At 41.8% G+C, this 72089-nt stretch overlaps 2 protein-coding genes across 2 annotated transcripts in view; one reads left to right on the top strand and one right to left on the bottom strand.

The window, feature by feature from the left end:
• The window catches only part of mrps34 (mitochondrial ribosomal protein S34), a 5885-nt gene extending 1332 nt beyond the window's left edge, over positions 1–4553 (bottom strand). Inside the window, exon 1 of the mRNA XM_052021455.1 lies at positions 3844–4553. Coding sequence (XP_051877415.1) covers positions 3844–4161 — 318 coding nt within the window. The 5' untranslated portion in view covers positions 4162–4553. The remainder of the gene's footprint in view (positions 1–3843) is intronic.
• Positions 4554–33238: 28685 nt separating this feature from the next.
• Positions 33239–53326, top strand: pla2g10 (phospholipase A2 group X). The gene is made up of 4 exons (XM_052021861.1): positions 33239–33338; positions 35926–36088; positions 44693–44799; positions 50050–53326. Exons 1-4 carry the CDS (start codon positions 33299–33301, stop codon positions 50193–50195), a joined length of 456 nt encoding a protein of 151 aa, XP_051877821.1. The 5' UTR covers positions 33239–33298; the 3' UTR covers positions 50196–53326.
• The last annotated feature ends 18763 nt before the right edge of the window (positions 53327–72089 follow it).

Genomic DNA, 72089 nt, shown 5'->3' with positions numbered 1-72089 from the left:
ATCTAGGAGATCCAATAGATGTCCTTGTGAAACCTTACTGACCCAAGACATTAACTGTTCCCCACAGCTACTGCCTGACCTGCAAAATACATCCACAGTATTTTGTTTTTGTTTTAATACTTAATAGTATCCTTTCATAAATAAAAGCTGAAAATGCTGGAAATACTTGGCAAGTTAGGCAGCATGTGTGGAGAGAGATAAACAGAGTTAATGCTTCAGGTCAATGATCTTTCATCAGAACTTCCAGCATTTTTCCTGAATAGGGTGATTTTAAAAATAAAAATTGGTAGCAAAATACTCTGCTGGTACATCTTGACAAATTGTTTATTTTTGAAGGATGTACCTTCTTTTTCCCCACTTCAGTGTAGAAAATATTTCAGTGATATCTTCTCTGCTAAGGGTTCACTCCATTATCATTGCTATTCACAGAATTATTGTGCGTAGGTTTTCTCTATCTACTGAAACACTATTATCTTGTGAAGTTCAAACAGAACTATGAGGAAACCAGATTTCCAGTCAATGGAAGAGAGTATACAGGATGCTAGAGGAATGTCTTATCAATTCTGTCATCTATACTGTTGATGGATTTGTTAACTATTACATTATTGTAGACATTCTTTCAAGATGAGGGAGCACCATTGAAATGCCAAATTCATGAAAATATTGTGAAATAATCAATTTACATTAAAGGCTTTCTTTTTCAGTAACAATGATAGTCAATACTACAAGATCCTGGATAGGAAAGGTTTAGAGATATGGGCAAACACAGGCAAGGAACTAGCTCAGGTTGGAAACTTGGGCGGCATGGAAGAATTGGGCCAAAGGTCTGTTTACGTTCTGTACAACTCCATGACTCTATCACTACACAAAGGGGGAAAAATAAACTGCTGGAGGGGTTGGGGGGGCGCGGGGGAAGGATCGAGACCCAGTAGTAGGCAATGCTATTGTACTAATTCTCAGGGCTAACTATATCAAAAAGGCCCATTTCTGTGCAGTTTATTGTACATAATTCTATGTATTAAGAAAGTTTTACCTTGTTCCAAATCCAATAGTTATGGTTTAACTAATGAAAATATAAAAGACGTCTTTCTCCATGTTTGCACCCTTACAGGTGGACAGCATAAACAATTAGATCATTAAAAGGCACACTTCAAGTTGTCCAGGAGGGTATCCATGTCAAATTCTTGAGATAAATAATCTTTCAATTTGCAGCTACTGAGAAGATACTTCAGGTTCTAACAAATCTGGTGGTTGGCAATGCATCATCACGTTAGTAGCCATTACACAACATCCTGATGTAATGAGCCAAGACAAGTTGCTCTTTCAGGTACATAAATATATTACTTCCACAAGGTTAAGCAGTTAATAAATATACAGAGATGTGAATACTCTGTAAGCATTACAGCAAAGCATTTCCATAAGTCCTGCATGCACACCCATTTTTTGAAGTTTGATCATTTATCTGCTTAAATCAAATGACAATAAACTTAATTTCTGTCTCAAGATGACCATTCTATATTGCAACTGTAAGCTTTGTTGATTTTGGTTTAGTTCAGTCACAACTACCTTCGGGAATGGATAAGTGACAACGTCGTTACCCTACTACTTTGGCCAAGCTTTTGGTCACTCATCTCAATGCCTGTCGTTTGGTGTTGAATTTTGTTGGCTGCCTTGAAATGTCTTGGGATATTTTACTGCATTAAAGGAATACAGTAAAACTCCAATAATCCACTTTCCGACTATTCAAAAATCCCAATGGTTGGCATCTGGCTCACCAGGTGATGTTTCTCACACTCCCCTGAAACTCACCAGGGTCCGTGTTCCCATGCTCCCTTTAAACTTACTGGATTCACTCTATAATTTATTAAAATACCACAAAACATCTCAAAAAAGTGAATTAAAATGTGTTAGGGTATTAATAGGAATAATATCCAATACTCCAGAAAATCTGCTGGTCCCACACCAAAATGCTGAGCATGCCCGATTATCAGAGTGCTATTGCATATAAATGACTTCTGCATGCCTATATTTTTAATCCTCTCTTTGAGTCATTAGGTTGGTTCAACTGGATTTACAGGTGCTAAAATAAACTGTTATCATTGCTCCATGCAATGATTGGGACACCTCTAATTGAATATGAAAGCAAACATCCCAAAATAGAAACACCCAGATACATTCAAAGCACAAGTGGAAAGATTGAACAGGAAAGCCTAACAGAAGATAGATTTCCAGCTAATTGTGCTCAGTATAGTAACACTGCCTGTAAGAAAACATTCCAAGGTGCTTCACATAAGCATAATCACACAAAAACTGACATTGTGTCAAAGGAGGAAACTGCAGGACAACTGACCTACAGCTGCTCAAAGAGGTAAGTCTTTGGGAATACAGAGAGAATTAGAGTTCCAGAAGTCAATTCCTAAATGTTTGATAACACGAGTACAAATGTTGAGGTTAAAGCTGGGGGGGGGGGGGGGGGGTCAGTGTTATGGCGACGAAAGGAAATGGAGAAGGACAAGGCCAGACAGCAAAGGTTAAGAATTTAAAAATTAAATAATTTTTAGACTAAGAGGTCATTGCAATGTGAAGTACACAGGATTTGAAACTCAACTCAGGATCAAATAGTTCATCAAGGTTGTGAACAGTCTGGTTCTGGAAATCATTTTTCAAATGATATTGCCAAGCAAGAGCATGTAGAGGTGAGAGAGAAGGTCAGGTCCATTGGACGGTAAGAGGAACCATTATACAAGATTCCCTGATTAAAATTAGATAGACAAGAATGGAAACGGGTGAAGGATGTTGCACTCAGCTGAACAATGGGGGTTACCAAGACATTTTGGATGATGAGAGGGCATGGTGCCATTTAATCATCATAGATGAAGTCATCTGGACTTAGATTCAAGCTGTTTCTGCATTGTAGCGTGGGTAGAAAACTGGTTGAAGGTACTCAGATGGAGTTCTGGAAATGATAAGTGTAGATTTAAGGGATTATCAGGTTTATCGGGAAAAGGGATTGAGATAGAGGTGCCATGGTGGTTTTGTTGAGACGTTAGGTGTTGGTAACAAACTTGGAAAATTCAGCATCCAAGATAAGGGATGCCTGATAGTCAACAGTTCATTGAGAATATGGTCAGTCATGGTGGTTATGATGGAATGTACACATTTGAATACATCTTGAAGTAGAAAGGGGTTAAGCTTTAAATAACTGAATGATATCAATAATTAGTAATGATCTTGCATGTTGTTCTTCATGGTCAACAATAGTAACCGGAAGCAGACAAAAAGAACTGGATTATCATCTTTAATTTCCAAATTAACCCTTGGGACTAACAAACTGTTTTGATGGAGCAGAGCAAGGCTCAATAATGACAAAACCCAACTAGACATCAGCAATTCCAATCATTACCAACCCAAAAATTTGACTCTCGATTGAGCCCCACATCACTGGCTCTGGATTTAGACTAGGGCAAAGCTGGGCTGAGCTGATGGAGGATAGGACAGAGGAATAAATATAGGGTGAATGGAGAAGGGAGGTGGGTGAGCCAAAGTGAATGGAGGCATGGGATGAATGAAGAGGGAGAGTAGGAGTAAATAGGGAGGGATGGAGGGATAATGGAGGTAAATGGGGAGAGGCAGATTGCATAGGGAAGGGTAGGGGGTGACGGGGGTGGGAGGAAAAGGGAGGGATAGGCTTCCCTGGGCAGAGGAATCCACCTCGACCTTGTTGAAGACCCAGTAGCAGGGCTCATCATGAACTGAGAGAAGCAGGGGCGGAGGAACAGTGGAAATGAGAGGGGTGGGGAAGGATCAGTGGTGGGAGTGGTGGAAGGGGAGAGATAGGCTGACCTGGGCGGTGTAATCCACCTTGACCTTGTTGATAACCCAGTAGCAGGGCTCGTCGTAAGCCAGGAGCCAGGACTTCTTGGTGACGAGGCGGCCGATGCCGAAGAGGGGCAGGCGGTTGAGGAGCTGGAAGAGGCGGCTCTCGGTGCGGATGTCGCGGTGCGCCAGGACCGGCAGCTTCTTGCCGCTGTACGGCCGCTTCATGGTCTCGTAGTCCAGGGCGAAGCGCTCGCTGTCCCGCGGCCGCGACTTGAGCGCCCAGTACTCGCGCACCTTGCGGGCCATGGCGGCGATGGCGCGCACCTTCTTCTTGCGGGCCATGGCTCGGCGACGTGGCTGCCAGCGGCCGCCACCTTCTCCCACCACCCGGACGCCGAAGGAGGGACACCGGACGCACCCCGCTGCAACGCTCAAACCCGTCCCCCCGCTCCTTCCGCGCCGGGTGCTGTATCCTGGTCGGGATTTACCTGGGGCAGAAATAGCACCAGAAGGGCACAAGAAAATCGGAGGAGGAGGTAGCCGCAAGATCCCTGAAACCTGCCCTGCTAGTCAGTATGTTCATAGCTCATCAATACTCCCCTCAGTACCTTTTCTGTGCCAGTTCTCCATGGCCCTCAATCCCACAAATGTTATCCCTCACCTCCACCCTAAATACCTCGAATGATCTGCCTCCACCACCCGCTGGAGCCGAAATTCCCAGAGATTCACCACTCTCTACAAAAAGAAGTTTCAACACATCTGTTTTAAATGACCGGCCTCTTGTGATTACGTCCCCTCGTTCGTGACTGTCCCACGAGTGAGAACATCTGAACATCTACCCTGCCTTACATTACTCAATAAGGTCATCCCCTCATTCTTCTAAACTCCAAGGAATGCAGACCCAATTTTTTTGGTCGCTCTTATTCCAGGATTAGCTTGATGAATCTCTTTAAGGGGCCAAAACTCTGCAGTACTCCACGTGGGCTCACCAACACACTGCAATTGAAACAAAACTTCCCTATTTCTAAACTCCAACCCCTTTGCAATAAATACTAATATACCATTTGCCTTCTACTTGCTGCACCTGCCTGCTAATATTTTGTGATTTGTGTGCTTTAACACCTAGATCCCTCAGTACTTCACTTAGAAGTTGCAAACAATGTCAGTCTGCCCAATGAGTGCAAATAAAGGTATCTGCCAAACAAAAATTCTGAAGCACAAACTGACATTGCTTACCATCCTCAGTAGGGCAGGTCAGTCCAAAATGTGGAGAAATAGTCAGGAGTGAAAATGGGTTAGGCAGCATCTCTGGAGATAGAAGCAAAGTTAAAATGCCAGAACATAGAACATAAACCTAAAACAATACAGCACAGGAACAGGCTCTTCGTCCCACCATGTGTGAGCTGACGATGATGCCAATCTGAACTAATCCCATCTGCCTGCATATGGTCCGTTTCCCTCTATTACCTGCTTGTTCATATCATATCTGCTTCTTCCATATCCCCTGGCAGCGTGTTCCAGGCACCTAGCACCCTGTGTAAAAAAAACTTGCCTCACAAATCTCCTTTAAACTTTTCCCCTCTCACCTTAAACCTAGTATTTGACATTTCCATCCCGCGAAAAAAAACCCTGACTATCTAACCTATCTATGCCTCTCATAATTTTATATACTTCTATCTGGTCACCCCTCAAGCTTCACTGTTCCAGAGAAAACTAGTAGATAATATACTCCATTCCAGGCAACGTCCCAGTGAACCTCTTCTGCTCCCTCTCCACAGTATCCACACCCTTTAGTGTGGCAACCAGAACAGCACACAATTCTCCAAATGTGGCCTAACGAAAGTTTTTCTTTCTTTTTAAATCTATTTATTAGTTTTCAAATTAATACAGATTAATATATAACATCAATGTTTGTACATGTAATACAAAGAGATCAGGAGAACAATCATGGCCTGGATAAGCATAAAGAACAATAAAATATAAAAAATCTGTAGATCCAATGATCTCTTAGTAAATGAATATAATATAAAAGAAAGGAAAGAAAAAGATTTATTATATATGTAAAAGAAAGAAGGAGAAAAAAAATTCCCCAAATCAATAAGAAAAATTATAAACAATATATCAAACCAAACTAAGCTAAACAGAAAAATTTCAAAAAAAAAGACTGGACTAAAATTTCTCAGTGGAAACAGAGCAATATTATGTTGTCAACTCCGTTCCTCTAAGTTGTAAAGTTATTGAAAGGGGATCTATATCATGTGAAAATATTGAATAAATGGACTCCAGATGTCTTCAAATTTAAGCGAAGGATCAACAGTACCACTCCTAATTTTTTCCAAGTTTAAACATGATATAGTTTGAGAGAGCCATTGAAAAGTAGTCGGGGGTATTGGATCCTTCCATTTAAGCAAAATGGATCGTTTGACAATTAATGTATAAAAGGCAATCATACGGTTAGCGGAAGCAGATAAATGGCCAGACTCTATCCTTGGTAATCCAAAAATTGCAGTGATAGGGTGAGGTTGTAAATCAATCTTCAATACATTTGAAATAATGTTAAAAATGTCTTTCCAATATTTTTCCAAAAGAGGACAGGACCAAAACATATGTGTCAAAGAAGACACATTCAATTTACATCTGTCACATATAGGATTTATATGGTGATAAAAACGAGCTAGCTTATCCTGTGAACTAACGAAAGTTTTATATGGCTGCAACGTGACCTCCCAACTTTTATACATAATGCCCCGACTGATGAAGGCAAATATGCCATATGCCTTCTTTACCACTCTATCCACTTGTGTTCTCTCTTTCAGGGAGCTATGGACTTGCACCCCAAGATCTTTCTCTATATCCTGCTCCTAAGGATCATGTAATTTACTATATACTTTCCTCTTATTTTGTCCTCCCAAAATGCATCACCTCACACTTATCTGAATTAAACTGGAGCTGCCATTTCTTTGCCCAAATTTCCAACTTATCCAGAGGTTAATGAACTTCTGTCGGAACATTTTTCACAAAGAGACGGGCTCTGTTTGGACCCATCTGGGTTCCCATACCTACCACTTTGATTTCGTTTGGATTTGGAGGATTTTGTGTCAGCATTGATGGTACCTCTCCAGTGCTTTGAAGTGCCTACATAATCTCAGTCTCAGATTCAAAAGGGAGGACAGTAATCACAGTTGTCCAGTAGACCATGACCTTTCTGCCTGGTTTGAGGTCTTGATCTACAGACACACTTTTCCTCAGGTGGCCAAAGGCTGTGCTGGTGCACTGAAGGTGATGATCAATTATGTCTTCAATGTCTGCCCTTTCTGCTATGGGACTCCTGTAGGAACAGCTCCTCATTTTCCATGGTTTATTTATTGTCATGGTCTACTTATTGGTGGATCTTTATTGTCAGGGGTTGGTGTTGTAGAGCAGGGGTGGGCTGATAAAGGACCTTTGCTTTGTGGATGTTAAGTTTAAAGCCTGTCCTCTTGTATGCTTCAGTGAAGGAGTCAACAATGACTTGGATCTCATCCTTCCAATGTGTGCATTTGCAAGCTTCATCCATTGGACTGGCAGCACCTCCCAGGAACCTCTGATTGTTCCTGAATAAAATATATTTCAGTTTGAGAGAAGCTTGCGTTGGTCCTTGGGCAAGTAAGTGATTGGAAAGAGTGCAGGAGTAGTAATAGCAGACAAGATTGCTTATGTGTGGAAGGATGGCGAGGGATAGAATGATAAATGCGAGAGCAACAGTATTTGTGAAAGAGAAGAGGGAGGAAGGGGGTGATTGACATCCCATCAACTTTTCCAAAAATCCATTTTCTCCACCATTGGCACAGAGTGGCTGCAGAGTGCATCATCTGCAAAGTGCTCTCACTCAGAATATTCTGACAGCACATCTCCAACCTGTGAGCTCTACCACCAAGGACAAGGGCAGCAGGTGCATGAGACCACTACTGACTGCCATTTCCCAAACTCGCTTGGAAATGTATCACCAGTCCTTCAGTGTTGCTGGGTCTAAATCCTGGAACTCCTTCCCCAGCAACACCACGACAGTACCTTCACCAGAGGGATTGCAATGGTTAAAGAAGGAGGCTCACCACCACCTTGTCAAAGAGAATTAGAAGATGGCCATTAAATGCTGGCCATCCCAAAAATGAATAAAACACATCCATACTTAACAATAGGAGACTTCATCTATGCTCCTGTCAGCCTATATCAGGGGTGGGTCTAACCTGCAAAGGTGATATTACTTCGTTGTGTGAAGAGTTTGGTTCATACTCTCTGTGGCTACATAGGCCTTTCTTCAGAGAGCCTTTTGCTGCTGTGTCTTGTGGTAATGATAGCAGACAACTCAACAGCAGATGCTGCTATATTAAAGAAACCTTTCGCTTTCTCAGCACATCTCCCATTAATAGGAAACACATCCTAAATTACACTCTTCTACAACTTGCCTCCAGCCATGCAATTTTGCCATAAATAGTGGTTGCACTTTCAGTGCCCCTCTTCAGTACCACTTCCCAAGTGCTAGGGATTAAGCTCTGAGTCACAGTTATTGATTCAGAAGACAATTTAGGAAGCACTATTTTTAGCATGCCAAGTCTACCATCGATAATGGAGTCTCGATAGTTCGATTTCTTTCTTAGTAATCTCCTGTCTTGTCCCCATGACACCATCAAGTTTACAGCAAGATTCATAGAATCCATTTTACCATCTATTCTTACTTGTGAATATTTCTATTTGTATAACCAAACTGTTGCTGATTCAATAAAATTGATCCAGCTGTGTTTGAAAAACTTTTGACAACAAATGTTTCTGTTACTCTAATTAAAGTAAATCACTTTTTGAGAAAGAGTTTTATTTTAATCTCTGGATATTTAGCAACCCTTTGGCTGAAACACAGAAAGGAAAATGTAGCAGGAATAGAAACAAACCTGTCTGATTTTCCTTCCACTTAAACTAATCCAGTTTCAGTTTCCAGCTGATAGCATGATGCTGATGCTGGGTTAATAGTACAGTCATTGTGATACCTCTGTGAAGTGGCACAGAAGCTTCCTCACCTTTCCCTGGAATCATGAAAGGATATTCCTCACACATTCTTAGCTGCACATTTGTTTCCAGCACACCTGGCAATGATGAGGGAGAGGATGGGGTATGCAAATCTACATATTAATACCCAGATAAAACTTACTCCATATCAATTGCCACAAACCTCCCAGTTTCACTCTTAATGATTTTTTTCCCATGCTGAGGTAGATGGTTTGAGTATAGCTGCAACTTTGAACAACTCAATGAGCATCAGAGAGAACCAGAGTATCAGGGTTGGCATCCATAGACTGCACCATGTAGAATTATCCCTTATAGATACCTCCCTGGTAACCTCTTGGCAGAAGTACCCAGCTGTAGCCCTGGAGGATCTCAGTGCTACTCTTGCACAAGGAACTTGCCTTCTATCGGTTCAGTTTTATACCAGCCTATCCAGGTCCCTCTGAGCACTCCCTTCTCCTATCTGCCTTCTCCACCACAGCAGCATCCATTCTTCAAGCATCATCATTCTCCAATACTGGAAGAGAACTGCTTGTGTTGTGTGTATGTTCCTTAATCACCTGGCTCCTGAGGTCACAGCTGCATAGCTCAGTGCCAGCATATGAGATTAATAGAATAGCATATGCTGAAACTGGCACAGCACAAGGTTTTACAGGGATATTTCACTTTAGACAATTGTGACCTTTAAAAATGTGACTTTTAAAAACAGGCTGACACACATTGTTTTAATATAATTATAAATTCATAAATTAGCTTCTAGGCTGTCATGTTCCTTTTTCACGAAGGTGCTGTTAACTAGTGAAATACGCTCTCAATACATGCCATTTAACAAAGTTCTTAGGACCAATGTAATCTGTGTATTCATTGAGGGTGGAATGTAGGGGGAGTGATGTAATAACCTATTGGATTATTTGTCTTTAAAAACTCCCTCAATCTCCACCCTTCTAGCTATTCCTTTTCTTCTTCCATTGTAATAATTTACAGAGATAAACCTATAATTACCATTCTTGCTGCTCAAGTGCTTTCCCTTGGGTGAGAGTGGTGCTTGTGGAAGGATCATTTTTTTTCAGTGATCTCCCACAGATAATCAGAAACAAGACTAAGGACAAAAAGATTGGTGTGAAACACCCTTCCCAGTGGTAATGTTTAACAAATAAGTTCTCAGTTCATACATATCAGCAGCCTAGCCGATCCTAGCAACAGGTGTACTTTCTCCTAGGATACTCCTTGTTCATGAGTGCACTTACAGTATGTATACCTTAATGGGCAGCAGGTAGAGATCCTTTGGGGGAGTAAAGCATCCTAAGAAATTTGGGTGGATTGAATTTGGAGCAGAGAAACAGCAGAACTGGCTTCCACTGAAATTGTGGCCAGAAAGGCCTTGCCCTGATTTAATACAGCAGGTTCACTGAAAACCTCAGGGGATTTCATAACCAGTTCCTTCGTCCCGGCAGTATGTTTCATTCCTGTTATCAAGCTTTATAAGGTGCAGTCATTTTGGAGCTGAGGTTGACTGGTTTATTGTTATTATTGTCACATGTACCAAGGTACAGTGAAAACCTTGTCTTGCATATTGTTCATATAGATCAATTCTTTACACAGTGCATTGAGGTAGTACAAGGTAAAGCAATACAGAATGCAGAATAAAATGTCACAGCTGCAGAGAAAGTGCAGTGCAGGTAGACAGTAAGGTGCAAGGTCACAATGAGGTAAATTGTGAGGTCAAGAGTCCATCTTATCATACCAGGGAACCGTTCAATAGTCTTATAACAGTGGGATAGAAGTGGTCCTTGAGCCTGGTGGTATGTGCATTCAGGCTTTTGTATCTTCTGCCCGATGGGAGAGGGGAGAAGAGAGAATGTCAAGGGTGGGTGGGGTCTTTGATTATGCTGGCTGTTTTACCGAGGCAGCGAGAAGTATAGACAGAGTCCATGCAGGGGAGGCTGGTTTCCATGATGTGCTGAGCTGTGTCCACAACTCTCTGCAGTTTCTTCTGGTCACGAGCAAAGCAGTTGCCATACCAAGCTGTGATGCATCTAGATAGGATGCTTTCTATGGCGTATTGATAAAAATTGGTAAGTGTTGACAGGGACGTGCCAAAATTCTTTAGCCTCCTGAGGAAGTAGATGTGCTGGTGAGCTTTCTTGGCCGTGATGTCTACGTGTTTGGACGAGGACAGGTTATTGGTGATGTTCACTCCTAGGAACTTGAAACTCTCAACCCTCTTGACCTCACACAATGATCAATGAAGTCTTTCACACTAACTCAATGGTTCAGAGCTTTTCTCCAATACTTTGGTGCCTTTGTTCCACAACTTGTTTTATAACATAGACAATACAGCAGAGAAATAGGGCATTTGACCCAAGAAATCCACAGTGGCACTTATGGTCCACTTCAGTCTCATCCCCACTCATCTACATCAATCTGCATCAGTCACCAGTCCCTTTTTCCTCAAATGTTTATCTAATCTAAGCATCAATAGATCCCTATCAAATGTCTGATTAAAATGTTCCATATTCTCAGCACTCTCTGAATGAAGATCTTTTTCTCCCTCTCTCTTATTCAGCTGTGATGTTACACTTAGGGATAACTGTACAGTTAATTTTTTTTAAATTTGACTGCTGCATTTTCCTTTCCATATATTTTTCATATCGTTCCTTACAACATAAAAGGAGGCCATTCAGCCCATTGAGTCAATGTCAGCTCAAAGAGTAATCCCATTCACCCACTAATTTTCCCTTTAATTTATTCTTCAAGGCAGGCAATCAGATGTGAAGTGGTCTCCATGTTGCTGTATATGGTGGGGCTTGGTCCATGCCCCACTCCTGCACCGTGGCAGTCACCCGAGTCACATTCTGTTTCATCTGGAGATTCAGAATGTATCGCATCCATTGGGTCATGATGTACAAGTCTGCAGAGAAAGGGGAGAAAAGTGTCCCCAACATAACCCTCATCCCGATGTGTGTGGCTGCATCAAGTTGTGTGTGGGGCCAGAGTATGAAAACACCATTGTATTCTACCTGTCCCCAGTGTTGCAAAGGATGGAGGGGAAAGAGTCTGCAGGGGAGAAGGAGCAACCTCTGGATTTATCAGAAAAGGTGGATCATTCTTAGAAGTGAGATAAATGCCACGAGACAGGTCCTGCCTGGCTGTGCAAATCTAAATTTTGATTTTTTGAGAAGATGCTTCAGGGTGAGTTGCCCATCACTGGCTGTTGTGAGCCATTCCAGTCATTGATATGTTATGATTAGGGCAGGTGGTCCTACAAAATAGAATGTGAGGGTTTATTTTATGAAATCTAGGCTCTCTTAGCTGATTATTGGTGAACTATATTGAGTTAATGCTGTAAGTCTGGAGAGGGTTGCTGTATCTATGTATCTTGGAGACAATGATTTAGCAGGCTGCTTATTAAAACCTTCTGTCAGGGAGTGTATTATTGCCTGTGAAGTCAATGGCTCTCTCCTCCTGGAAGGTGAAGCTATGATGTTCTGCTAGAACATCTCCAGTATCATTCTCCCATCATTCATGTTCCTGTATTTCGTAAGATCCCTAAGATCTGTCACTGTAACTGTTGAGGGAGACAGCCTACCTGGGGGAAGCAACAATGGCAGTGTCTCTGGCACAGAATCCGGCCCTGTGGCTCAAAATGGTAGGGAAGGAGAGAGGAGGGCAGTAGTGATGGGGGACTCTATAGTTAGGTGGGCAGACGGGCGATTCTGTGGATGCAGGAAAGAAACTCAGAAGGTAGTTTGCCTCCCAGGTGCCAGGGTCCGGGATGTTTCAGATCGCGTCCAAGATATTCTGCAGAGGGAGGGAGAACAGCCAGAGGTCGTGGTACATATTGGTACCAACGACATAGGTAGGAAAAGGGATGAGGTCCCGAAAAAAGACTATAGGGAGTTAGGAAGGAAGTTGAGAAGCAGGACCACAAAGGTAGTAATTTCAGGATTACTGCCGGTGCCACATGACAGTGAGTATAGGAATACAATGAGGTGTAGGTTTAATGCGTGGCTGAGGGATTGGAGTAAGGGGCAGGGGTTCAGATTTCTGGATCATTGGGGCCTCTTTTGGGGCAGGTATGATCTGTACAAAGAGGACGGGTTGCACTTGAATCCCAGGGGGACTAATATCCTGGCGGGGAGGTTTGCTAAGGCTACTGGGGGGGGGGGGGGGGGGGGGTTTTAAACTAGAATTATTCGGGACTGGGATCCAAACTGGAGAGACTGGGGAAGAGGTGTCTGGCTCTCAAATAGGGAAAGCAAGTAGTAGGTACGAGAGGGAGGATAGGCAGGTGGTAGAGAAGGGACGTGCTCAGACCGGTTTGAGATGTGTCTATTTTAACGCAGTGAGTATTGTGAACAAGGCAGATGAGCTTAGAGCGTGGATAAATACTTGGAGATACGATGTGGTGGCCATTACAGAGACTTGGATGGCTCAGGGACTGGAATGGTTACTTCAAGTGCCGGGTCTTAGATGTTTCAGAAAGGACAGGGAGGGAGGCAAAAGAGGCGGGGGAGTGGCACTGTTGATCAGAGATAGTGTCACAGCTGCAGAAAAGGTGGACGTCATGGAGGGACTGTCTACAGAGTCTCTGTGGGTGGAGATTAGGAACAGGAAGGGGTCAATAACTTTACTGGGTGTTTATTATAGGCCGCCCAATAGTAACAGGAATATCGAGGAGCAGATAGGGAAGCAGATCCTAGAAAGGTGTGATAATAACAGAGTTGTTGTGATGGGAGATTTTAATTTCCCAAACATCGATTGGCATCTCCATACAGTGAGGGTTGTAGATGGGGAGGAGTTTGTTAAGTGTGTTCAGGAAGGATTCTTGACATAATACGTAGATAAGCCTACAAGAGGAGAGGCTGTGCTTGATTTGGTATTGGGAAATGAACCTGGTCAGGTGTCAGATCTCTCAGTGGGAGAGCATTTTGGAGATAGTGATCATAATTCTATCTCCTTTCCGATAGCATTGGAGAGAGATAAGAACAGACGGACTAGAAAGGTGTTTACTTGGAGTAAAGGGAATTATGAGACTCTCAGGCAGGAAATTGGAAGCTTAAATTGGGAACAGATGTTCTCAGGGAAAAGTATGGAAGAAATGTGGCAAATATTCAGGGGATATTTGGGTGGAGTTCTGCATAGGCATGTTCCAATGAGACAGGGGAGTCACGAGAGAATACAGGAACCGTGGTGTACGAAGGCTATAATAAATCTAGTCAAAAGGAAAAGAAAAGCTTACAAAAGGTACAGAGGGCTTGGTAATGTTAGGGATCTGGAAGAGTATAAGGATAACAGGAAGGAGCTTAAGAAGGAAATTAGGAGAGCCAGAAGGGGACATGAGAAGGCCTTGGTGGGCAGGATTAAGGAAAGCCCCAAGACATTCTACAAGTATGTGAATAGCAAGAGGATGAGATGCGAAAGAATAGGGCTTATCAAGTGCAGCAGTGGGAAAGTGTGTATGGATCCGGAAGAAATAGCGGAGGTACTTAACGAATACTTTACATCAGTATTCACTACGGAAAAAGATCTGGCTGATTGTAGTGAGGACTTGCAGCAGGCTGAAAAGTTTGAGCATGTAGATATCAGGAAAGAGGAGGTGCTAGAACTTTTGGAAAGCATCAAGTTGGATAAGTATCCAGGACCGGATGAGATGTACCCCAGGCTGTTGTGGGAGGCGAGGGAGGAGATTGCGGAGCCTCTGGTGATGATCTTTGCATCATCAATGGAGACAGGAGAGGTCCCAGAAGATTGGAGGTTTGCAGATGTTGTTCCCTTATTCAAGAAAGGGAGTAGAGATAGCCCAGGAAATTATAGACCAGTGAGTCTTACCTCAGTGGTTGGTAAACTGATAGAGAAGATCCTGAGAGGCAGGATTTATGAGCATTTAGAGAGGTATAATATGATTAGGAATAGTCAGCATGGCTTAGTCAAGGGCAGGTCCTGCCTTACGAGCCTGATTGAAATTTTTCAGGATGTGCTAAACACATCGATGAAGGGAGAGCAGTAGATGTAGTGTATATGGATTTCAGCAAGACGTTTGATAAGGTACCCCATGCAAGGCTTATTGAGAAAGTAAGGAGGCATGGGATCCAAGGGGACATTGCAATGTGGATGCAGAACTGGCTGGCCCACAGTAGGCAAAGAGTGGTTGTTGAAGGGTCGTATTCTGAGTGGAGGTCCGTGACCAGTGGTGTACCTCAGGGATCTGTCCTGGGACCCTTACTCTTTGTGATTTTTATAAATGACCTGGATGAGGAAGTGGAGGGATGGTTTAGTAAGTTTGCGGATGACACAAAGGTTGGATGTGTAGTGGATAGTATAGAGGGCTGTCAGAGGTTACAGCGGGACATAGATAGGATGCAAAGTTGGGCTGAGAAGTGCCAGATGCAGTTCAACCCAGATGTGTGAAGTGGTTCATTTTAGTAGGTCAAATATGATGGCAGAGTATAGTATTAATGGTAGGACTCTTGGCAGTGTGGAGGATCAGAGGGATCTTGGGGTCCGAGTCCATAGGACGCTCAAAGCAGCTGCACAGGTTGACTCTGTGGTTAAGAAGGCATATGAAGTATTGTCCTTCATTAATTGGGGAATTGAATTTAGGAGCCGAGAGGTATTGTTGCAGCTATATAGGACTCTGGTCAGACCCCAATTGGAGTACTGTGCTCAGTTCTGGTCACCTCACTACAGGAAGGATGTGGAAGCCATAGAAAGGGTGCAGAGGAGATTTACAAGGATGCTGCCTGGATTGCAGAGCATGCCTTATGAAAGCAGGTTGAGGGAACTCGGCCTTTTCTCCTTGGAGCGACGGAGGATGAGGGGGGACCTGATAGAGGTATATAAGATGACGAGAGGCATTGATCAGGTAGATAGTCAGAGGCTTTTCCCCAGGGCTGAAATGGTTACCACAAGAGGACACAGGTTTAAGGTGCTGGGGAGTAGGTATAGAGGAGATGTCAGGGGTAAGTTTTTTTACTCAGAGAGTGGTGAGTGCATGGAATGGGCTGCCGGCAACGATGGTGGAAGCGGAAACGATAGGGTCTTTTAAGAAACTTTTGGACAGGTACATGGAGCTGAGAAAAATAGAGGGCTATAGGTAGGCCTAGTAACTTCTAAGGTAGGGACATGTTCGGCACAGCTTTATGGGCTGAAGGACCTGAATTGTGCTGTAGGTTTTCTATGTTCTATGTTTCTATGTAACTCTCCAAAGTATCTGTGCTTCTCTAAATATCCCAAGTTAATTCACCGCACCATTGCCAACAGTGGTCAGCTAATATGTGAGTTGGTACCAAATTTTATGTGAAATTGTTCCTGTGAAGAATGTTGGGATGTTTCTACCTTTAATTATAGTATATAAATGCAATTTGTTGTTATTGAGTTGGTCAGTGCCTGGCACTTCGAAACCATGGATATTACTGACTGCCTGGATGTTATCCAGGTGTTGCTGCATGTGAGTGCAAACTACTTTATTATCTGAGGGGTTGTGAATGGAACTGAAGACTAAGTAAACATTATTGAGCATCCTTATTTCCTCTTGAAGATGAAATGAAGGCTATTGTTGAATCAGATTAGCCCCTGCCATCAGGAAATCCAGTGTTCTCAGTGTTCTTGCCTCCACCAGGCATCAGTTATAACAATAACATGGACAGGCAGAGAAGCTTTGTTCATTCAACCATTGAAAGATAAACAGTCTACCTGAGAAGATTAAGGAGTGTAACAAGTTAGGGAGTTGAGTATTGCAAAAGAAAAATAATATAATAAATCTTAAATTTTAACTCTGCATTAGGTAGTGCTGTAAAACATGTGAATTATCACGTACAACTGATAAAACTGAATATAAATTGTAGGTACTAGAACAGACACTTTGGCAAGTCAAGTACGTCAGGCTTGCAGCTTTTACCTGTTTTCAATTTCCTGGCTAGATTTCACAGGATTTTGTAAGTTCTGCTGTTAAATCTTTGTTTAATTATCATCAATAATAGTTACTATTGTGTACTTAATAAATCTATGAAAGCCTACAATCAGTGTTAATCATGTTGTTTTGAGGAGTAGTTAATGAATAAGAACACTTTCTCAAACAATTGGGACTCTAGAAAGGCAGTGTTTCTGCTCACCTCGTGGCCTTTAAAATTATTATGGGTTTCAATACAGTAGAGACAGAGAAGTCTAAAACTAGTCACTTTAAGTGTAAGATAGTCACTAATAAGTACAAAAAGGAATTCAGGAAAACTACCTTTACCGTGGATTGATTAGAATGTGGAAGTTGCTACCACATGGGGCCGTTGAGATAAATTTCTGTTCTATAATACATGGAATTAGCCCCTCAGGAACAAGAATGAATGGCCCATGATATGCTTCACATGGCCATCCTTCCATTCCACTTCATCTAACCCAGTAAGAATACCCTTTTATTCATTATTCATTTCTCCCATATTTACATATCTTTTCCCATAAATGATGAGAGGCCATCAACCTGAACCATTTCCCTCCCCACAGATGCTGCCTGACTTGCTGAATATTTCCAGCATTTTCTGTTTTTATTCAAGAATTTTATAATTTGGGTTGGAAGTAATCTATACAAAGATGTGTTTGAGTATCCTTTTTAATAAAAAAAAGTCTTGCAGTTAAAAGAGCTTGACGGTGCAAACATTATAGAGAGATACAATATGGAAACAAGCCCTTTGGCGCATCAAGTCCATGCCAACTATCAACCACCCATTTGCCCTGATCCTACACTAATCCCAGTATTTTTTTAGTTCTCTCCACTTTCTTATCAATTCTTCCCTGATTCTACTATTGTCCTGCACTCCAGGGGCAATTTGCAGTGGCCGATTAACCTACCAACTGGTATGTCTTTAGGATGTGGGAGGAAACTGGAGTACCAGGAGGAAACCCACGTAGTCACAGAGAGAACATGCAAACTCCACACAGAGAGCACCCAAGGTCAGGATTAAACCCAGGTCGCTGGTGCTGTGAGGCAGAGGCTCTGCTAGCTGTGCCACGGTGCCACATTATATTCAGATCTTGAATGAGCAACAGTTTTCCACACTGTAATTAATTCAGCGAGAAGGTATTTGAGGGAGTGTAGTTATAACTTGAAGGAATGTGGAGGAATGGTTGGTGAGGAATGTGGCCAGCAATGAGAAAGACAATGATAAATTGAATTTTCCACTGGGACCCCTGTGCCCCAAGCTCTGCTTTTCGCAATGCACTTTCTCTGTAACTGTAACACTATACTCTGCATTCTGTTATTGTTTTTCTTTTGTACTACCTCGAAGTATGTATGGAATGATCTGTCTAGATGGCATGCAAACAAAAGCTTTTCACTCTTATCTCGCTACATGCGACAATAATAAACTAATTAATAATTATTAGCATTCAGACACCTTTCCAAGTGACTGAATGTTAAATATAACTGAAAAAACATTAGCTTCTGCAGTTAAACAATGAATACAATCTTTGTGTAGTTCTTAATTTTGCCCAACAATAATTTTGAGGAAAAGATTGAATGCTGCTGCTGGATGGAGAACAGAGCTGCAGGTAGAATGGGCACAAACAAGTTGATACTTTACAGATGTTCTAAGTGCTGTGGTATATGGAAAACAAAATACTGCAGCCATTTCCATCAGTGTGACCTTTTCTTCTTCCAGCAGTTGAAAACTTTGATGTATTCAGTGAGCTTTGAATAGCTCTCTTTTTGTTCTAACTTTGGACAAAGGAGGAACAGTAATGATACAAAAAGGAGAGTTTGGGGCACAGGGGCCCCAGTGGAAAATTCAAATAAAGTGCAAGGGCCATAATGAGGTAGATTGAGAGATCAAGAGTTCATCTTTATCATTCAAGAGCGTTATAACAGTGAAGTAGAAGCTATCCTTGAGCCTGGTGGTACATGTTCTCAAGCTTTTGTATCTACTGCCTGATTGAATGGGGGAGAAGAGAGAATGACCGGGGTGGGAGAGGTCTTTGATTACGTTGGCTGCTTTCCTGAGGCAGCGGGAAGTGTAGACAGAGTCAATGGAGGGGAGGCTGGTTTTTGTCATAGACTGGGCTGTGTTCACAACACTCTGCAATTTCTTGGGGTCTTGGGCAGAGCAGTTGCCATACTAATCTGTGAGGCATCCAGATAGGATGCCTTCTATGGTACTTTTGTAAAATTTGATGAGGGTCATTGGGGACATGCTAAATTTTCTTAGTCTTCTGAGGAAGTAGATGTGCTGGTGTCCCTTCTTGGCTGTGGCATCTATGTGGCTGTAGGAGCAAACAGAACGACCATGCGGAGTTAGTGTTCGAAATAACGGATGATTTATTAAGAATTGGTGCGCCCCAGGAGACCAGTCAAAGCTGATCTACCTGACCGTGAATTTGGTACATCTTTTACATTCTCAGCTGACAAGATTACACAGAAACTTGATTAATATTAAAACTAGGTTTCGATAACAGAATGGTGACTACAGAAAGACTTAATTAAGTAACAAATGAAGCCTTGATTGCAGAATAAAATGATTATCCACAAGTCTGATGGTAAATCCAATTTTCTATTACAACAATGGGTGCATGCTCTAATATAATTAATGAAGCTCCTGCAACTTTGGTGTTGTTGCTGCTGTAGTCCATATCTCTCAGGCTTATCTGTGGTTCCCTGTTACCACATTAGCACAATCCACCTCCCTACTTACTAGTTATTAGCTCTCACTATTCTTTCCCCTACAACAGCACGGTAGCGAGGCGGTTAGCGCAACGCTATTACAGTGCCAGCGATCGGGGTTTGATTCCCGTCGCTGTCTGTAAGGAGTTTGTACGTTCTCCCGTGTCTGCGTGTGTTTCCTCTGGCTGCTCCGGTTTCCTCCCACATTCTAAAGACGTACGGGTAGGTTAATTTGGGGGTTTAAAATAGGCGGCGTGGACTCGTTGGGCTGGAATGGCCTGTTACCACGCTGTAAATAAAATTTTAAAAAATTTAATTTTAAAAAACAGTGTTCAAGTTTGTAAATTGTTGCATATTTCCAAGCCCAAGCTATTCTATAGCTTCTAAACTCTATTATTTTAGGATATTGGGAAATGTTTATCCCAAAAGATGTGTGGAATGCTTGCCCTTCTACAATGTTTTATTCTCCTCCAGAGTATACAAATGCCCTGTCTCCCCCATCCCACAGTGTCAGCCCCACACAATGTTCCCTGCTGCCTGTTAATCCAGCTTGTTGTCAGTATGAATATTTTAAAACATAAAGGATGACCTGCCACTAAATTTAGCAGGATATGGAAGGAACTGTAAGTTGTTTTTCTTCCACTGCACCCTTTCCTCAACCTCCCCATTCTCTTCCTGGATAGAACTAAGTATCATGGCCATTGAATCCTGCTTTTTGGTCTGAACAGAGCTGGGATAATTCAGGTCAACTAAATCTACACTGCAGACTAAAACCTAGAAACTGCTTTGATCAACTTTGGAAATAAAGGTACTGTACAGCTGAACCAGCTAAGCCCAGAATAGGACAATATTACCCCAGTTCTTGGCATCTTAGCATGTGTCAGGAAATCCAGCTGTAAATCTACAAGTGGATTTGTGTTTGTGCCAGCATGTCTTCCCTGGCATAAAGCTTTGTAAACTGATGTCATCAAGTGGCACAACACCCAAAATTCACTTCCACTTTGATTTTCAATGTCATTGTTCTGACAACCAGTTCACAGATCAACGAGCTTTTTACCAAATAAGAACAGAAAATGCTGAGGATACTCAGCAGGTCAGGCAGCATCTGTGGAGGGAGAAGCAGAGTTAGTGTTTCAATGAGTCATTGAATAGGAAAAGTGAGAAAACCCAACTTTTAATAACCATGCTTTCTAAAAAACCAACTTTTTAATCTAATTGGATGCAGCATCTAAAAAATATTAAGAAGTTTTTTGAGCCTTTGCCATCTCAAGTGACACTATCAGGCATGGAGCATCTGCACCCAGAGAAGCTGAGTGTCTGTGGACAGGAAAAGTTAGAAAGCAAGTCTGAGCATTGGGCTAGGTATAGGATAATTCAGTCTATAATCTTGAAAATTTCAGCCAAATGGCACCATCTGGGCCATGCCATCTTCTTGCAGCTACCATTGGGCAGGAGGAATAGAAGCCTGAGGTCCCAAACTACTAGGTTCAAGAACAGCTACTTCCCTTCAACCATTCACTTCTTGAACCAACCGGCAAAACCCTAATCATTACAGTTTAGCAACACCATGACCACTTTGATCACTTTGCACTAAAATGGACTTTGTTTTTTCTTTGTTCTAGTTGTGTTCTTTCTTGTAAAGATTGTGTATAATTTATGTTTAATTAATGTTTTGTGAATACTACTTATATGATGCTCTGTGCCTGTGATGCTGCTGCAAGTAAGTTTTTCATTGCACTTGTGCATAAATGTACTTGTGCATATGACAATAAACTCGACTTTGACTTTGACTTCAGCTTTCTAGTGAATGTTATCTCTTCCTGTGACCTAACCGGTGGAATCCACAACTAATTATACACTGCATTCTCTTCATGATACATATATCTTTCCTAAGGTGTTGTACTCAGAACTGCTGACCGTATTCCAGATGTGATCTACCCAGACTGAGTTTAGCTACCTTCTGCCTCCTTGTATTCCAGCCCTCTGGGTACAAAGCCTAGCATTACATTAGACATTTTGATCATTTTCTGCCAACTCTATATAGCATTCTAACAATCTTTGTGCACGGACTTCCAATTCTCTTTGGATCACCACCATTAGTTTTTGAGAAAATGTTCTGTTCTTGAAGGTAATGTGAGGTTATCCATTTTAATTTTAAAAAGAACAGTTTCATTCATTTGATTAATATATTAATATGACCTTATAATTTAATGCTCCCAGGTATACTGCACATAATGCCATCTATCTTTATATCATTGACAAAACTGACTTTCTATAACAGTACTGGTAAATTGTTTCAGTTTACCATGGAGGGACTTTTGCTTCATTGCATGAACACCAGCTTCATCGAAATGGTAAAAATGGAGTAGCTATTTTGCATTTCTCCCCTTTGACACTTCTTCTTAGACAGTCCCTCAGGATAGAGAATGACTTACTTCCACTCCAGTTTTGTGAGTTCTGGGATGGCTAATGAGGCCGCCATGAATCCCATTAGACACATTTTGGCATCACAATGAACCCAACTATACTATGATGGCTATCTGATAAATGGATGTGCACCACTGTACAGAAAACTAAGTCTTATTCATTTATTATTGCTAAAACTATTATGGTTTAAGGATGTGTTGTTGCAATAACCAACCCTGAACAAACTCCAGAAATTCACTAGCTTTCAGTCATGAGCTTAATGTACTTAACCAAAACTATATGAAGGTTATAACACCCCATTAAAACTATCCTGGTTTGCTACACACAAGAAGCTGGAGGAACTTAGCAGGTCAGGCAGCACCTATGGAGGGAAATGGACAGTCGACATTGTGGCTCAAGACCCTTCATCTGGACTGAAAGATAGAGGAGAGGTAGTCAGTATAAAAAGATGGAGGGAAGGGGTGGAGCAAGAGCTGACAAGTGGTAGATGGATTCAGGAGGTGGGGGTGATAGGCAGATGGGGGAGTGCTGCTTGAATAATTACTCCATTTGTGTAATCTGCTACATTACAGCTACTCATGAGGCAGACACATAACTTCCCCTTGAGTCTTAAATCCTTTCTGATTCATTAATTCATAACGCCACCATCTCCTGCTTACCTCTTGTTATATTCTTTCTCATCATTGAGCTCATCTCATCCTTGTAGTGTCTTCAATTCTTTTGTGTTGCTGCTCATTAAGACAAATAACAAGGATAGAGCTATCAACCACACACACAAAAATCCTCTCCTTAACATTGTCAATACCCAGCTAAACAGTAATGGTTGGTACAAGCAAAGTCATACCATGCAGTATATACAGTTCTTAAAGTTGGACTTTTATGTACATTGCCTCCTTTTAAAAAAATGTAGCAAACCCATGCTAACTAGCGACCATTTACATATATTAAATTCCACCAGTTATTAACTATTTACATATGTAAAATTATACAGCTAACTAATTGGTAATAAACCTATATATAGATAGGCACACAGTTCTTAAACTTAAGCAAACATATATGTATCCATCTCTTTAGTTCTTTCTATGAGAAACTCTACTTGATAAGCTAAACTTAACACTCCAACAATATCCATTCAATTTCTGTTAATTTCCATAAATTACTTCACCAAAAAAAATACATAACTAATCTCGCATCCCATACTTATTACTTTAACTATGCATAACCCATTATTACTTTAACTATGCATAACCTTTGGTTTCTTTTATTCTTCTCTGCTGTATGTTTTGAAGTTAGAAAGTTGTTGTCTTTGACCTTCCCTTTCTGGACTGTTTCCACTATTCACACTGGTCATAACTGTTTTCAGCCTCTCTTGCCACACTTGAGATATACCTACATCAGTAAATCCAGGTCTGGTGTAACATCATTCATGGAAGCTTCAAAATCCTTGAACCACTTCCACAGCACAACATAGTCCTCCCTCAATCTGAGTTTGATTAAGCTTCTAAGTAACATAGTGAATAAAGAAGTATGGTGGGTGCCATGCTTTGTTCCAAAAGTTACACAGTCCTGTCTACTGCAGCGGCATCATCTGATTTGACTGAAGTCATCATCCCATGCTGAGCTTCCCACCTTCCACATTATCAGTGAACTTTAGCAATGGTACATCATCATCCCAATGCTCTGCAAACTGGCTGTCTTGAATCATCCAAACAAGTCACAGACTCATCCTGCTAAAGAATTGTGAATATTCTCATTGTTTTAAAAAAGCAAGACCACTGCCTCCACCATACCCCAGACACAAGCAGCTCATCAGGATTGTTCAAATGTCCAGGACAATTTATCTTGATCTGGGATTTGGCTCATTTGATGCTATGTTTCACACCTTGGCCTTTCAATCTTGCCTCAGCAGATTCTTCTCCAGTGGGCACCTTCTGGCTCCAGATCTCACTGCCACTGAACTGCAGTACTTGTTTAACTTGCCGCCCTCATGTTTAAATAAATATGTGCACAGTTCTTGCGGGCAAATACCTGAACAGCCAATACTTCAAATCCCTGAGTTTCCAAAATAGCTCTTAATATCCTGAAAGATGCATTCATTATTGATATGAACAACTTGCACTGTAATCCTGCTTCTAGAAACATTACCTTTCCACTCACTGGCATGATATGAAGTTCACCATAACATAAGAAATAGGAGCAGGAGTAGGCCATCTGGCCTGCCGGGCCTGCTCCGCCATTTAATCAGACCATGGCTGATCTGGCCGTGGTCTCAGATCCACCTACCTGCCTTTCCCCCATAACCATTAATTCTCCTACTATGCAAAAATCTATCTAACTGTGTCTTAAGTATATTTAATGAAGTAGCCTCTACTGCTTCCCTGGGCAGAGAATTCCACAGATTCACTGCTCTCTGGGAAAAGCAGTTTCTCCTCATCTCTGTCCTAAATCTACTCCCCTGAATCTTGCGGCTATGTCCCCTAGTTCTAGCCTCCCCCTACCAGTGGAAGCAACCTTCCTGACTCTATCTTATCTATCCCTTTCATAATTTTATGTTTCTATAAGATCCCCTCTCATTCTTCTGAATACCAGTGAGTATAGTCCCAGGCGACTCAATCTCTCCTCACAGGCTAACTCCCTCATCTCCGGAATCAACCTGGTGAACCTCCTCTGCACTACTTCCAAAGCCAGTATATCTTTCCTGAAGTAAGGAGACCAGAACTGCACACAGTACTCCAGGTGCGGCCTCACCAATACCCTGTACAGTTGCAACATAACCTCCCTGCTCTTAAATTCAATCTCCCTGGCAATGAAGACCAACATTCCATTTGCCTTCTTGATAACCTGTTGCAGCTGCAAACCAATCTTTTGTGATTCATGCACAAACACTCCCAAGTCCCTCTGCACAACAGCATGCTGCAATCTTTCACCATTTAAATAATAATCTGATCTTCTATTTTTCTTTCCAAAGTGGATGACATCACATTTTCCAACATTGTACTCCATCTGCCAGACCCTTGCCCACTCACTTAACCTACCTATATCTCTCTGCAGACTCTCTGCATCATCTGCATAATTTGCTTTTCCACTCAATTTATTGTCATCAACAAACTTAGATACGCTACACTTGGTCCCCTGTTCCAAATCATTAACGTATATCATGAACAGTTGACAGCCCAGCACCGACCCCTGCAGCACCCCGCTCGTCACTAATTGCTAACCAAAGAAACATCCGTTTATCCCAACTATCTGCCTTCTATTGATTAACCAATCCTTTATCCATGCTAATACATTAACCCCAATTCCATGCATCCTTACTTTATGGATAATTCTTTTATACGGCAGATTATCGAATGCCTTCTGGAAATCCAAATATATAACAACATCCACCTGTTCCCCTCTATCCACTGCGCTCATTATATCCTCAAAGAACTCCAGTAAGTTTGTCAAACAGGACCTGCCCTTCCTGAATCCATGTTGTGTTTGCCTGATGGAACCACTTCTATTCAGATGTCTTGCTATTTCTTCCTTAACGATAGCTTCAAGCATTTTCCCGACTACAGACGTTAAGCTAACTAGCCTATGGTTACCTGCCTTTTGCCTACATCCTTTTTCAAGCAGTTGTGTGACATTCACTGTCTTCCAATTTGCCGGGACCGGCCCAGTCCGGAGAATTTTGGTAAATTATCACAAATGCCTCTACTATAACTTCCGCCAGTACCCTGGGATGCATTCCATCAAGACCAGGGGATTTGTCTTTCTTTAGGGCCACTAGTTTGCTCATCATTACCTCTTTAGTGACAGCAATTGTACCGAGGTCTTCACCTCCCATTGTATCCATTACATTTCTCTTTGGCATGTTAGACGTGTCCTCCACCATGAAGACTGACACAAAATAGTCATTCAAGGCCTCAGCCATTTCCACATTAACGAATATTAATTCCGCCTTTCCATCTTCCAAGGGACCTATGTTCACCTTAGCTACCCTTTTCCGCTTAATATAATTATAAAAACTTTTATTATCTCTTTTTATATTTTGTGCTTGTTTACTTTCATAATCTAGCTTCCCTTTCCTTATTGCTCGCTTAGTGGTTCTTTGTTGCTTTTTAAAGTTTTCCCAATCTTCCAGTTTCCAACTATTCTTGGCGACTTTGTATACATGAGCTTTTAGCTTGATGCCGTCTCTTATTTCCTTGGTTATACAAGGATTGCTCTCCCCACCCTTACTGTCCTTGCTTTTAACTGGAATATACTTTTACTGAGCACTGTGAAAAATCTCTTTGAAAGTCTTCCACTGTTTCTCAACTGTCCCATATAGCCTGCATCTCCAGTCTACACCAGCCAATTCCTTCCTCATCCCATTGTCATCTCCCTTGTTTGGGCATAATATACTGGTTTTAGATCAAACTATTGCACCCTCCATTTGTATGAGAAATTCAATCATACTATGATCACTCTTTCCACTTCATCTTTTTGCAATATGTTTGATATGCTACCTTTATATCATTGGCCTATCTACCAGCCCACCTGCTTTTGGAAAGGTCTAATATTAAGTTGCTTCATCATTTTTTAACCCAGACTTCACATTGCTCCTGATAAGGTTACGATTCATCTCCATCTCTAAAGATGACAGTCACCACTACCTGTACCTCAATCACCACATCTACTTCCACGGAGAGAGTCTTCACTCTCTTCTTCATCTAAGGTAGTCCTTCTCTCACCTTCTCAGTTCATGGAAGAGTAGCCAACAATTTCTTGCTTTCCATTATTGATCTGCAGCTGGTGAACCTGGTTTGCTGTGTCAATTCATTACACAGTGCAGTTACATCGGGTTAGTACAGAGTGCATTGACGTAGTACAGGTAAAAACAATAACAGTACAGAGTAAAGTGTCACAGCTACAGAGAAAGTGCAGTGCAATAAGGTGCAAGGTCACAACAAGGTAGATCGTGAGGTCATAGTCCATCTCATCGTATAAGGGAACCGTTCAGTAGTCTTATCACAGTGGGGTAGAAGCTGTCCTTAAGCCTGGTGGTATGTGCCCTCAGGCTCCTGTATCATCTACCTGATGGAAGAGGAGAGAAGAGAGAATGACCCCCGTGGGTGGGGTCTTTGATTATGCTGGCTGTTTCACCAAGACAGTGAGAGGTAAAGACAGAGTCCAAGAAGGGGAGGCTGGTGTCCGTGATGCGCTGGGCTGTGTCCACAACTCTCTGCAGCTTCTTGCAGTCCTGGGCAGAGCAGTTGCCATACCAAGATGCTTCTATGGTGCATCAATAAAAGTTGGTGAGAGTCAAAGGGGACAAACTGAATTTCTTTAGCCTCCTGAGGAAGTAGAGGTGCTGGTGAGCTTTCATGGCCGTGGCATCTACGTGATTTGACCAGGACAGGCTGTTGGTGATGTTCACACCCAGGAACTTGAAGCTGTCAACCCTCTCAACCTCAGCACCGTTGATGTAGACAGGTGCATGTACACCACCCCCTTTCTGGATGGTCTGGAATCTCTGAATCCCACCTGCCCCATCATCTGTTTGGGTGCAGCCAGCATAACCCAAAGCTTGAGTAGCTTCTGGATCTCTCACTGCCTAATTTGGCAAATCTCTGAAACATGCTGCTCTCCATCTCTGTGACTCAATCCAACCAATGCCCATAATTGGTTGTATATGCCTTTGTTCTATAACCATTACAGGTAACTGGGCCATCTTTCTCCAGTGGCAACCTAATAGTTTACTTCTCTAATAATCTGAATCATCCCTCCCACATGGGTTCGCAATATCATTTTGCCCTGCTGGAAAGGAAAGTGCTCAAGGTACTTTCAATGCACTTTCTGGCCAACAGCAGATCGACTTGTTGTGGTATCGATACATATATTGAGCATGGTGTTCTCAGTTGAAAAGATGAGTATTAATGTTCTCCTATTAATCTCTTCTTTGGTGTACAGTGAATTGCATTCAACAACTCATTTTCCACCTCTTCACTCTTGTTAAGTAGAAGGTCTGTTTCATTAATGATTTGAAAAGTGTTCAAGCAAAATTTCTGCTGATTGTCAGTGCTGGAGACCCTGCCAAAAACCTTGAGATGGATATGGACCTTCTCTTAGCTCTTGACATAAAGCCTGATGGATGAAGCCTTTTTGATTGCTGAGGAAGGGTCTTCAAGCGGAAACATAACTCTGTTTCTCCTTCCACAGATGCTGCCTGACCCACTGAGTGTTTCCAGCATCTTTTTTTATTTCAGATTTCCAGCACCAGCAGTTTTCTGATCTTCGAAGCTTAACCATGTACTGTCCCACTGCTGCAATGCATTAAAATCAATCATTGGCCTGACAATCTGACAGATGAGCCTAACATTATCCTTAACTTTCAATGTGCTCAAACAATGTATGATTAAAGAGAAATTATGATTATTCATCAGATTAAATAATTTCTTAGCTTATATCTCACAAATATAATATAGTGAGTTGATGTAGAGTGATACAATATGGGTTACTATAGAAAATGGCTATTCACAGTGAAATCAGCTTATGGACAGTTCTCAGGAACAAATCCCTCATGTAACCCGGGGACTCCCTGTACTGGCACTGGAAGTTCAAAAGAGATCCACTAGACTAATTCCTAGGGTAAAAGGGTTATCCTCTCATGAGCAGCTGAAGAATTTAGATCTCTATTCTTTGGAGTTTAGAAAAAAGATCTTATTAAAACATATAAGATCCCTAGGTAATATGACAGGGTAGATATTGATATGTTTCCACTAGTGGAAGAATCACAAGTGAAGGGACCCAGTAACAAGACTGGGGGGGAGGGGAGCTGTCATTTAAAACTGAGGTGCATAGAAACATCTTCTAACAGACGGTGGTGAATCTTTGGAACTCTTTACCCAAGAGTGTTGTGGAGGCTAGATCATTGAGGGTATTTAAAGAGGCTCCAGACACATTTCTGAAAGATCAGGGAACTGAAGGCTATGGGGAACTGACACAGAAGTGGAGTTGAGTCCTGGGGAAGATCAGGCTTGATCATACTGAATAGCAGCATAGCTTTGAGGGGTAAAATGGCCCACTTTTGCTCCTATTTTCTTGTGTTGTTCTCATGTTCAAGTTAGTTTGGAATAGCAGAGAGGGTGAATGAGGGATGGGTAGGACAAAGGAAATATCTCAGAGAGGGTAATGAAGCAGTTAGAATCAGATTATGTCAGCATTCTCCATTTGGTTTCCATTCTCTGGAACCCGTACTTCACAACTTTTAACCGACTGTTTGTTTTCTCCCTCTTTAACTGCGCTCATCAATCTATCAACCAGACAGCTTCATAAACAGCATCTCACCACACCAAGCCTGGCCTCACTCTATCTGAGATATTCCCTGTGTCCTATCCAGCACTACACCCCCTCCTCTTTTTACAACCTAAAACAAACTTTCTTTTTAACTTTTCCTTTTTTGACCTGAAACATAAACTCTGTTTCTCTTTCGACAGGGGCTGCCCGGCCTGCTGAGTGTTTCCAGCATTTTCTGCTTTTATTTCAAATTTCCAACATGGACAGTTTTTTTATTATTTTCACTCACCCTCTATGGCCTCTTCCTTTTGTCTCTCATCATCCTTCTCATCATCCTCAACTTCTGTCATTCCACAACTGTAGGTTGTGCCTTTGGCTGTCATGGCCTTGAGCTCTGAAATCCCTTCCCTAAACCTTTTTGTCTCTCAGCCTTTTTAAGCGCTGCTTGAAGACTATCTCGCTGACCAGGTTTATGGTCATCTACCCTAATATTTGCATTGGTGGTTCAACTTTTATTTTGAAGTGTGAAGTGTTTGGTACATTATGCTGCATTAAAGGTTCTGTAAATGAAAGATGTGTGCAGTAATGTTATGTTATGCTGTATTATTGTTTAATGTTAATGGTAAATTAGTAAATTGGTTTATTATTGTCACATGTACCGAGGTACAGTGAAAAACTTTCATTTGCATGCCATCCATACAGATCATTTCATCACATCAGTACATTGAGGTAGCACAAGGGAAAAGCAATAACAGAATGCAGAATAAACTGTTACAGTTAAAGAGTAAGTGCAGTGGAGGCGTCCAATAATGTGCAAGGCCACGACGAGGCAGATTGTGCGGTCAAGAGTCCATCTTATCTTACAAGGGGACCATTCAATAGTCTTATAACAACAGGATGGAAGCTGTCCTTGACCCTAATGGTACGTGCTTTCAGGCTTTGTATCTTCTGCCCGATGGGAGAGGAATGAAGAGAGAATGTCTGGGGTGGTTTGACACTTTGATTATGTCGGCTGCTTTACCGAGGCAGCGAGAAGTATAGACAGAGTCCATGTAGGGGAGGCTGGTTTCCATGATGTGCTGAGCTGTGTTCACAACTCTCTGCAGTTTCTTCCGGTCACGGGCAGAGCAGTTGCCATACCAAGCTGTGATGCATCTAGATAGGATACTTTCTATGGTGTATTGATAAAAATTGGTAAGTGTTGACAGGGACATGACAAATTTCTTTAGCCTCCTGAGGAAGTAGAGGTGCTGGTGCACTTTCTTGGCCATGTGGTTGGATCAGGACAGGTTATTAGTGATGTTCACTCCTAGGAACTTGAAGCTCTCAACCCTCCTGGCCTCAGTACTGTTGATGTAAACAGGAGCATGTGCACCACCCCCCACACCACCTCCCCCCCCCCACCCTTCCTGAAGTCAATGACCAGCTCTTTTGTTTTGCTGACATTGAGGGAAAGGTTGTTGTCATGACACCATGCCACTCGGGTCTCTATCTCCTTCCTGTACTCTGACTCATCGTTATTTGAGATTTGGCCCACTACAGCGGTGTCATTTGCAAACTTGTAGATGGCATTAGAGCAGAATCTGGCCACACAGTCATGAGTGTATAGGAAGAAGAGTGGAGGGCTGAGGACACAGCCTTGTGGGGCATCTGTATTGAGGATAATCGTGGTGGAGGTGTTGCTGCCTACCCTTACTGATTGTAGTCTGTTCGTCAGGAAGTCAAGGATCCACTTTAAGAACACTGCGTTTAGGTTGAACATATGTAGCAGCTAAGGTGAGGTAATAAAAAAGAAGCCACAAAGTGTATTTTACTGGGTAATAATGCATGTGTTTAATCAGTAAGGAGCACCAAGGAGCCAAATCATCAGAACTTATGGTAACAAACAATCTGCTGGAGGAACTCAGCAGGTTGAGCAGCAGTTGTGGGGGGAAAAGAGTGGATGATGTTTCGGGTTGAAACTCTGCATCAGGACTGAGGTTGGAGAGGAGTCCTGATGCACAGTTTCAACTCAAAATGGTAAATATTCCTTTCCTCCCACAGATGCTGCTGAGTTTTTCCAGCAGATTGTTTGTCGCTCCAGATTCCAGCATCTGTGGTCTCTTGTGTCTCCAGAGTTTACAGTAATGTTCATAACAATATTTTTGACATGACTGATATGAAATGAGTTTGGGGAATTTCAATCCATTTCCCAGAATGTGTGGATTCACAGAACGAAACTTTCTCTGATTTATAGCTAAATGCCAATGTCACTCAGAGAGGTCAGAAGAATAGTTGATGGGAAAACATCTTGCACCAGTACACCAGCTGTTGCTCTTACAAGGTTAAGAACTGGGCATGCTAACTATTCAAAACAGATGCAGCATGCTTTACTTTGCTGTTGGCAAGGAATACATATTGCTGATACTGTGTGGCTGAAATAGGACAACATTCCAATCCTCACAATAACTTTGCCCCTTGAGGTTAAAACTTAACAGAATGATAATAATTATCTCGGGGTAACAGTGTTAATGGCTATTATTACAGGAAAGTGTTAAGTCAGGTCCTAAAAAGTAATTTTACATTACTGTAAAATCTCAGAAACATCATAGCACATGGGGGCTGACACAGATAACATCCCTTTTATATCAGTACGGTATAGATGGGTTCTAATCATCTCGTAATGCAGAATTTAGAATTTACAAGAACTTCAACCATTTTTCCACAACACGACACTTCACCAGGATCTTTGTGGCTAGTTTAGAATTGGAGTTGGAATTGGTTTATTATTATCGCTTGCACCGAGGTATAGTGAAAAGCTTGTCTTGCATACAGTTCATGCAGATCAATTCATTACGACAGTGCTTTAAGGTAGTACAAGGTAAAACAATACAGAATGCAGAACAAAGTGTCACAGCTCTAGAGAATGTGCAGTGCAGGTAGACAATAAGGAGCAAGGTCATAACAAGGTAGGTTGTGAGGTCAAGAGTCCATCTTATCATATTGGGTAACCATTCAACAGTCTTATAACAGCGGGATAGAAGCTGTCCTTGAGCCCAGTGGTATGTGCCTTCAGGCTTTTATATCTTTTGCCCGATGGAAGGGAGAAGAGGGAATGTCCAAGGTGGGTTGGGTCTTTGATTATGCTGGCTGCTTTACCAAGGAGGGGAGGCTGGTTTCTGTGATATGCTGAGCCATATCCACAACCCTCTGCAGTTTCTTGCAGTCATGGGCAGAGCTTTTGCCATTCCAATCTGTGATGCATCCAGATAGGATGCTTTCTATGATGCATTGATAAAAATTGGTGAGGGTCAAAGGGGACGTGCCAACTTTCTTTAGCCTCCTGATGAAGTAGAGGCGCTGATGAGCTTTCTTGGCCGTGGAATCTACATGGTTGGACCAGGACAGGCTGTTGGTGATGTTCACTCCTAGAACTTGAAGCTCTCAACCCTCTCGACCTCAGCACTGTTTATATAGACAGGAGCATGTGCACTGCCCCCTTCCTGAAGTCAATGACCAGCTCTTTCGTTTTGATGACATTGAGGGAAAAGTTGTTGTCATGACACCACATCACTAAGCTCACTGTCTCCTTCTTGTACTCCAACCCATCGTTATTTGAGATATGGCTAAACACGGTGATATCATCTGTAAACATAGATGGAGTTAGAGCAGAATCTGGCCACATGGTCATGAGTGTATAGGGAATAGAGTAGGGGGCTGAGAACGCAGCCTTGGGGGGCACTTGTGTTGTGAATAATCGTGGCGGAGGTGTTGCTGCCTATCCTGACTGATTGCGGTCTGTTGGTCAGGAAGTCAAGGATTCAGTTGTAAAGGGAAGTGTTGAATCCTAGGTCTTGGAGTTTTGTGACGAGTTTCCTTGGAATTATAGTAATGAAGGCAGAGCTGTAGTCAATAAAGTTATTCTGTAATTTATGCCATTGCTAGCTAGTCTCTCTGTCGAACTGGTAATGGTACTGGAACAGAGGTGTTACTATATGCTTGCTTTCAGGAAGTGATGACCCAGGAGTGTTTTAAGTGGCTGGCATTAGTTTGAAAACACTTGAAAAAACCAGAAATCCGACAGCTCCTTATCCTGAATCTGAATCCAGGGCTGCTTGCATTTCACCTATGGATTCCCTGCTCTTCTGGCTATTTTCACTGCTATCAGGTAAACAGAATTAACATGACTCTTTCTTGATTTTTAAAAAAATTTGTTTCCCCTTTACTTGGAGACAATTGAGGAATAACACTGCTATGAGAAATATTCTTACTGTTATAATACTTCTAAGGTGGTACTTCATTTAAAGTTTTAAAAGAAACACAATGATGATAATTAAGGAAAAGACTATGCATTTCACAGCAAATCGGGGCAGGAATTTCACCACAGTTGTCAACAATAATGGAGTGATCCTCAAATGGATAACAGAACTGGAAAAAACTAAAATAAAATCATTTTAGTTTGCTGGCAGATTTATTAATTTCTCTTTCCCTGCATTCACTGATAGTTGTCTGTACAATTTAATATGTTCCACAGAGACAGTCAGATATGCAGGGGTGTGTTCTGAAATGAAGGGCTTAACAACATACTGCCCCTTAATTTTGACCTTTTTTTGCTTTTGCTCCAAGTAGGATTCATTGTGTATAAATTGACTACTTAATTGAAGTCTTTCTTCCCCATTTTTGATGGTCTTCAGTTTGCCCAAGCTACCTTTGTTTTGTAGCTGCTGTACTATGCATTGCAGAATGTGACTAATTACACCACATTACATTGGGTCACTGGAATGCACATAATTTCATCAGCGAGACACCAAACAACACTAGAATATCTTCTTGTTTATTTTTAGTTGGCAGCAGATTTCAGTTATTAAATTGTACAACTGACTGGACAGAATCAATGATCTCAGAATTTTTAAGTCCATTTTGTTGTATTGAAGAGACATTTTTTGTTGTTGAAAATATTGCTGTTAGAAATCATTGTGAAGCACAGACAGATGCAGGACCAGAAAGAAAAAATGTTCATCAAGAACCAAAAGCTAATGCTTAAGAATATGGATTCCTCTAGTATATTCTGCCATTCAATGAGATTGTAGTTGACCTGTATCTTAACTGCATTCTTGTCTAGAAAAAATCTTTTACTATCAGATCTAACACAAGTAATTGGGCTAATATAGACTGCTTATTGTTGGAGAGTTTTACACTTCTACAACTGTTTGAATGAAGAAGAGTTCACTAATTTACCTCCTGATTTTAAGGTTAAGTCTGTAACCCTACATCTTTGATCAGTACAGCCAACCAGCTCTCAATTTTTCCACATTATTGCATCCACTTTCTTGCAGGTCATTTTATTCCACCCTTACTGTGTAAAGTGCATTTTAATCTGCCTGTGATTCTGATTAAATTTTTTTCAGATGTTCTGTAAACCTCATGAGGTTAGGATGAATTGGAAAGTGCCATGAGTTTGCATGCTGTCCATTTGAGTCTAAATATGAATTAGTTCTTTATGGGTGGGAGGAAAACTTCTTCTGTCTGCCAGCTGTAAGGATTCCGCCCAAGCAATATGAGCATGTCCACCCTGCCACAAGATTTGCAAAACTGGGCCTGAAATGCTTTGTACTGACATAAGGTCAAAATACAGAAATAAGGCAAATCCAATTTTTAGAACCAACAACCTCCAACTTAAAAAAAGTTGTTTTGAAGAAATACTATTGGGCCTGGTTACCTTCTGCTGCTGGATCTGAAAGTCATCTATGTCTTATCTAGTTAGCTCTTTAATTTTGTTTTGGGTCGCTGCTCACTTAAGAAATCTGGATCTTGATTGAAAAATAAATATGTTGAAAAAAGATGGCTGTGCATAAATGTATGTTTATCAAATTCCAAATATAGGAGGGAACCTTTATGCTGCTGTATTTTTGCATGATACATGCTGGTAATAGATAGCATTTAATCATCTGTTTGAAAGCTAAAGACAGATTTAATGTTCTGAGAACTTTATCTGTCCTTGCCTTTAAACATTCAGCTTTGTCAGGCTTTTAACTGGGCCATGGGCAGAGAGTGGAATGCCAATAGTTTAAAGTTTGGGCTGTTTTAATTGAAGAGCTTTGTCTGCAGCAGCCAGCTGCTGGCCAAAACAATTAGAAAGAAATACTTCATTGGCTTCAGGCAAGTTCAAATCACAAGGTCCAGAAACTATGCCTGGCAGCAAAGGTAGTTGTGGGCAGGGGAGATCGAAGTGAGGTTGGGTTATTTAGTAGATGGGGAAGAGGAAAAGTGGGGTTGGCTAATGTGAGGAAACAATGGTGCAAACTTGTGCAACCTGGGCTATTGCCCTTACTTATTTTAACACAACTAAAAAAAAAAGTTTTGATTTAAATAAGGGGATCCACTTCTGTCACACTCTGTCCAATATTCAATTCCATTCAAATGGAATTAAAAATTAGTTTTTAACCTCTTTTGTATGTCCAGTTTCACTCACATTGTCAGTGGTGGTGGGGATTGTGATCTGATGCAGGGGCAGTTTAATTTTGATATACATTGAAAATATTGTGTTATTTGTGGTTTAAATAGTTATATTTTTGCACACCAAAGTTAGGATGTAGACAAGAGTCTGCAGATGCTGGGATATGGAGCAAAAAAAAACAAACTGCCGGAGGGACTCAGCAGGAAAGGTAGCATCTGCAGAAGGATAGTTGATGTTTCAGGTCAAGACACCGCATCAGGACTTGTTGGATGTGACTGTGTTTGTGATTTTGCTCCAGTGTATGCCACAACTGTGAAAGGACATGACAGACTGAAAGCGAGAAGTATTTTGGACCTGGCTGGCATGATTAAGTGCAGCACAGGCTGCTCTCTATCATACGTCGTGTATGGTTGTTATTGCGGACTTGGAGGGAAAGGCTGGCCACGGGATACTACAGATTGGTAAGGAAGATTACTGTATTTTCTTTTTATAACTGCAGTCACTGAGAATCTGGATTTGTTGTCCTTGGGTTTAGTCATCAAAATTATTTGTGGAACCAAAACCAAATTCTTACCCTGACAGTGTAAGTAATCTGACAGAAGCAGCATTGTACATGAATATCCAGCCTCCTGGATCACCAACTACTTGCCACATACCTACCTGCCACCAGTGCCTCCTCCCAGGTGGTTCACACTTCCAAAATCAATAGTGCTTACAAGCATTTCAGTGTCAGCTCTGGCTCTGTTGGTAAAAGTGTCACCACAAAATCAGATTCTGGGTTGAAGTCCCTCCAGCGCCTACAGCATAAAACAAGGTCCTATCCGCTGGAGAGAGGATGTAAAAGATCCCATGGTACTATTTCAGGATAGAGCAGGAGAGTTATCCCCAGTACCCTGAATAATACTTATCCCACAGAGAACATAACTTAAATAAATAACACATTATTCCATGTGAGAGCTTGCTGTTTGCAAATAGGATGTTGTGTTCCTATGTACCTTAGTGAAAAGTACATTTTTGACTCCAAAGTATATGGGACATTTGGAAAGACACTGCATTAGTCTTTTACCCAAAAATTGGACTCATTAGCACCTGTTATCGATACAAAATTTGCATGCATAAAGCAAAATTAGCTTGTTTTGATATATTTGTGTTCTATTTTGAGAAGACATTCTGCCCAAGAGGAAAATGGACTCACACTTCTGGGGTAGAATTGTCAATGGTCCTGTATCTCATGGGACATCTAGTGTTTGGAAGGAAAATAATTTGTCATGTTTGACATTAATATGGGATATCAGTTTACCCATAAAACCAGCAGATATCATAGGGGTAGGTCTGTAATCACCCGGCACATTCACAATTCCTTAAAAGGAGTGACCAGTGACATCATATCCTCGGTAACCTTGGTGACCTGAACAGATGCTGTGGAGGCTGCAGCTGAAAACTCAGGTATGGACTTATCTCCCCTCTGCTGCCTGCTCAGTTCTAAGAGATGCAAGACATGGCATCCACCCAGTGTCAGAACCAGACAGGAGGGACCAGCCTGATCCTGCCATCCAGGGATCGACCTGGGTCTAGGCAACAGCAACCTGCCTGAGCAGCAAGGAGCAGCCAAGGCACAGTGGACTAGCCTTGGTCTGAATACCAGCCTGAGCACTTGGCATCCTCTCAAATGTTACTCCAATGGTATACTGTCTCCTCACCTCCTTACTTCTCTCACACATTCTCTCACACATGCCCATTATCTCCCCCTTGATTCTCTTTTGTCATTATCCTAGATTGAGAAGTAATTTACAGTGATCAGTCAACCTATCAGCATGAGTTTGGGACTTGGGAGGAAATCAGAGCACCCGGAAGAATTACACGGAGAGAGCATATAAACTCCATGCAGCTCAGCATCAAACCTGGGTCCCTGGAGCTGTGAGGCAGATTTTTATGAGAAGTAAAAATCGATGTTAGCAGGCCTTTGTAAAGATTGAATCTTCTGTGAACCAATAGATGTATTTCATAAACTTCTCAATCCACCACCAATTGTGGGGCTGTGTTCATTCTTGGCCATGGGGTACCATCAGGTTTATTCCACATCAGGGAAGGTCTCTCCTGGGAGACCTATGCACCACTCGCTCCTCTCCTACTCCCAGTTTCCTCCTCCCTACTTCCATTTTCTACACCTGTCCCTCACGATTATCCCTCATCTTTGTGGCAATTAGAAGAGATCCCTTTGGAAGCAGTGAAGCTTTTCCATTTGGTCAGTGTAAAAATGACAAGGAACCTGCCATGTGTGGTACACACAGATCATGTTTCAATGCTCTTAATGGAGAATAAACCATGATAACGATTTTTTTTAAAGTGAGAATGTCCCATTTTTCTGATATTTTTGTGTTTTGATGTTCACACTGTTTCATTATTATGCACCAGAAATGCCTGATGTCAAATTTCTAGGCATTCTGTAGACACCCAGTAATGTGACAACTTCCCCCATCCTAATCTTTGATCCAGAAAGAAATGTGTAAAAGGAGGTTGAAAGCCAGTTATAATAACTAAACAATTCTATCTGTATTCTTAAAAGGACGGCTCTGTTTGACCCATTTCCTCACATTCCTCAGGGATCAGCTGTTCCAAAAAATGGGGACTTTTAACTTTTCTTCCTAGCAATAAAAGTTAAAATACACTGTTTCTTTCAAAAACAATCTTTTACTTGTTACCAGAAGAATTTAGCATTGAGGCAGTTACTACTGGCATAATGATTGTAATAATTAATTCATTTAAGTTAAACTTGGCACCTGGTTGAAAAGCAGCTGGAGTTCCAACCCTGTCTTCTTCCGACAAAGTATGATCTACTTCTGTCCAGCTTAAGAATAACAACCAACCAATGTTTAAAGTAAACACTACACTTAAGAATTTCCTCATGACCCTGTAAGTTACAACACTCCATTACTGAGTTATAGAGAACATACGACTATATGAAATAAGAACAGTAGTAGGTTATCCAGCTCCATAATGTCATCTGACATTCAATAAGTTGAAACTCTCAATAGGCTCAACTTTTCTGTCCCCCTTAATTTTCTTTGCACCAAAAATGCATCAGTTTTAATTTTCAATACACTAAGATGCCAAGAATCCATTACACCTTGGGTAGAACATTCTATGCATCCCTTAGTGAAGAAACATCTCCTCATTTCAGTTCTAAATGACTGACCCAAGTTCTAGATTCTCCATTCAAGGTAAATCTCTGAAAATCACTGATTGGCTGAGAATCAGGAAGTGATGGTGTTCCCATGTACTTGTTGGCTTTGTCCTTCGAGAACGCAAAATGTACAGGTGTGGGACATACTGTCAAAGAAGCATTGGCAAGCTGCTGCAGTACATCTAGTAGGTACAGTATATAGACAGTGCACCATTGCTATAGGGAGTCATTTTTTAAGGCAGTGAATGGACTGTCAATCAAACAAGAAATAGTGATCAATGTTTTGGAGAGTTACTGGAGTTGCAGAGAGTATTGCATCACACTTCTGGCTTGTGCCTTGGAGATGGTAGAATGTTTCTGGGAAGTCTGGAGGTCTACTGCTAAATACAGATCCTCCAACCTCTTCCTAAAGCCACAGCATTTAAGGTTTGTCCAGTTGAGTCTGTGGTCAATCGTGACCCACAGAACATTGATAGTGGTGAATTTAATGATGGTAATGTATTGAATGACAAGGTTCCTGAAGATCTTCACTACTTCCGCCACTAATGCAGGGTTTTTGTGTGATCCAGAGGCACAGCTTCAAGGTTCTCAATGTAATCTCAAATCCTTCTCCAATTTGAGCAATAATAGGCCAAAGATTCCAAGGAGGCAATGGAGATATTGAGCTTCTTCAAGGAAACTTTGAGCACATCCTTGAATCTACTCCACTGTCCACCTGGTAATCTTTTCCCTTTACAGAATGGGGAAATAAAGTGCCTGCTATGTGAGTCTGACTTCAGGCAAGTGAATGGTGTGGCCTGCCCAACAGAGAATAATTAGGGCCTTGGTACTGGGGCCGGGAGAGGACATTACTGTTGGATCATTTGTCCTTCCCGTGAATTTAGAAGATTTTGCAGAGACAGCATGAGTATTTTTTCAGTGCTTTTTCTGTTCCTTATCCATACCCTTCATGCTTTTACAAACTTCTGCAAGGTCACCCCTCATTTTATAAGGCCATAAGACTTAGCAGCAGAATTAGGCCATTTGGCCCATCAAGCCTGCTCTGCCATTCAATCATGGCTGATTTATTTTTCCCTCTCAACCCCATTGTCCTGCCTTCTCCAATTAACCTTTGACACCCTTACTAATCAAGAACCTATCAACCTCCACTTTAAATATACCCAATGATTTGGCCTCCACAGCCATCTGTGGCAATGAATTCCACAGATTCACCACCCTCTGGCTAAAGAAATTCCTCCTCATCTCAGTTTTAAAGGGACATCCTTTTATTCTGAGGCTGTGCCCTCTGGTCCTAAACTCTCCCACTACTGGAAAAATCCTCCCCACGTCTACTCTGTCCAGGCCTTACAATATTCAGTAGGTTTCAATGAGATTACCCCCTCATTCTTCTAAACTCCAGCGAGTACAGACCCAGAGCCATCAAATGTTCCTCATATGTTAACCCTTTCATCCCTGGGATAATTCTTGTAAACCTCCTCTGGACCCTCTCCAATGCCAGCACATCCTTCCTTAGATATGGGGCCAAAACTGCTCACAATAATCCAAATGTGGCCTGACCAACACCTTATAAAGCCTCAGCATTACATCCTTGCTTTTCTATTCTAGTCCTCTCGAAATGAATGCTAACATTACATTTGCCTTCCTTACTACTGACTTAACCCGCAAGTGAACCGTTAGGAAATCCTGCACTAGGACTTCCAAGTCCCTTTGCACCTCTGGTTTCTGAATTCTCTCCACGTTTAGAAAATAGTCTATGCCTTTATTCCTTCTACCAAAGTACATGACCATACACTTCCCTACACTGTATTCCATCTGCCACTTCTTTTCCCATTTTCCCAACCTGTCCAAGTCCTTCTGCAGACTCCCTGCTTCCTCAAAACTATCTGCCCATCCACCTATCTTTGTATCATCTGCAAGCCTGGCCACAAAGCCATCAATTCTGTCATCCAGATCATTAACATATAATGTGAAAAGTAGCGGACCCAACACCGGACCCTGAAGGACACCACTAGTCACTGGCAGCCAACCAGAAGAGGCCCCCTTTATTCCCGCTCTTTGCCTTCTGCCAGTCAGCCAATCTTCTATCCATGCTAATACCTTTCCTGGGCTCCTATCTTCTTTAGCAGTCTCATGTGCGGCACCTTGTCAAAGGCCTTCTGAAAATCCAAGTAAACAACATCCACTGACTCTCCTTTGTCTATCCTGCCTGTTACTTCCTCAAAGAATTTCAACAGACGTGTCAGGTAGGATTTCCCCTTAAGGAATCCATGCTGACTTCGGCCTATTTTACCATGTGCTTCCAAGTACCCCAAAACCTCATCCTTAATAATAGATTCTAAAATCTTACCAACCACTGAAGTCAGGCTAACTGGCCTATAATTTCCTGTCTTTTGCCTCCCTCTCTTCTTAAAAGGTGGAGTGACATTTGATTTTCCAGTCCTCTGGAACCATTCCTGACGCTGGTGAAAGATCATTACTTGTGCCTCCACAATCTCTTCAGCTACCTCCTTCAGAACCCTGGGGTGTAGTCCATCCGGTCCAAGAGACTTATCCAACTTCAGACCTTTCAGCTTCCCAAGCACCTTCTCCTTAGTAATAGCGACTACTCTCACTTCTGCCCCCTGTCTCTCTTGAATTTCTGGCATGTTGCTGGTGTCTTCCACAATGAAGAATGATGCAAGATACTTATTCAGTTCATCCGCCATTTCTTTGTTGCCCATTATTACCTCTCCAACATAGTTTTCCAGCGATCCAATTTCCACTCGTGCCTCTTTTAGTCTTTACATATCTGAAAAACTTTTGGTATCCTCTTTTATATTATTGGCTAGCTTGCATTCATATTTCATCTTTTCTTCCCTTATTGCTTTTTTAGTTGCCTTCTGTTGGTTTTTAAAAAGTGTCCCAATCCTCTAGCTTCTCACTAATTTTTGCAATATTGTATGCCATCTCTTTTACTTTTATGCTCTCTTTGACCTCCCTTGTCAGCCATGGTTACCTCATCCTCCCTTTAGAATGTTTCTTCTTCTATGGGATGAACTGATCTGGGTCTTTCGAATTACTCCCAGAAACTCCTGCCATTGCTGCTGTACCGTCATCTCTGTTGGGGTCCCCTTCCAATCAACTTTAGCCAACTCCTCTCTCATGCCTCTGCTGTTACCTTTACTCAACTGTAATACCGATACATCCGATTTTAGCTTTTTCCCTCTCAAACTGCAGGGTGAATTCTATCATATTATGATGATTGCCTCCAAAAGGTTCCTTTACCTTAAGCTCCTTAATCAAATCTGGTTCATTGCACAACACCAAATCCAGAATTGCCTTTACCCTAGTGGGCTCGACCACAAGCTGTTCTAAATAGACATCTTGTAGATATTCTACAAATTTCTTCACTTGGGATCCAACCTGATTTTCCCAGTCTACCTGCATATTGAAGTCCCCCATGACTTCATCCCTTGTTCTACCTATGTTGTTTGTACCAATGTGTACAATGACCTCTGGCTGTTCGCCCTCCCCCTCGAGAATGTTCTGCACCCACTCAGAGACCTCCCTGACCTTGGACCCAGAAGGCAACACATCATCCTGGTATCCCTTCTGCAGCCACAGAATCTCCTGTCTGTCCCCCTCACTATTGAGACTCCTATCACTATCACCCTTTCTGACCTCAGAGCCAGTCACAGTGCCAGAGACCCGACTGCTGCTGCTAGCCCCTGAACAATCATCCCCCTCAACAGTATCCAAAGAGATATACCTGTTAGTGAAGGGAATGGTCACAGAGGAATCCTGCACTGACTGCCTACTCCCCTTACTTCTCCTGCTGGTCACCCATCTATCTGAAGCCTGTATCTTGAGTGTGACCACCTCAGTAAAAGTCTCATCTACGAAGCCCTCAGCTTCCTGGATGATCATGAGTACCGCCAGATCCAGATCCAGTTCCTTGACCTGGTCTGTCAGGTGTTGCTCCTGGGTGCACATCCCACAGATGCAGTCATCAGGGAGACCATGAGTTTCCCTGACTTCCTCCATCTTTCCAGAGGAACATTCCACTGCCATCCTGCCTACACTGAATCAAGTACTAAAGATCAACAACAAAATAAAACCTTACCTGTGCCTTCTCACTGAAACCTTTTTTAAAGAGCTGCTCTCGCTCCCCACATCTGAGCTACTTAATCCACCTCCTGAGCCAAAGCCTCAGCTCCCCACTCTCACAATGGCCACTCCTCTTGACCCTAATTTCTTTTTATTGGCTGCTGTTAATTAGCTCATTAGCCTATCAACTATTAACTAACAATTTACAAACGTGCCTCTTTTAGAGTCCTGTTAAGTAAAACTCACCAGCAAGTCCCGAGATCTACCTCTTTTAAACTCTTGTGCCTCTCGCTCCAAGCATATAGAGGAGCTGGGATCACTGCTGCCCGGTAGACCAGGAGTTTTGTGCCAGGTTTGAAGTCCTGATCTTCAATCTTTTCCTCAATTGACGTAAATCTATGCTGGGACATTGAAGGCAGAGGTGCTCCCAAGATATAATGAAATGGCCCACATTTTATTATTTGCTGTATCTGAGTGTTCTTCTGTGGTTTGGTATCAAGGACATCTAAAATCCCTCTGAATGCCAACGTTCACTGTCACTCACCTTTCTGAAAGTATTCTATGTATGCTTTCTTCCTCTCAAAGAGGATATTTTCACACTTCCTCTCATTATACTTCGTTGAATTATTTAATTGGTCTTTACACTCTTGCACCTCTTTCGTGTGTTCCCCAAAGTTTATTTTCACTGTTAGCTTTGTTTTGAGAACAAACTTGGTATTTTACACTCAGTAACCATCCAAGTTTTCATATATATTGTATGCAGCTGATGCCCAAAAACTAGGTTTTGGACACAGCCCTAGTTACACCCCACCATCCTGAAAATGATTTACTCTGTTGTTTGGCCCCTGCTGAATCTCATTCAATTAGCAGTAGATCTGCTGCAAAAGGCCTTTGTGCCCTTGGGTTAGGTGAAACAGAACTGAAAATAGAAACACAGAAACTAGGAGCAGGATTAGGCCATTCGGCTCATTGAGCCTGCTCTGTCATTCTGGCTGATTATTCCTGCCAATGTCACATCCCCTTGCTCTCTTTATTCTCCTTTAATCCCATCAGGGTTCAGACAACTGAGTGAGGTATTAAGGAAGTGGTTGAAGCAGGTACAATAACAACTTTTAAAATACAGTTGGACAGGTACATGTTTAGAGGGATATGGGCCAAACACTGACAATTGGGACTAGCTTGGATGGGCATCTTGGTCGGTATGAACCTGTTGAACTGAAGGACCTGTTTCCATGCTATGACACTAATACCTTTTGCTTCTAGAGGTTTATCTATTTCCTTCTTAAATATGTTCAGCGACTTGGCTTCAACAGTCCTCTGTGGTAGAGGATTCCACAAGTTCACCACCCCCTGACTGAAGACATTTCTCCTCATCTGAGTCCTAAATCTCTTGTACCATAACTTGATACCATGATCCCTTATTCCAGAGAAAACATTCTCCCCTGTCAAAACTCCTGTTACTATTATCCAAAGCTTTCTGTTAATTAGTGCTTGTACGAGGATGTTGGTTGAGAATGCTGGTACTCTCCGTCTGGGTTCACACAAATGAGTGGAGTGTTAAGGTACTAATATAATTTCACCCAGAGGGAAGATCAGGTGCAGAGGGGAATAACAATGTTGAGGAACAAAATGGTCACTTCTCACTAGCTTCTATGGGCATATGCTGGCATTTGTGGAAACAAATCTTCTAGTGTGCCACTAGTAATGTGTTTTGTCCTGCCTCATTCTCACATTAAACTTAGCACCCAGGCAATTACTTACTTGCTCATTCATTTATTCCTTCTTTTCTCTTAAGGTGCTGCTTTGTTCATGACTGCTGTTATGGGAGAGCAGAGCAGGCTGGTTGTCATCCCAAGTCAGACAATTATAACTGGTATTGCCAAAATGGTACACCTGGATGTGGTGAGTATTTCAAGGGGCATAGCACCTTCAGAAAACAATCATCTGGAGGCAGGAGTTTTGAGAGGCTTGAAGTGTGCAGTGCAGCTGGAAGTTAGGAACTAAGCAAAGCTCAGCTGATCTTACCAGCCAGTCCATACATGTGTGGAAATTTTGGCCTTCCAGTGAACCCATTACTCAATAGCTGGTGCGTGCAGTATTTTTGGTAGCTTCCATTGACCTGTACCAAAACACCTGTGGACAGTCGGGAGAAGTTCAGGACAGAGAAGGGCAATGGGTACCTGCTGAAACCTGCAGGGGGCACATTACACACCTAACCCACCCAGTTAAGGAAATGTCATATCTTACTGAGGTGCTTCTGGCCCTTGGTTCAGTAAGTTGATCAGGGAAGAAGTGACCAGTATTCCCCACTCACGTCTGTGGTTAATATTTCAGTTGACCCTTTTCACAGCAGAAGGAGTCAAAAGAAATCACAGCAACTAATTAGAAAAACGTTACTAGCAACAAACATGAAGAGTATATATTCATTTTGTACAATAAATAAGACAGAGTTAAAATGTGTGCCAGATTTCGATATTAGTATGCAAAGTGTACTAATGAATATTTCATTCTGAGAACTGAAACATTTTTACATTCTGAATGTTGGAGTATGACCAGTTCAGCTTATTTTTCTCTCATCTGGTAACTAAAGACAGAATGGCTGCTACAGCATTCTGTAGCTCAGTGTATTCGTCCTGTGTAGCAAGCATTGGCTGTATTTGCGGATCTTCTATTTTTAATTAAACTTACTCTTTTGAACTAATATTTCAGAAATGGGTAGTACTATTTGGGAATTGAAATTTTTCTCCAGATTTCAAAAACTTAAGCATTGGATCAGAGTTGACAAAACATAAAATGGGTTTTATTATTAATGGAAGTGTGCCAATGTGTTTGAAGGGAAAACACTTGCAATCTAATGTCCAATGGAATTCAACTCCCTTCTTAGTCCTTGAGACTGGTATCATAACATGGATCCTATTAGTGGTTGAGCTGCATAGAGGTACAGTTAGAACATCAAGATAAAACATTGAGAATTGTTTTGGTTCATTAAGTTTATTGTGGAAAACTTGAGTGCCGAAAAGGGCATTCAGTACCCAAGAGAAGTAATCATAAACATATCCATACTGGGGTGGTGTACTCCAATGAGCATAATGCTTGGAAGTAATTGCTGAGAAGTCCCAATTGTTTGAGCAACGCAATTTTTTCAAAAATCATATTTTTTGCATAGCTTAATTTCTAAGTGACCTAACCATGAAAGGACTGGTTTTAAATCTTCAATTGCAAACATTTTTAAGAACATACATGTTTTATTAATTTACTTACATAGAACATAGAACAATACAGCACAGGAACAGGCCCTTAAGCCCACGATATTGTGCCAAACCAATTAAATTAGTAATCAAATGCCCAAATAAATCAATCCCTTCTGCCTACACAATTTCCATATCCCTCAATTTCCTGCACTTTCATGTGCCTATCTAAGAGCCTCTTGAACATCTCTACCCTATTGCCTCCATCACCAACCCTGACAGCACATTCCAGGCACCCACCACCCTCTGTGTAAAAACTTGCCCTGCACATCTCCTTTGAATTTACCCCCCCCCACCACCTTAAATGCATGCCCCCTGGTATTAGACATTTCAACCCTGGGAAAAAGATACCAGCTGTCTACTCTATCTATGCCTCTCATAATCTTATAAACCTCGTCAGATCTCCCCTCAGCCTCCACCTCTCCAGAGAAAACAACTCAAGTTTGTCCAACCTCTCCTTACAGCGCATGCCCTCTAATCTAGACAGCATCCTGGTAAACCTCTTCCACACCCTATCCAAAGCCTGCACTTCCTTCCTGTAATGGGGCGACCAGAATTGAATTCAATACTCCAGATGTGGCCTAACTAGAGTTTTATAAGGCTGCAACATAACCTCCCGACTCTTGAACTCAGTTCCTCAACTAACGAAGGCAAGCATGGCATACCATCCTATCAACCTGTCTAACCACTTTCAGAGATCTATGGACTTGAACCCTAAGATCCCTCTGCACATCAACGCTGTTAAAGGTCTTGCCATTAACAGTGCACTGTCCTTTTACATTTGATCTCCCAAAGTGCAACACTTCACATTTGGCCAAGTTAAACTCCATCTGCCATTTCTCTGCCCATATCTGCAACTGATCTATATCCTGCTGTATCCTTTGGCAGTCTTCTACGCTATCCACAATACCACCGATCTTCATATCGCCCGCAAACTTACCAACCCACCCATCTATGTTTTCATCCAGGTCATTTATATATATCACAAACAGCAGAGGTCCCAGTATGGATCCCTGCAGAACACCACTAGTCATAAACCTCCAGCCAGAATAAGTCCCATCGACCATTACCCTCTGTCTTCTATGGGCAAGCCAATCCAAACGGCCAATTCACTGTGGATCACATGCATTTTAACCTTCTGCTAAACTTTTGATTTTTGTTGAACATGAAGTACTAATGATATCAAGGGAACTGGTTTGCAGTTACAGTATCCAACAGTTAAATTAATATTAAAGATATGATCACTGACCCAGAATTTTCCAGTACTAGCTTATTTTGGCTATGTATTTAATGTTAATTTCTACAACCCAAGTTACAGAGGTCCATTAAATTCACTTCTTAGAAATATAATCTGAATTCACTTTTATTTCTTGTACAAGACTTCAAAGAGCATAGAAATATGAATTTAATCATAATTTTTAGTAACCTTTTAAAAGGTAAAATGAAAATTCTTTGACCTTCTGTAATCAAGAACACATGCTGGTCTGTAAACATGTAAGAAAATAAAAGTTATGTCTTGTGCATCCATATTTGTTCTGCAGATAAACTGATATGGGTAAAGTTTAAAGTGGGTGTCACAAAATAAAAATGTCCTATAAAAGTGGTTATTTGCCAGCCAGTGATATTGAGTGTTTAAGATCTGATTACCTAGCTGAGGCTCTCCATTATTTTGCTTCCTTGCCAGAAAGCAAGATTCCACTTGGAATCTTTGAATTATCACAGCTCAGACTGAGTGCTGGGCAAGCAAGAATTGAGCCATTCTTTGCACTGAAAGTTAGTGCTCAATTCTTCAAAGTAAGCTTATCTCTTTAATAAGACTGCTGGAAACGAAACCCCCTTCTTTACTTTCGTCTCTCTGCAGAACAATTATGGAGACACCATTTTAATATCTTCCACCTTGAATGAATCAAACTGAACCACAGCACCACTTAGTAACCATCTGCATATGATTCATATTACTGATATTTCTTAACTTTTTTCAACCTTCATTTCCCTTGACTACTGAGTGATCAGCAATACATTAATGTTACAGAGATCAACATATCTCTTTTAATCAATCTAATTCCCAGCTAATTTGTTTCATGACAGATTTTCTGAGAAAATCACTTGATATAGTTTGCTCGTTAATTAACCAAGCTTGTTATATACCCCAATCAGATAATTTAACAATTGAGCTATCATATTCATTTTAATTTAATTTCATCTTATTTTTTTAGGTAGTGCTTGTCAAAATAAAGAAATCACATCAAAACCTTATATATTGAATTATGCAGAGGTATATTGCATTTATCATTATCCAAAGGCACAATCTAACTTGCTAAGTGAATTTCTTCTACATTAAGGAAAATAGTGCCTAAGAATTGCAGTCCACCCAATTTTTGGTGCACTAAACAGGGGCTGTGTGAAGTTCTCATGTCCAGGTGGGTCACCTGAAATGAAGCCAAAAATTGGTGAAGAACCTGGTTAACATTTATTAAGGTGGTTTTAACCCTGCGTCATGCACAAGAGCTTTACTGACACATTTCCTGACAACAAGTGCCTGCAGAGTTTTCAGCCACTGCATTGTTGACATGCTGACTACTGGGAAGCAAGTTAGCTCTTAATGAACCCTATCCATCGCAGCCACAGTACAGGAGCACATAGGAGAGGTGGGAGAAACATGACACTCTCCTCTGTGTATCCTGGCATCCTCCATGGACTTATGGGCTTCTATGTTGCGAGGTATTGGCTCACTAAGGGGCCAGTGGTTGCAGTGTCTTGCACTGGGATCCAGGATATAGAAGATGTTGCAGTTTTTGCCAATGATACTTGTAGACAAAAGCAATTCATAGAAAAATGAGTCTGGCAAAGACAGTGGACAAAAACACTGATTTTGCAGTGGACTGCATTAAATTCATATTGTTTTGCTAATGTGCATTGTGGTTTACTTCTTTTACTGTGAATGCAAAGCACAGGTGGTAGGCTGCACCTTTAACAGCCAACCTCTGTTGGCAAACATGAAAATACCACCACGCACCAGGTAATGTCATTAACTGCATAGAAATAAAGAAAACCTACAGCACAATACAGGCCCTTCAGCCCACAAAGTTGTGCCAAACATGTCCCTACCTTAGAAATTACTAGGCTTACCCATAGTCCTCTATTTTTCTAAGCTCCATGTACCTATTCCAAAAGTCTCCTAAAAGACCCTATCGTATCCACCTCCAGCACCGTTGCTGGTAGCCCATTCCATGCACTCACCACTCTCTGAGTAAAAAACTTACCCCTGACATCTCCTCTGGATGTAACACTGGGTATATATCAAGTGCACCAAGGTGAATCATCCCTGACAGTGCCTGAGCCAACTTCCTGATGGCCATGAAACAAACTGGAAACAATCATGAGTGTAATCATTCTGCACAGAACAGCATGAACCACAAATTACAAGGGGTTCATCTTCTAGACAGACGTGTCTTAAGTGTTCATACTAGAATTAATTTATTAATGACTCCCACACCCAGCCATGACATATAATCATAGATTAGCCATTGACTCAAATGAAGAAGCAGAACAAGTTGCATTTTTAAAGCAGATTACAGTTACCCAGGTCATCCCAAAATATTAGCTGAGCTGTGAATATTGGCTTGGATATCAGAATAACCACAGTGATCACATCAAACAGTGCTGTGAAATTGACTACACCTACCCAACACAGCAGGTGGGAGCTGCATTTAATACCACAACCGATGTAATCACACCTTTGACATTGCAGCACTCCATATTTACTGCACTAATCAATCAGTCTGAGTCATGTGCTCAAATCTTGGAGTGAGGTTTGAATACACAATTTTCTGAGCATACCATCAATGAAGTATAGAACACAAATTATCTAGCGTCAAGTAACAATCTTTTTCTTTAACTGCAGGAAGCCTCCATGACAATTGTGAGAAGATGACTTGTGAATGTGATGTGCAATTGTCAAAATGCTTAAAGAGGGCGGCATACCAGAACCGATTTGCACTATGGCCCAATTTCCTTTGTGGGAAGAAAACACCAAAGTGTCACCACTAAGAAACAAAATTCAGTGCTTATTCTGAAATTTTAATCAGATATGAGCCTGGAACTATCTTTGATTTGCTTTTGTATACAAGGAATCAGCAATATTATGCTAAAAAATGAGTTAACTTTGCAATCTCTGAACAAGGACCATAGGAAATTGTAGTCAAGCTGGCACCAATGATCCAAAAATTAACTTTAATGAATGGCAAATCACAGGCTGTACTGCCATGGTATGCTCCCTTTGCATAAATCTGACTGAAGGAATGCAGGGTTGTGGATTCTGTCCTTTCCCCTGTGAAATGACACTATGATTATGAAGTCAGAGTAGATCTGAATTTTTAAGTTCCAGCATTTACCACATCCAAAGAAAGGGAAGACAGTGGCAACTTTGCATATATAGATAACCAAAATCTTAAGCAAAGAGATGGGTTTAGAAGAGAAAAGAGGGAGATAGATTTAGGTATGGAACTCCAGACCTTTGGGCCCAGGAAGCTGAATCTGGGACCACTGGCTGTGGAGTAATTAACATCAGGGATTGAGGGACCATGAAGATCTAAGAGGGTTAAGGACTGCGATGATGAGAGATGAAGGGTATCTCTTCTGGGTTTACTGATAGTTAGACAGGTTGCCTGGGCTTTGGGAAATGTGGCAGCAGGAGATAAGGTCTTTGAACGGAGGAAATGAGCTTTATTTTATGCATTGCTTGTTGCTTGTGGCTGGAAGCAAGCAGGAATGTTTCCTCCCAGCAATTGCAAACTAGCCAGTTTTCCATCCCAGGATCAGACTCAACCCACTTGGGACCTATCTCTCCTCCTGGATTTGAATCTCCCCCAAGATCTACTCCCCATCACATGATCAGTTCCACTGCTCAGTGATCAGACCTTCATCCAGTCATTGAGTGTCTCCTATGGTTAGAACATCTCCCATTGACTACTCACTACTATCCATTCCCCTTCAGCATTAGAAACTCCGACGGAGTTGGATCCCTTGTCGGGCATCCCAACAACACCCCATTTATCAGCCCACCATCTTTCTCAACCATGCTACATTAAGCAGTCCTCTTACTTCTCTACTCCAGCGGCAACAGATCTACAGCATATGCTCCCAGTCTGTGACCTTTTCTGCAATATTCCCCACTCACAACACAGAGACAAGCCTGATCAGTCTGCCTTCAAGTGGAAAATCTTCTGAAAAAAATACAAGCCCCATAAATGTATTGGCAGAGTTCACCTTAGCTCACTGTCCACACCCTCTCCCCTTGCTTGGAAACTCAGAAATCCTGCTCCTGTAAGGATTGGGGTCCATATGTTTCTGCCAGCGCAACAGAAGTAAATGTGTTTTAGTGTTTCTTGGTGCTAAGTAGCTCAAATCAGTAGCCTAAAGATGTAATACATGAAGAGCAGAAAGAAAGCCAAATGTAGCAGATTAGAGTAATAAAGAGCATGAGCCATAGAAGGCAATTAATGCCTGGGCTCAGAATGTGGGGGGATACAGGAGTAATTGATAACTTGGGTATCATGGTGGGAGTTGCCTGCCATGGAATGTAAGCTGAAGTAATGGTCTATATGATTTGCTCAAGGCCATTATGCTCTTTCACATTGAATGACTTCTATATCATAATCAAAGGTTCAATTACAACAAAAATTTAAAAGGATCGCTGATTTGGAATGCTGCCTGTCTGTTCTTTCTAGAAACATAGAAACATAGAAAAACTACAGCACAATTCAGGCCCTTTGACCCACAAAGCTGTGCCGAACATGTCCCTACCCTAGAAATTACTAGGCTTACCCATAGCCCTCTATTTTACTCAGCTCCATGTACCTATCTAACAGTCTCTTGAAAGACCCTATCGTATCCGCCTCCACCACCATTTCCGGCAGCCCATTCCACGCACTCACCACTCTCTGAGTAATAAAATTACCCCTGACATCTATAGAAACATACTTAAATACTATTTAGTTCTAGTTTATCCTCTTTTCCGATGCACTCTGAGATGTCAAGCTACGATGTGACTCAACAGCCATATTTTGTTCTGCAAAATGAGTTTTACCCATGACTTACTAATGTTATATTTCCCTGTATTGAACATCTAATCTGAGTTAAATGGCACAGAAAAAATGTGCAAGACAAACAGTCACCTGTTTTGATTACTTTTGGAACTGCATCAAATAAAAAAAAATTGTGATGAAATTAAAAAGGAAGAACACATGTCCAACATTTGAGAAAGTTGAGCTCATATGAAAATGTACGTTATATTTATAGTTCACCTATTATTTCCCTCATTAAGTTCTCATGTTCTAATGATAGTGTATATTCAGTTCCAAGAAGTATTACCATGGGAAATATAATTGTGATAAAAAATTTGTAAACTTTCCGTAATCATTTGGGAATTGCAGAGGTTTCATGGTTTGTGTGCAATGATTCAGTTTTCTGGTTTTCCTTTATCATTCCACTATGGGAACTTGCCTTAGGTTATTAAAATATTCCCATTCCCATAGATTGTAACACATTGAGAACCATTTGTAAACAAAAGGCAACAGTTTTGCCCTGTGGCAGTTCTGCAGACTCAATAACACACAGATTTGTATCTTTCATTATTTTCAAGGTGTGCGTCCATGAGTGTTGGTCTTTTTACTTAAGTAGTTAATGTTTCCAGTTTTTACCATACCTTCAGTAGGTGGCATTCTTTGTCCAATCAGATTTAACATCCTAAGTCATAATAATTGTACAAATGGTCATAGGGCTGATGAATAGAAATAAAAAAAACTGCAGATGCTGGAAATCTGAAATGAAAACAAAAAATGTTTGAAATGCTCAGCAGGTTGGGCAGCATCTGTGGAAAGAGTTAATATTAAGATCAGCATTTATTGCCCATGGCTAATTGCCATTGAGAACATGATGCTGAGCAACTGCCTTGAATCATTGCAATCTTTTGTGTGAAGGTGCTCACACAGTATTGCTGGGAAGGGAATTCTAGCATGATGAAGGGCCAGAGATATATTTCCAGGGCAGGGGTTGCACAGTTTGGTGGGGAACCTGCTGCTGGTGACATACCAATGTATTTTCTATCCTTGGAGACACAAGAGGCCGCTGATGCTGGAATCTGGAGCAACACACAAAGTGCTGGAGGAATTCAGCGAGTCAGGTAGCATCTATGGAGGGAAATGGACAGTCGACGTTTCGGGTCGAGACCATTCATCTGGACTGGAAAGAAAGAGGGAGATAGCCAGTATAAAAAGGTGGGGGGGGAAGGGGTGAAGCAAGACTATGCATGTGATAGGTGGATCCAGGTGAAGGGGGTGATAGGCAGATAAGGGCCGGAATACTATTCTGGTACTATTTCCACTCTACCCTCTATCTGTCTGTCACCTCTCCTCACCTGGATCCGCCTACCACCTGCCAGCTCTTGCTCAACCCCTTCCTTCCACCTTTTTATACTGGCTATCTCCCCTCTACAGATAAAGGGTTTTGACCCAAAATGTCAACTGTCCATTTCCTTCCACAGATGCTGCCTGACCCTCTGAGTTCTTTCAGCGCTTGTGTGTATCTCCAGATTCCATCATCTTGAATGTCCAACCCTGAATATTGTCCACGTCATGCTGCTAAATATAGTGCAAATATAGACTACTTCACTTGTTGAGTTGCGAATGGAATTGAACATTGTGCAACCATTTGTGAACATTCTCACTTCATCATGGAAGGAAGATCATTGATGATTGAGCCTGAGACACTGCCTGGAGGAACTCTTGCAGTGACACCTCAGGGGTATGATGAACCATCTTCTTTTGTGTAAAGTGTGATTCCAACTATTGATGAGTTTTCTACTTGTTGTCCATTTGCTTCATCTTTGAGGACTCCTTGACACCACACCCAGGCAATTTTTTTTTTGATATCAGGATTAGAGACTCTTAACTCATCTCTGGCATTCAAATCTTTGGTCCATGTTATTAACAAGCCTGTGAGGTCTGGAGCTATTTGGTCCTGGCAAAGCTCAAACTAGGCATCATTGAGCAGGTTATTGAAGATGGAGGGGTGTTTGAGAGCACTGTTGATGACACCTTCCATCACTTTACTAATGACTGAGAGCAGACTAAATAGGTGGTAATTAGTTGCATTGGATCCGGACGGCTTTTTGTTGACAGGACACACCTGGGCAATTTTCTGTATTTCTTAATTGATGCCAATAATCAGGAGCAGGAATGCTCCCTGAAGATTCCACCTGACTAAGTATGAACCACATTTTCTGTCTCAGTTTAAATCACTGCCACACTTAAGAGTTTAAAATGCTGGTCAATTGGAAGGAAATTCTTTGCTCACTGAATGATTTGATAAAAACAACTAGGAACTGGAATTGCTCAGTATCTTATCATCAGTTGGCTGAAAGAAAGCCTGAAGTGATGCTGTGAATGCAGGCAGTAAAAGTTATGCGTCTTTTTATAGCTTTGATATTTAAGAGAAGTATTGCAGGTTGGTGGAGGCATCAGCAGTACAGATTTCTGAGATGTCCTGTAGCAGGTCAAATGCTGCCCACAGATCATTGGGCTCCTGCCCTCTTCCTGCAAGGTCCTGGGTGCAGCCTGCCATTGGTGGGTTCAGGGCCTCTCCAGATGCTAGTGGTCAGTGATACAGGCAGAGCAGCTTTGGCAATGGGTGAGGACTGACCCCACACTCACCAGTTATCAAAGCTGTCACCATTAATTGAATCCAGAAGCTAACAGCTGCAGTCAATGGAAATCAGGAATAAAACAGAAAATGATGACGATACTAGGCGAGAAAGGATGGGAGGAGGGAGAAGAGAGAATGTCCGGGGTGGGTGAGGTCTTTATGTTAGCTGCTTTACCAAAGCAGCAAGAAGTGCAGACAGAGTCCATGGAGGGGAGGCTGGTTTCCGCGATGTGCAAAGCTGTGTCCACAACAATCTGTGGGGAGAGACATGGAGTTAATGCAAGCTGATGACCTTTCATCAGAATCTCTCTGACATTCATAAACATTCAATGTTGTTTGACCCCTATCGAAATACTAAAAGTAATTTTAAAACACTGAAAATTACTTTAAAAAATAGATTAAAGAACTAAAGTCACACACATGAAAATCACTAAAAAATATTAACAATTTAATGAAACCAAAAATAAAGCTCTGCTTACCTTTCTCCTGCAGTTAGTTCTTCTACTCATTTCAGTACCATTAACCTGGTGCCGGTTCCACGGGCAAGTTTCCAAGGCTGAGCTGGGAAATTTGTGGAAGTTAGCACTGTGCTGGTAGACTCCATGAGTCAGCATTCAAGTGTGCAGAAGGCTGGGCTACAACCTCTTCCTGGCAATGACCCAGTTATAGAATCATCTGCTGGCAGATCTGGTGGGTCTTGATGGATCCCATTGACTGCAGGATGCTTCCCCTGCAGATTCCCTACGTGATGTCCAGCCAGACTGATGAGCTGGTGAGGTGTAGACGAGAAAGCGTGTTGCACAAAGGCACAGCCAAAGGACAGAGAGCATATTGGGAGGGAGGAAGAGATCATAACCAGAAGATATGATGTCAGGAGTGAGCTACCTCACTGTGGTGGCAGGAAAACTTCCATAGCACAGAGAGGTTGTAACCGGAGGGTTCCAGTGGGTGATGGGGCGGGGGCATAGAGCAGAGAAATATAGCAGGGGCATATAAAGGACTGCAGATGCTGGAATCTAGATGTAAAACACAATGATGCTGGAGGAACCCAGCAGACCAAGCAGTATCCATGGAGATCCATTCTCCACGGATGCTGCCTGGCCTGCTGAGTTCCTCCAGCATCATTGTGTTTTTCAGGGGCATTTAAGCAGCTGGGCTGGAAAGGGTTGAGATTAAGAGGGGTATCAGCATTGGAGCTGTAAAAGGTAAGTATGTTAGGTCAGAGTGGGGAACACTCCCATTGTTCCTGGCCCTTGAGCTGTGTTGTAAATGCCTTTTTGACTCCTTTTACTTGCTGGATTCCCAGGACACAGGAAACACAGACAGAATGAGATCAAAATAAGAATTTTATTAAAATTCTTCCATGCAGTCTTCTTACAAACTAGTACCTATTTGTCCACCTTCTGAGGGCTGATTGATCTCCCATCTTGACTCTGTTAAATGCAAAATTAGGCAGATTGGACAACTCTTAAAATTTCAACTGGTGAGCTTTCTTGGCCATGGCATCTACGTGGTTGGACCAGGATAGGCTATTGGTGACGTTCACTCCTAGGAACTTGAAGCTCTCAACCCTCTTGACCTCAGCACCATTGATGTAGACAGGTGCATGTACACCGCCCCCTTTTCTGAGGTCAATGACCAGCTCTTTTGTTTTGCTGACGTTGAGGGAAAGGTTGTTGTCATGACACCATGTCACTAGGCTCTCTGTCTCCTTCCTGTACTCCGACTCATCGTTATTTGAGATACGGTCTACTACAGCCAGGTCATATATTGCCACAGGGTCAAGATCCTAGAGCTCCTTGCCTAATTTTACTGTAGGAACACCTTCACTGTACTACTTCAGTAGTTCAGTAGGGTCAGCTTAGTCAGAGTCATAACACCATACGTCAAACCTCCTACCTCTCACCTTTTATCTATGGCCTCTTCTTTTAGACACCCCCACTATGAAAAAACTATCCTTACCACCAACTCTATCCCTCTCATAATTTTGAATACCTCTGTTATGGATTTTTCTGGAGTTATGAAATTATGGACAGCAGATATTAATTAAAATGTGAACCAGTCTTCAGGAAATAAAACCTGTTCACAAGTTAACTTCAACTGACACATTAAGGCTATTGAAACCAATCATTGGGTGTAGGACATTCTGATTCTGTATCATTGAAACTATGCAGGGGAAGACAATAGATGAATGTTCATGTTAATTGGTGCTCATTGAAAACTCATGATGAGATCAGGGAAGGCATTAAGTGGCCATCTCCTGCATTAATACATTGTCGAAGACGTATTCTGCTACTTAATGCACAGTTCAGGACATGTGTGTTTTGTCACATAATATTCTGGCTATTTGTATATTCAGGGAGCCATCCCTCAACACTGTAATAAAAGAGGTAAATTTTGAGTGTCTGGAGTTTATGTTCAGAAGCTTTTTTTAACAAAATAAAGTTTATTCATAATAAAAGAAACTATATACAATAATAAAAACAGTGCAAACCTTTACATTTATGTACAGATCAATTCTTAGTGTTACCTTTTTACTAAAAAACACAGCACCGATGCCACTCGTGTGGCTCCCTGGGGTGATACCCCAATCCCATATTTACAATATTTGAGGGGCTTCCTCACCTGACCCTGCCCCTCCCTCTCCTGTGGCGGAAGAACCCTAGACTGTCGGCCTTCCCCACCGAGCCCTTGCGTTGGCTGCACCCAGATTCAGTGCGTCCCTCAGCACGTATTCCTGCAGCCTGGAATGTGCCAGTCGGCAGCATTCCCCTACGGACATCTCACAGTGCTGGAGACCAACAATTTTCGGGCAGACCAAAGGGCGTCTTTCACCGAGTTGATGACCTTCCAGCAGCAGTTGATGTCCATCTCTGTGTGCGTCCCCGGAAACAGCCTGTAGATGAGAGAATCCTCTGTTATGCAGCTGCTGGGGATGAAACGTGACAAGGACCCTTGCATCTTTCACCACACCCTCCTCGCAAACCCACACTCCACAAAGAGGTGGGCGACCGTCTCGTCCCCAGCGCAGTCCTACCGGGGGCAGCGCGTGCTGGGGGTGATGTTCCATCCATGCAGGAAGGATCTGACCGGGAGGGCTCCTCTCACCACCAGCCAAGCATGTTCAGAAGCTTTTGAATCAGCCACTGGTACTTGAATATTCAAAGAGGTTCTGCTAGTTGGGATGGAGGCACGGTAGTGTAGCAGCTAGTGTAACGCTATTATAGTGCCAGCGACCCGAGTTCAATTCCAGCCGCTGTCTGTAAGGACTTTATACGTTCTTCCCATGTCTGCATGGGTTTCCTCCAGGTGCTCCAGTTTCTTCCCACGTTCCAAAGATGTACGGGTTAGGAAGTTGTGGGCATGCTATGTTGGCGCTGGAAGCGTGGCGACACTTGCGGGCTGCCCCCAGAACACTCCACGCAAAAGATATATTTCACTATGTGTTTCAATGTACGTGTGACTAATAAAGATATCTTACGTACTCCCGTTGTAAATATGTAATTCTGCAATGTTACCTGTCTGCATTCAAAATGTTAAAGTAGGTAATTATAGTCATTGTAGTTAGTTGTTTATTGTTGTCATTGTGTTCAAAAACTATAAATCATTGTGTTGGGAAAGGAAAACTGGATTTTCCAGAAGATCTGCTGTGTTGAATAAAGACCTTTTATATCTCCCAGCTACAGCTTCTGCCTGGCTCGGTTCAGCAGTCACAACAACCTCTATTAGGTCACCCCTCAGTTTGCTCCTCTTCAGGGAAAGCAAACCCACCCTATCCAATCTCTCCTTATTACTGAAATGCTCCAACATAGGCTCAACCTTGTCAAGAGCAGCTATGGATGCATCTCTGATGGATAATATTTTTAATTTTTTTAATTGGGTTGAAAAAAATGGCTTTTACTCTTTTTGGACTTTGGTTAAAAAATAACTAGTTGTGGCCTTTAATATTTCGTTTTAATATATTCAATATTTTAGCAGGAACCATCAACTGCAATGAACTGCTGTTAATATTTTTTCTAAGCTATGCAAAGGATTGATTGAAAATTCATAAAAAAGAAAATGCAGTTCTTGGATTTTCAACCAGCATATAAAGATAAACACAACACTTGTTTTCGTAGGAAATGATTCCCTCCAGTTAATCACCTCTGTGTCTGGGATACAGAAGAAATCAAAAAATGTAAGCATTTCCATTCACTGAATTCAGCATTGTATTATTTTGACAAACCTGCATTGCAGCTTTGCGTCATCTACAGGTGTCAGTTTATGGCTGAACGGCAAGATAATCTGTATAAAATACTTCTCTAACAAAAATTCTTGTGTATAGCATGTGCGCAAAAGAAACCAATTAATGCCACAAAATAAAATAATGCACGTCAGTAAGTGTGTCTTTTATTTCTGTGGATTTTGTATTCACTGAGAAACGTCACTCCTGGGAAATATCATTCCTGGGGGGTGTGCAAATGCTGAGCCCTTTGATGCTCATGGTTCTGTGGAAGGAAATAAAAACTTTTATTTGTAACTTCCTTATCAAGGTCCAATTGGAGTTCAATCCTTTGTTTAATCACAGACCTGCTGGCCTTAAAGTTGCATTGTCCCTTCGATGCATTGTTCCCTTTTTGCAGATAGGATAATTGAATTGTGTAAAACTGTTCTCAGATCATGGACTTTTCCAGTACATTGCCTATTTTATTCATCCTAGCGAAGTGAGAGTTTGCTTGCCAAGATAAAGAAAATGGATCCAACTAAGTTATTATTTTTGGGATAGATTGTCAATCACATATACCATAAACCCATGGGCTCCCACTGTTTTCTGCTTTCCCAATTCCAGTAAGGAATTCCATTCTCCCAGTTCCTGCCTCCAATGCATCTGCTCTGTCAATGCCACCTTTCACACCAGTGTGTATTTCCTCAGTCAAGGACTCCCCTTCACTGTGATTGGAAGGGCCCTTATTTAATACTATTCTGCCTTAATCTCTTCCCCTTCTCCCAGAACCACAACAGCGGTTCTTCTTCTTGCCTTCCACCTCATCAACCTCCACATTCAATGAATTATCCTGCGCTATATTTCTCCTTATCCTTTCTGCCAAAGTGTATCACCTATCAGTTCTCCGTATTAAATATCATCTGCCACTTGTTTGCCCATTCAGCCAACCTGTCTATGTCCTTTTGCACTAATCAATTACTATTATCCTCACACTTTACCACACTGCCAAGATTTGTGTCATCTGGAAGCTTGGAATTTTAACCCAACAAAACCATGTCCAAGTCATTAATATATATCAAAAAGGGCAATGTTCGTTCTCTCTCTCTCTCACTCATTACCGCTCTCTCTCTCACACACATTACCTCTCTCTCACGCATTACCTCTCTCTCTCTCACTCATTACCTCTCTCTCTCTCTCTCTCATTACCTCTCTCTCATTAGTTAGTGAGCTCAAGAATGCCCAAAGCAAATATGTTAATTCCCTTCTTACTTCCCAAATCTAACCAAATGGAGTCAGTACCTATATTGATACTGTCCCTAAACAAAGGGACAGGCAATGATGCTGGTCTTGCCAGTGATGCCTAGATTCTGAAAATTCAATAAAGTAACCTCTCAAAGACACACTTTCTCCCTGGTACTCTAATATCTCCCTTAATTAGTCCTACCTCTCCCAACTTCTATTCTTCCTTCACTATTGTAATGTATATGTAGAGTATTTTTTAAAACTTCTCTATCTTGTGGGTATGAATCTGTAACATTGTTTTACTTCCTGCAATAAAGGATGTTCTGGTTATAGCTCTACCCTTTCTAATCACTGACACTCACAGTAACATAAAGAAATCCTTAGACACTACACCAGCAACAAGGATAGTTGACTGAGGGAGCAACAGGACAGTATTTACATGTGAGGAAATTAGAGGACAAAACTTTTTGAGTAAAGCAGTGCTGAAGGCAGGCAGCAAACATGGCAGATATGTCAGCAGCTCAGAAGTTGTAAGTAGACTCAACCATTCACCCTGACTGGAACAGCTGGAAATGTTCCTAAAGACAAATTATATTTGCTCAGGGGAAACTCAGCCATACCTGAGAAGGTGATATTTTTGTTAATGATAGAACTGGAGATATATTTGACATTGTGAATCTCCTAGTGCCATCTAATACAGAGTTGGTATTCTATGAGGATATAGTGAAAATCTTGAACAGACATTTTAACCTGACACTGTCAGATACATGAGAGTTAAAAGTTAAGTATCTGCATCCAATCAGCAGAAGAAATATCCAATGAATAAATGGTCAGGGTAAAGATAGCACTGTGTAGATTCAATTTCCAAACACCACCCAGATACAGAGTTTGTAAATGACTTAAATATCACAACTCATGCAATGGTTGTTCTACCTTTGGCATGATTACATGATCACAGTCAGTGCAGATCGGTAATAACATCTCATCTTTGCTGATAATCAACACGGGCTCACCTCAAGGATGTGTGCTTAGCCCACTGCTCTACTTTTTCTACACACATGACTGTGTGACTAGGCACAGCTCAAATGCCATCTATAAATTCACTAATAACGGCACTGTTGTTGGCAGAATCTCAGATGGTGACAAAGAGGCATACAGGAGTAAGATAGATCGGCTGGTTGAGTGGTGTCACAACAACAACCTCGCACCAAACATCAGCAAGACTAAGGAATTGACTGTGGACTTCAGGAAGGGGAAGTCAGGAGAACACACGCCAGTCTTCATAGAGGGGTCAGTGGTGGAAAGGGTGAGCAGCTTCAAGTTCCTAGGTGTCAACATCTCAGAGGATCTATCCTGGGCCCAACACATTGATGTAATCATGAAGAAGGCATGCCAGCGGCTATACTTGATTAGGAGTTTGAGGAGATTTGGTATGTCACTAAAGACTCTTGCAAATTTCGACAGCTGTACGGTGGAGGGTATTCTGACTGGTTGCATCACCACCTGGTATGGAGGCCCCAATGCGCAGGATCAAAGGAGGCTTCAGAGGGTTGTAGATTCAGCCAGCTCCATCACAGGCACAACCCTCCACACCATCGAGGACATCTTCAAGAGGCGGTGCCTCAAGAAGGCAGCATCCATCACTAAGGAGCCTCACCATCTGGGACATGCCCTCTTCTCGTTACTACCATCAAGGAGGAGGTACAGGAGCCTGAAGACCCACACTCAATGTTTTAGCAACAGCTTCTTCTGCTCCACCATCAGATTTCTGAATGGTCCATGAACCCAAAAACACTACTTTTGCACTATTATTTATTTTTGTAACTTATAGTAATTTGTATGTCTTGCACTGTACTGCTGCTGCAAATCAACAAATTTCATGACAAATGTCAGTGATAATAAACATGATTCTGATTCTGACCTGTGTCATCCAATTCTAAGGTTACATATCACAGATGAGCATTTTATGACCAATGAAAAACATACACATTGACCAACCCAGGATCCAATCATAACAAAACATCCCTTTGATTCAACCACTTAATCAATGCCACATCCCTCTGAAAGACATTGTACTCAACATGTCTGTGATTAGTAGCTACATTTCCATCTGTGTTGACAGACCTATCACATCTGCTTTACTGATTAATTGCTTTAGGAATAAGCTTATAACTTTCTATCTCCTTTCCATCCTGCATGCATCTGGAACCAACAGGTCCATTAAGTCTTTCCTATATATCTCACAGACTGCCACAATCCTGTGACCTTGTTATATTCAAGAGGACTGTTTGTTTGTTCTAATTTGCACTGCCAAGCTTGTTAGTTCGATTGCACAACCCAAATCTGACTCCTTTAATAGGACAGGGATATATGTTCTGCTACATTCTTCATACCAGCTGTGTCAACTTACCAAGTGTCACTGAACTATTTTCTAACCCTTCACTTTCAAAGACATAACGAGCCTTCTTGGGATTCTCAGTACTTACTGTTTGGGTGACAAACAGTAACAGTTGGCCGGAGGTATATTTTACTGCCATTCAATAAAGAAAACAAGCATTACAAGATGATAGCAGAGGTATACTCAGCAGATGGTATCAATTACTGATGTGCCTGCAAAGGCAACCTTGGAATTGAGAAATAGATCTGCAAAACATAGAAAGTCAGTGAATTAGACCAGGGTGAGATATGACAGAGGAAGAGAGATGTTCTGAGTCCAGGGGCATTGAAGGATATGAATGGGAAGGAAGTCACTTAATCAGTTAGCATTGTCAGAACAATGAGACTGCATGCAAATCTCAAAGGTGTGTAGTTCAGTGGAAAAGTCTGTAAACTGTTTCAACAGCATGAGAAACCCCGTTCACAACAGTGAAAACAAAAATCAAAAAAAAACCTGCAGAATCTAGAAACCTAAAACTAAAACAGAAAATGCTGGAAATACACAGTAGCTCAGGCCACTTCTGTGGGAATGGAAGAATATTCAATGTTTCAAGTCGACCCTTCTTAAAGTGTGAGCCCATTTGAATTCTCCTTCAATAATTTTGTGTCAGTTTTCCAATTTTGCCATCTGATTTGTTACCTGGAAAAGCTGATGATATCTCTGGACCATGACCCCACTCATGAACACCAGGCTACCATCTCCCAGGCTGTTACACATCAGGAGATCTCCCCTCCACATCCTCCAACCTCTTTGTTCCCCAACCCCGCACTGCCCATTTCTATCTCTTACCCAAGAACCATAAAGCGGACTGCTCTGGTCAGTCCATTGCTTCTGTCCGCTGTTGCCTCACTGAACTCATTTCTTCATACCTGAACTCTGTCCTGTCTCCCCTTGTCCAGTCCCTTCCCATTTGCATCCAGGACAACTCTTGTACCTCCTCTATTTTGATAACAATTCCCTGATCCCAACCAGCTCATCTTTATCATGGACACCCAGCCTCTATTCACCTGCCTCCCCCATCAAGAAGGTCTTAGGGCCCTCTGTTTCTTGAACTATGACACAACCAGTTCCCCTCCACTAACATTCATCTGCTTGGCAGAACTTGTCCTTACCCTCAACAACTGCTCTTTCGATTCCTCCCAGATCAAAGGGGTTGCCATGGGCATTGGGATGGCCCTAGCTATGCCTGCCTTTTTGTTGGCTACATGGAACAGTCCTTGTTCCAGGCCTATTCTGGCACACCTCCACCCCCAACTCTTTTCCCATTACATTAGCGAATGCATCATTGCTGCTTCCTGCACTCATGCAGGACTCATCAATTTCATCAGCTTTGTCACCAACTTCTACCCTGCCCTCAGGTTCTCTCTGACACCTTTTCTCCTTTCTGGATCTCTCTGTCTCCATCTCAGGAGACAGATTTGCCACTGATATCCCCTATAAACCCACTGACTACCACAGCCACCTCAACTATACCTCCTCCCACCCTGCCTCCTGTAGGAACACCATCCCTCTTTCTCAGTCTCTCCCTCTCTGCCACATCTCGAGATGAGGCCTTCTGCTCTTGGGCTTCTGAAATGCCCTCCTTCTTCCAGAAATATGGCTTCTCCTCTGCCGTAGTTGATGGAGCCCTCACACGCATCTCCTCCATTTCCCACACATCTGCTCTCACCCATCCGACCCCCCACCCCCTTCCATTTCCCCAGAAAGAACAGAGAGTTCCCTTGGTCCTCGCCCTTCAGCCCACCAGCTCTGCATCTAGTGCATTAACCTCCACCATTTCCACCAGCTCCAACGTGATCCCACCATCAGTCATATCTTCCCTTCTCCCCCCTTTCTGCTTTCTGCAGGTATCACTCCTTTTGTGACTCATCCCTCCCCACCCACCCTTCCCTGTCCTCTGGCACTTTCCCCAGCAACCGTATGAAGTGCAATGCTCATCCCTTCACCTCCTTCCTCACCACCATCCAGGGACCTAAACACCCCTCCAGTGAGGCAGAGTAGAGCATGTCATCCACATACACTCACCACCCACACCCCCCCCCACCTAGTTTCCTTCTTCCTTTGTTCACCTCTCTCATCACCCTCCTCCTACTACCTGCTTTCATCTGCCCATCATCCCCTCCCCATCTGGTTCCACCTATCACCTACCAGCCTCCATCCCCCCAGCCCCACTTCACCCCTCCAGTGCTGCTATTACTGCCCATCTTTACTCTTCCCTCTCAGGCCTAATGCAGGGTTTCCATCCGAAATGTTGGCCTACGCCTTTTGCCTCCACAGATGCTGCTTGACCCACTGAGTTCTTCCAATATTCTCTTTGTTTAAACTGATCGCATATATATTCTAAAAAGCATTTCTTTTGTAAATGGGCTATTAATCCCATTGGCCACCTTACACTCAGGCAGTGGAACTGAAAATTACTCCCATCAATCAGCAGTTAAATATATAATACAGTGTCTCATTGCAACATCCTTTATTTTCTTACTCACTTTGATAAAACTTGCCCAGTTTTAACTCCCTTATTCTTAGCTTAGACTAATTCTGGCTGGTCACCAATCCTGTACCACGGCTACTGATGCCACCAACCTGATAAGTGAAATCCAATGCGAGTTAACATTTGCTTTCCACACACCATTCCCATGGGCACTAGTACTCTCCACTGTACTGACAGCACCTCTCATCTTTGAGTCAGAAGGCTATGAGTTTCAGCCAACAGTTTAGGCAATCCAGTGCAGTACTGAGGAACAGCTGCTCTCTTGGAGATTCTGTCTTTTGGATGGGATGATAAATCAAAGTCCTGCCTATTTGTATGTAAAGGCCTGATGTAAGTGAGGAGAGTAAGGCAGACATTGCTATGATCCTGGCCAATACTTGTTCCTTTCTCAACATTACTGAGAGATTATTTGACCATTATCATTTTGCTCTTTGAGAGAGTTTACTGAGCTCAAATTGGCTGCATGTTTCCCACATTAGATCCATTAGCCATACTTCAGAAGTATCTCATTGGCTGCAAAGCACTTTGGAACAGGAAAGGCATTGTATAAGTCCAAGTCTTTCTTCTATTCTTTACCAAGCTCCTCCCAAGAACATGTCACTCTCTCCAAACATTCTGGCCTCTGTCCATACCCAAGTCTTTGCCTTAAACGAAGCTTCTTTCAATGCATGCAGCAGCCTAATGTACCATCTCATCTGGGAAAGTCTCCACTCACCCTATCTTGTGATATTGTGATTTCAGGCCCAATAACTAGTGCTGGATGATAGAAGTGCAGGATGATAAAAGTGGATGCTCCAGAATTTTGAAGCCATGCGACCTCTGTATCATAATTATTTTTACCAAGCAGCATAATCCAATGTCACATCTCAAATCTTTCCTCATAAGCATTGGTCCACTGGAAATCAGTCACATTAGTCCACATCTCTGGCTACAATCCAGTGGTACAATGATCCTTGTTGACCTGATATTGCCTCACAGGAGATTGAATATTATGTTGAATAAGTACTGAATGCAATAAATGATAATTAAAATGGTAAACTATTATTGTTTAAATCCTATTTACGGAGCTTTTTCAAAAGTTCACCTGGATAAACCACTTAGTAACAAGGTCCGGTAGGCCAGGAAAATCCCACCTGATTTCTTAATCTCGGCTGAGATAACTGACTTAACCATGGAAGAAGATACAAAACAATCAACCTCATCACTCCGAGGCAAGTGGGAAAAGAAATCAGACCATTTTCACATTTCTCGTCAATAAACATTGATCCATGTTAAAATTCTATGAACAGGAATTCATGCAGACATAGTCCTTCTCTCTCAGGATAACTCAACTGAAAGTGGCTATAATCTCTCTTTATCCACATAAATGGGGGTTCTACATTGTTTGAGGACTAGCTTAACAGTTAGATTCTGGGACCACTTCCAGGACTGAAAAATCTGAATACTTTCCAACAACCATCAGTTCCTTGAACCAACCTGTACAACCCTAATTCTATCTCAGCAAGGGAACACGTTGCACAACATTGGACAAGTCTGTCGTGTTTTTTTTTGTACTAATGTCTTGTTTTGCATAGTCTTTTTCTCCTCTGTCTTATATAATTTATGTATAATTTATGTTTTGTTTGTTGTCTGAATCTACATGCCTGTGAAGCTGCTGCAAGCAAGTTTTTCATTGTACCTGTACCTCACCATACCAGTGCATATGATAATAAACTCAACTTGATTTGAACGTCAAAGCAACATTACCAGGCACAACCACCAGGGGCTGCCCAATCATTGCACTAGAAAGGGAAGGAATGTTTCAATGTTCCCGAAGTTCAAGCCTTCAATTCTCATTCTGTCATTTTCCCACCTATTTCGACAGTGACTCCCATCTTTGATTTATGCTTCTCTGCTATTCAGGCCTATTTTCTTCCTGCTTTAAATCAAACCCTTGCTTTGGATTTTGTGTATAAAGATATATCTTATAAAGTGACTTTGCGGTTTGATGACCAGGAACTGCAGAGATACACAGTGGTAAGAAGCATTGGAAAGTCATTACATATTGGGGAATGCATGCTGTTGGACAAAGACAAGGTGACAAAATGTTATGAGTCTGGTTGGGTGACGGATATTGGTGTTAAAGGAAATGGATCTGTTATCACTCTGTTTTTTCCAGCGCAGGTGTGCAGATGAGCTTATCAAGTATGTGAGAGGTGTACATCAAGATACTGCATTATAAGTAATCCTTCAAGGCCAGGAAGTTATAGTTCAGAAACATTAATATGCCGAGCATTACTCCAACTTTGCTGTCAAATTCAGAAGGGTCTGGACCAATAATAATTACCCTGTTCAGTTGAGAGTAGGAGAAGACCAAGAGACAGAGACTGAAGTGTGTGCCAGAAGTATTTGCCTGTTCAATGGGGAAGGAGATTGTGAAGAAAATCTTATTCTGAATTATAACATAAACCAGTGAATTATGACTCCATGTAAACCATCCATTGCAGATCAAGCACTATTAATTCACTTAGAAAGCCAAATCTATTTAAAGAAAAGTATAAAAAAGAATTATAGGAATTTCTCTCATGAAAATCAAAGAAAATACTGCAGAAAACTGCAGTGAGCAGAGGATGTTTACATGTGATTTTATGCGTAAGAGCAGTCTAGGCCACTAAAGGCATTGTGGTCACCTGAGTACCCAGTCATCTCCACTGTGCAGAGCTAAAGCCTTCAGCACATGTAGTCTAATTATAAGCTTTGATAATGGCTGCTGGCACAGTAATCCAGCCTGCTCCACATGGATGTCCCATGGCCAGACTAAGCCAATATTTAGGGACTTTGATGTAATATTATAAAGTATACTCTAGGTACAGGGGGACTATGAAATGACAGATTTTTCAGCTACATTTAAAAGGACGGTAGTGAAGGCAGGAATCCTTGTTGAGTGTAAAACAATTTCCTCAACACCCTACTTTCTACTGATTAAATGTCTTCCCTACCCTGCCTCCAAATTATTATCTCTCCCTTCTAATGGAAGTGAGTCATTCCTATTCACATCGTCTAGCTCTTTCATAATGTTACTTAACTTATTCAAACCTCCACTTAAGTCTCCTTTGTTCCAAGGAAAAAACAATCTCATCCCTGCAAATCATTCTTAATTACATTTTGGCGGCCCTGGCAATATCCTCATAAACTCCTCTGCACTCTTTCCAGTTCTATCACATCCTTCCTATATTAGTACATCATACTCTACAGATATCCCTCTGCTGTGTCCATCCACCTCCCCCCCCCCCCCCACCTACTCTGAACTTAAACCAACTTATTTTTTTCAGTTCCCCAGTTCTTACAAAGGGTCTCCAATTGAACCATTAATTCTATTTCTCCCTTCATAGATGCTGCCTGACCTGCTGAGTGTTTTTGTTCACATTACTCCAGTTTTGGTGGACTAACTAGTGTTTTATACAGTTCTAGCATGAACTCTCTGCTCTTGAATTCTGTGTCTTAGCCAATAAAGGAATGCATCTCTTGTGATTTCTTAACTGTCATATCTACCCATCCTGCTACCTTCGAGGACAAGTGGGCATGCACTGCAAGATCCCTTTGTTCCTATGTACTTCTTAGTCTCACCTTTTATTACTGGAAATGTATCAACTCAGTTTCTCATTTTTGTGCTGAATGTAAACTGAAGATTTAATTTATGTTGCGCAGAGTTATATGCAACAGAAGCATTTCATTTGGACCCATGGGTATTTAAATCAGGTGGAAAGTTGCTAAAACCCCAATGAGGATAACTTGCATCTTCTAAGATATAAGCTTGTCATATCTTTTCCTCACTTTCATTTTACTGTGCTGAATTTACTCCCCTTGCATTTTCTGTTTGGCAAGTACGTTTAGAGTCATGAAGCGGATTGCATTTTAGGATTCCCATTGACCAGCTAATAGCTTGTATGACTGATTGTAGGTTTTTTTTAACATTGGACTTCTTTGAAACCTCTGTGCAGAAGGCTGTACGTGGAACTGCTTCACCATGGCAACCTAACGCAGTGGTTCAGTGTTGTCACAATATATCATTGGTGTGGTTTAAGAGAATTCGCTTTCTACATGATTAACAACCCTTTACACTTTAAACAGCCCTATTTCTTCTATAAACATCAACTGTTTGCAATGTAAATGAATCAATTTCTACCTTTTACTTTTATAATAAAGATCTCCTTAAAATCTAATAGATTTGTTTTTCATAGGCATAATTGTCACATAACATCTCTGGAATGTTGATATCAATAATGAGTTGCATTTATATAATGCTTCTAAAATAGGGATTTGTCCTGAAGATATGTCACAAGAGCATAAATAAACAAAATTTACATCACGCCAGACAAGGAAGGAGTCTCTGCTGATGCACTGAGTGGCCTCCCAGGAAGGTGTGAAATGGAGTGCATTGCAAACAGTGGGAATCCTGTGCAGAAGAGGCAGAAGGTGTTGGTTTTTGAAATGCAGCTGGGAATACCCAGAGTGAGTTGCACTTGTGAATCTGACATGGTAATTACATCAGATTCAACTGGCCATCCATTAATCCTTTTGGAGTGTCACCATGGAAATGACACCATGTTACTCTTGAACTGTCCATTGCTGGGCACTCCTGGGACAACTCACTGCCAATAAGGGCACTTAGGGCTGGGATCCTACTAATGTAAAATCTCCCAGCTCAGGGTCATGGAGTCAAAGAGAGGTACATCACAGAAACAGGCTTTTCTGACTGTTAACCACCCCATTATACTAATCCAACATTAATAACATATTTTATTCTTCTACATTTTCATCAACTCCCCTGAGACTCTATCACTCACCTACGCACTAGGAGTAACTTACAGTGGCTAATCCACTTAGCAGCCTATAGGTCTTTGTGATGTGGGAGGAAACCAGAGCACCCAGAGGAAACCATCGCACTCACAGGGAGAACGTGCAAATTCCACACAGAGAGCCCCCAAAGTCGGGATTGAACCTGGGTCTCTAGCGCTGTGAGGCAGCTGCTCTACTAGCTGCACCATTGTCTCACCCCTTGAACTGAGATTTGATATGCTGAAACTTCAGAGAGTGGGAGAAGAATATGGAAGTTTGCTTGACCTTGAACATATCATATCAGGTACCACAAATGTCAATTGATGTTAGGTCAATTGTTAATGTTAATTCAAAGATTGACAGAATTTTGTTTACCAAAGATATTATGGATATTGGGCAAAGGGCAGGGACAAGTGTGCGGTTTGACTGTTGTATTGTTTCTGTCCAGTTTTTCAATGTCTCTGTAGTGATAAATATATTCCCTTTCCTTATCACCAGCTTTAAATGTGAATATACTTTTGCTTAATTATGATCATTCCTGATAATGTGCGAATGGAACAGCATCTACAACATGAGAAACAACTTTTGAAGTTGATGACCTTACATCAGAACTCAGAAAAGTTCTGACAAAGGACTGGCAATTGTTACTTCTGTTTCTCTCTCCACAGACACTGTCTTACCTGGTGAGTATTTCCAGCATTTTCAGTTTTTATTTTATATTTCTAACATCTGCTGTGTTTCATTTTTTGAGCAGTGCAAATGATTTTGACATCCAAGATCAAATAAGTGGCCCCTTTCTAACTTGGAGAAATCTTCATAAACAGCATGGAGTTTCTGTTATATAATGTCAATTCAAGCAACTTTCTTACCTTATCAGGGCTACCAGTTATCTTGCAGTAATAGATATCCAATCAATTTCAATTTTTAGAAGTGGGTTTGTGGTGGAAAGACAGACCTTATTAATGCTGAGAGGTTAGAAAGAGAATAAGTGTAGACTGTAGACCCCTAGTTCTTAATGGAAGGAAAGATGAGTGGACTTATATCCAAAAAAGGCTACTATTCTTTGCAAACGCTTCATCATTGATGAACATTCTCTCTTCTCCCCCCTCCCATTGGGCAGAAGATACAAAAGCCTGAAAGCACATACCAACAGGCTCAAGGACAGCTTCTATCCCACTGTTATAAGACAATTGAATGGTGCCCTCGAACGATAAGATGGAATCTTGACCTCGCAATCTACCTGGTCATGGTCTTACACCTTATTGTCTACCTGCATTGCACTTTCTCTGTAACTGTAACACTATATTCTGCACTCCATAATTGCTTTTCCCTTGTACTACCTCAATGTACTGATGTGGTGAAATGATCTGTATGGATGGCATGCAAAACAATTTTTCACAGTACCTCAGTACATTTGACAATAATAAACCAATTTACCAATTACCAATTTTCATCTAATGCCCTTCATTCGCCCATGACATTCCAAAATGTTTACAACTAATTAAATATTTTACAGTGCAATCACTGCTGTAACGTATGGAGCACAGCCGCCATCACAGGGAAATATGTTAATGAAGAAATAATGATTTTCATTGATGTCAACTGAATGTTTAATATTGGCCAGGAAACTGCGGAGAACTCAGCTGTTTCAGAACAGCCACACTTCTGGCGCCAACATAATATGCCCACAACTTCCTAACTCGTATGTCTTTGGAATGTGGGAAGAAAACGGAGCACCTGGAGGAAACCCACACATTCACGGGGAGAACGTACAAACTCCTTACAGATAGTGGCCAGAATTGAACCCGGGTTGTTGGCTCTGTAATAGCGTTAAGCTAACCACTACACTACCGTGCCTGTCCCTGCAGACGCATTGTAGACACATTGGCTCTATTTCAGTTTGTGAAATATAGCACTGATGTACAGAGGGATCTTGGGAGGCAGGTCCATAGCTCCCTGAAAGTGGCAACACAAGTACATAGGCTGGTAAAGAAGTCATACAGCATGCTTGCCTTCATCATCGGGGCAGTTTAGTATAGACACTGGGAG

Source organism: Pristis pectinata, chromosome 8 (assembly GCF_009764475.1).
Source record: "Pristis pectinata isolate sPriPec2 chromosome 8, sPriPec2.1.pri, whole genome shotgun sequence".
Classification (NCBI taxonomy): Eukaryota; Metazoa; Chordata; class Chondrichthyes; order Rhinopristiformes; family Pristidae; genus Pristis; species Pristis pectinata.
Note: the sequence above shows the minus strand (reverse complement) of the source record. Positions and strands in the feature narration are given on the sequence as shown.

Coding starts and splice junctions, on each gene's coding strand:
- pla2g10 (XM_052021861.1), top strand. CDS start 33,299: ATGGATTCCCTGCTCTTCTGGCTATTTTCACTGCTATCAG. Junction 33,339..35,925: donor GCTATTTTCACTGCTATCAG/GTAAACAGAATT, acceptor ATTTTGCTCCAG/TGTATGCCACAACTGTGAAA. Junction 44,800..50,049: donor AAATGGTACACCTGGATGTG/GTGAGTATTTCA, acceptor CTTTAACTGCAG/GAAGCCTCCATGACAATTGT.